Source organism: Henckelia pumila, chromosome 4, assembly GCF_033568475.1.
Source record: "Henckelia pumila isolate YLH828 chromosome 4, ASM3356847v2, whole genome shotgun sequence".
Lineage (NCBI taxonomy): Eukaryota > Viridiplantae > Streptophyta > Magnoliopsida > Lamiales > Gesneriaceae > Henckelia > Henckelia pumila.
In genome coordinates, this window is record NC_133123.1 from 14,806,589 (window position 1) to 14,878,677 (window position 72,089).

At 38.9% G+C, this 72,089-nt stretch overlaps 2 protein-coding genes across 2 annotated transcripts; one reads left to right on the plus strand and one right to left on the minus strand.

The window, feature by feature from the left end:
• Positions 1-2,479: 2,479 nt before the first annotated feature.
• On the minus strand, positions 2,480-6,172 carry LOC140863617 (F-box protein SKIP5). Its single transcript, XM_073267156.1, has 5 exons — positions 5,908-6,172; positions 4,142-4,286; positions 3,990-4,068; positions 3,315-3,373; positions 2,480-3,019 (listed from the first exon to the last, which is right to left on the minus strand). Exons 1-5 carry the CDS (start codon positions 6,032-6,034, stop codon positions 2,671-2,673), a joined length of 759 nt encoding a protein of 252 aa, XP_073123257.1. The 5' UTR covers positions 6,035-6,172; the 3' UTR covers positions 2,480-2,670.
• A 2,866-nt stretch (positions 6,173-9,038) lies between these two features.
• LOC140867232 (annexin-like protein RJ4) lies at positions 9,039-11,978 on the plus strand. The gene is made up of 6 exons (XM_073272307.1): positions 9,039-9,116; positions 9,293-9,438; positions 10,849-11,067; positions 11,191-11,403; positions 11,526-11,618; positions 11,711-11,978. Exons 1-6 carry the CDS (start codon positions 9,044-9,046, stop codon positions 11,909-11,911), a joined length of 945 nt encoding a protein of 314 aa, XP_073128408.1. The 5' UTR covers positions 9,039-9,043; the 3' UTR covers positions 11,912-11,978.
• The last annotated feature ends 60,111 nt before the right edge of the window (positions 11,979-72,089 follow it).

Genomic DNA, 72,089 nt, shown 5'->3' on the forward strand with positions numbered 1-72,089 from the left:
ATTATTATAAGAGAGTTCTAATTATATTTGTAGGTATATTATCTAGAAACTTATTATTTTAATTATTAACCAATATCTACTCAAATTTAAAACCTAAAAATCAATTCTTTAGCCGATAAAAAAAAACCTATCAGCCGCCTCCTTCATCTTCTCCAAACCTTCTTCACGCTTTCTTCAGAAAACTCCTCTCCCATAGCCGATTTCTTCAAGAAATTATAGAGTTTTTCGTCGTTTTGTCGTCCCGGAGCCGTACACGCGTGAAAGCTTCGAAAAAAAAATCAAACGCATGTTTAATTCCTTTTCTTTACCACCATATAAGCTACTACTCACGTTTTTATCAGAATATATGAGTTTGGCATTGATCTTTATGTGTTCATGCAAGAATTTAATGATTTTTCCTTTGATTCATGAGTTTGCTCTTGTTTGATGCATGTTCATCACGTTTTTATGGTATGGATTCGAACCAACTGCTGGTCCATGGGTCAGAGTGTGAGTAAGGGTCCCTAGGGTCGAGCTAAGTTGGGATTTGAGGCTGGGGTAGGCTAAAATCGAAGATGGAGTTTTCTGCCCAAGATCGCAGATTAGGGTTTCGGGGAAGAGAGCTTCGTCCTCCCTCCTATGGTCACGGCTTGGTATAAGGGTTGAAGGGTTAGAAACTCATGGATGTTGGCTAGGTCTAGGAACTGGTTTCATGGTCATTGGTGGTCTGAGTAGGCGACAAGAGGGAAAACGCTGCAACTGCTCGCGTTTGCGCGCGAGCTGCACATGGTCGAGATGGCAGAGCTTCGTTCTCCCTCTATGGACGATGGTTTGGTCTGGTTCTTGGCTTGATGGAAGCGTCTGGATGTGGGATAAGTTTAGGTAGTGGTGTTCCTGCCGGTGGTGGCCTGAGAATGGCGGTCGTCGGCTCTGAATGGGAGCTGCTCGCAGCCAAGAAGGGAAGAGGGAGGGGGAAATGGGTTTTGGGGTTTTGGCTGGGTTTGGGCCGGGTCTTGACGTCCGGGTCGGGTCTGGTAGGTCTAGGGTCGGGTCAGGTGGTCCGGGTCTGGGTTAGGTGGGCCGGGCTTGGGTATTTTAATTTTTAATTAATTAAGAGTTTAATTGGTTTTTGGGCTTTTAAAATTAGTTAGAAAATTATTTGGGCCTCCAAATAATTTTATTTGGGCTTTAAATAATTTATTTAAGTTAGCCCAATGATTTTTATGGGCTTGGGAGCCCATAAGAATTTTTGGGTCAGTCAGTGGATTTATGGGCCAGTCTAGAATTTTATTGGGTTTAATTAAGTTAATGGGCTTAAATATTTTTATTTAGGCCCTATTAAGTTTAATTAAGTTATTTGGGCTAAGATATGATTATTGGGCTTTTATTTAAGTTTAATGGGCTTTACAGTGAGTGACCAGCAGTCTGGACCAACCCATGAAAAATAACTAAGTCCGGAATATATATTTAATTATTTTATGCATGAAATTCATATTTTAAGTATAAGTATATTTATTATGAAAATAAATTAAATATATATTACGAACAAATTTTCAGTGTATGCATTCATGAAATTTCTTATGCATATGATTATGTAAATGATGAGCAATAAAATATATTTTTGATGAAAATTGAAGTATGTGTGACATAGGAGTGGTCTTCCACCATATGATTCGGTAGTTTTACTACCATAGGGATGGTTATCCACCATATGATTCGGTAGTTTACTACCATAGGAGGTGATTTATCACCGCCATCGTACGTTGGTTCAGGAGACTGATCAGTCGACACATGAGCGCCACACTTATGGATAGGACCATCTTCAGGTTTCAAATGCATTGCTCAATTATGTTATGTATGATGAAGAAAGTTATGTTATGTTTAAGATTTATGATTCAGCATTTATGTTATGAAGAATTTTTCCATGCATGCTCATGTACATGTATATGTATTAGTATTATGTGATGCATTATTTTTAACCTCGTTATAAAAGATTAGACATGTTGAGCCTCTAGGCTCACTACGCTTATATGGTGCAGGTGAGTATGATGACATCTATGTAGCTCCTACCGGTTGTGAGGACGTATGAGCTCACGGAGCAGTGGACCCCGTGACCGTCGCAGTTATTTAGTTTATTATGATTGAATTTTGAAACATGTTTTATTTTATTGTTATTCCGCATATGAGATTTTTCAGTAGCGTTATTTATTATTTTAAATTGATGCATGAAATATTTTTAAAAATTTATTTATTCAATAATTTTTCAGGTTATTTAATATTAAGTATTTTATTTTTACATACATATATGTATGGGCATGTATGTATAATAGTATTATTTAAAAAAAAAAAAATTCCGCATTTATTAATAGTAGGCGTTTCAAGATGCGACTTGGATTCACCGATGATTAATGAATATTTACTTTAGAAAATAGACTACATTTTTTTTTCCCTCGATCTTCGCCTGAGTCTACAATTATTCTTCATGAATTGCCAGCAGGGATGGAACCACAGAACGAAAAGCCATCGGCCACAAACAATTACTACTGTCTACAAATAGTAAATGGAGTCGTACAAATCTTTGATCTTCGGTTAAAGAGAGAAACAAGTGAAACAAACTACATGTTATTACACACATACACAGGAATACAAAGCAGGTCTAATGGTTTTGATTGCTACCGGAAGAAGATCGTGTCAACGGTTCTCCACGTTGAACCAGAAGAACAGTGAAGTTCTAGTATATATGACCCGAACTTGCTGCAGCGAAAGAGTTCCACTCGTTAATACAGCTTTGGCACCTCCTTCAATTCTGGTTCGCATTACAGAAACACAATCACCAGAACGCTCAAGTGCCGACGATAGCACATCAGGAGTAGTTGCAGTGGTAACAATTGCATGTGAGAGATGATCCAATGGGTTTGATTCGCACTGAAGAAGACAACCGTCAATGGTTAGCCTTCCACTCCTATGAAGCAGGCAACAACCGAGTTCTGCCCTCACTGTTAAGTTTGTTAGTTTGCAGGTAGACAAGAACTCTAGTGCACTGTACAAGCAAAAAGAACAAAGATTTAGTATATTCTTTTTACATTGGAAAGAACGATGTTAAAGAACACACTCCTAACTTCTGGATGAGTGGCTAGATCCCGTTCAACACATAACAGGAATTCCTAAGAGATACGAATCTAAGCTGGAAAATATTCGAGATAGAACCATCAGAAGACATGCAAGTCGGATAAAATCTGTCATATCCACCAGCTTTAGAAAGTTTTCCATAGATTTTTTACTCCAGAATCATACATTAATAGATTAAAGGCAGAGCAACATGCAATGCTGCAAACCTGTCAGAGCCTCGGGAGCAGATGAGTGTCGTATCATCAGGAAGCTCACCGGCGCCAGTCTACAAAAGAATGTACGCACAAAGGAAATGGTAATACATTTACAAGTTGAAGGCCAAAATGCAAGATAGAACAAACAAGAGCATAGAGATTAGACGTAAAACCTGAAATAAAGAAGAGACTAACACTTCAAAGAAAAGATATATTGATACACCGATCGGACTATATGGCAGTATAGAGAAGTACAGACTCAAACCCATCTAAAAAGAAAAGAATACTACCAAGAAGCATAAACTCGGTTTTTCAGATGGAATTTTGAAGCAAGTTTCTTTGTTGTTTCATAAAGCAGCTAATGCCAGAAATTACAGCTGGATAATTGACCTCTTTAGCAAGCTTTAACTCACTCGTGGTTACGATTACAACAAATCACCAACACAGGAAAGGAAATCGAGAAGGAGAATGTTCTACAAGGCAACCAGTGTTTGACGTTCATGCTAAGGATTTTCGTTTATCATACCTTGTCTTTGCCCAGACAAACCCCATTCTACATATAACACAAGTAAAGTGATTTGAATTAACAGATTCGGTCTGATTTCCGAGGAAGAGAAACCAAACATACAAAAAAATGGGTTTTAGAAGTAAATGCACGATATCTATGAAAGAGAAGTAAGAAGTTACCAAGCAAAGAGGCTTTTTAATCTGAATATTAGAAGTGCGATGAATGCCTCCCGCTGCTATTAGTATAGTGTCCCCAGGCCTGCAGTGCTCAATATTCCGTAATCACATGTAGTTCCAGAATTCTGCATAAAAATGTACAAAGCTTCACTGACCTAGCGGCGGAGACAGCCGTCTCAATGTCAGGGAAGACTCCAGGCTGAGATGAATCTTTCACAGAACGATCTACTCGAAGCCAAAGACGAGGGTGACATGCCAGGAAACGCCATCTGTGGCAAACGAGGGCGGTGTTATACCGATCTGCAAACTCAACAGCACTTTATAACAGAACATGAAAGAAGCTAGAGTATCTTGCATTTAGGCTTGTAAACATTGCTAAAAGTGCTTGAGGTATGAGGCAAAAAACAAGATGCAACTCCGGTGCCTAGTTCAAACCAAAGTGTTAAGTCATCTGCTGGCGGCTTTGACTGTGAAGCATGAGTCTTTTTGTGCCTTGAATGCTCAAGGTGCACTTTAAATGTAAGGATCGTGAATCCAATGGGAGATACAATGTGATAGTCATATTTACTTGGACTCTAAGAGCAATTGCCTTAATATTGTTAAATAGTATTATATAAAAATTTTAACAACATAATATTTTTTATACATCAAAATTCCAGAACACTGTGTCTAAGTGTATCTACCTAAGACAAGGTGTGCACTAGTCTCATGCCAGGTGCTTACACCCTCTATGCTTTAGTGTTCGTGTGACACATTTTGTAAGCCTGGTTAAGGTATATGTTTTGCGAGCTTCCTTTTATTTCTATATAATATATAAAACACCTAGCAAGCGTATACTTAAGAATTTTGGTAAAATTAAGCAGACTGCCATACCTGAATATGGCTGAATGTGTTATTGCTTTTAGTTCTAGCTATATGCTCACAGACTGTTGTCGCATCTGACTGGAACTAAATATGTTGACAGCAGAGAACACATGTAGATTTAACTTCAAAGATTCGATTCTATAGAGACACGGGATACCTAGTTGTGAAAGTAGAGAAGATACGAGATGATGTTCAACATCACCATCGTTGCTTAGTGCAATAGCAGTTTGGTCAGCCTTTAGAGAAAAAAATTGTTTTGGAACAAAACCTCAGTGCAAAAATAGTTTGGGCATCCTTCATACAAGTTAAATAGTGACATGTAATACTTGCAATTCTTCGTAAAATCCAACCACCCATCCCTCAAAACCAGAAAAAAAAAGCTTTGAATTTTTAAATGTAGTATTCTGCAATTGTTAATAAAATGAAACAGATATATCAACATACGAGACAAAAGTACACATACTTGTAGTAGTGTGATGGTTGGTTTGCCATTGCAATCCAATGAAATATGTATTACAATGTAGTTATCAATATGTAAAAACCAAGTTCAATATCCAATCTCTACTTTTGAGAGAGTAAATCATTTACCAATATACATAAACACAAGGTGAATAAAAAAAACCCAAAACAAATTATATGTTTTCCAATCAGCCAAGTCATAAAGCCAATTTAACGTAGGCATTTTATCTGAAAAATTAAACCCACCGAAAATTTAATCATCAAAAGCTTCAAAATTTACACTCATGGTGGGTTCTTAGTTCGAACATCCCATAGAACTCTTCAGCACATATAATTAATTTACATATAAATTGTAAAAGACTACAAAAAATATGATCTTTCCAGCACTTCCCATTCTTACAAAAGCAAAATAAAATCTTGAGCTTGGATCAGAACCCATTTCAGAATAAAATTCCCAATGAAACCAAAAAACGCATGAAATTCAAGTAAAGATTAACATAAAATCGATCCAGAGACAAATTAATTCAGCTGAAACAACCGCAGTCCACACAAATAATACAGCAAAAACATAGAGAAATCCAGTAAAAAAAATCCATACCAGGAATCGGCGTGAGAAAGCTGAAAACGTGCATGAGGCAGCCATCATCAAGATTGTTTACATGAGAATCGATTGAATTTTTAGAATACTTCCCCAATTTCTTGAATTTGCGCTTATTTGCCTCCATTCAATTCAGATTCTGCGTAAAAATCAAGAGGTCGTCAAGGATTTTATTTAGTAAAATAAAATAAAATAAATAATGCCCATTTTAATATCTCTCTACTAATTATATATGCATGATGAATTGATGATCGATGTATCTAAAAATAATTTCTTAAAATAAAAACTACGACCAAAGGTTTATAATGCTAAGTTATTTAATTGTATTCATTTATATTTACTTTCGTAGTTTGAAAATTTCAAAAGCTTACTTAAATTTAATTTCATATTTTATCTATTATATATATATATATATAGAGTTCTTTTATGGTACCCAACACTATATGCCCACTTCATGCCCACCATGTACAATAGATGAGTTGATCGGTACAATAGATGAGTTGACTTGTACATGGTGGACATGAAGTGGACATATAGTGTTGGGCACCATAAAAGAACTATATATATATATATATATATATATATATATATATATCAGTGTTTTAAAAAACGTGGCGTTGACCCGTAGCGTTTTTGTCCTGTCATAGCGTATCGTAAATAGTGTAGCGCATAGCACAGCTATTCGTGCATGCCAATTATTTAATTTATTCAATTAAAAAAATAGAAAAATACTTATATACATGTAAATAAGTGAGATAATTAGCCATGAAATCATAATAATTGATCATTAGATGCCAAAATATAGTTTCAACATCCATATAGTCCTTTTTCACATTAACAAGACCCAACATTGTTTGTTTCCCTTTAATTTTGGTCAAAATATGTCAATTATGGATCTTTAGTTTTTGTCCAAATAGCCCACACTATTCAGCAAATAGCGCTATAGCGCACGTTATTTGCGCTATATCGCGCTTTTCCTGAGAATAGTGTGGACTATTCGTCCAAAACGCTAAAATAGTCGCGTTACGCCATAAATGGTTGATTTTGATTAACAACCCGGGGCACACACAATGAAAGAACTGCTTCCATATAATTTGGGTTTAGAACATCTGGGTTCAACTTTGAACATTCAACTTTTTATAAAGTATGTAGAGTGAGTTTAGAAGTAAACTGTGGAAGGTTATACACAAACAAGTTGTCACAAGTTGTTTAAACAGTGTGGGCTAAACTGGAAGGTTATACACAAACAACTGTGACAAACTTTTTATACAGTCATTTATACCTACTTCCACAGTTTACTTTTTATAAAGTATTACTAAACCCACTCTACAACATTGGCACAATTGTAATTACTAAACTTTATGCTCAGTCCTCTGGGTTGAACATTCAACTTATAAGTTGTTCTCTTGTTCAAAGTTGGCATTATGAAAAAGTTTACTTATCGGTTTTTTATTTTATAAACCCACTCTACAACTGCTTTCATATTGAAAAAGGTAACATAAAGTAAATCAGTTTACTTCCATTTTATAGATTTAAATGAAATTTACATGATTTTAAATCAAATTTAAATGATTTTATTTTATTTATTTATGATTTAAAAGCTATGTTAATTTAATATTTTTATGTGATGTATAAATGATTTAAATGTTGTGTTAAATGATTGAATAGTTATAATATCCAGAGTAACAGGTCTTTATCTTCTTCCCGACAAGATAGTTTTTTAGGGCCTAAACTCTAGTCTTTCAAGAAGTTTGGTACATCTTATTCTTAGATTTTGGGTGGCGGTGTTTCCATTTAAAGCTATGTTAAAGGATTTTAAAGCTATGTTAAAGGATTTTAAATGAAATTTTAAGCGGTGTTTCTTTTAACATCTTATTTAAAGGTTTTTATACACAAACAAAGTTTGTCACAAGTTTGTCATATTTATAACACAACTAGAATAGAAGTAAACTGTGGAAGGTTATACACAAACAAGTTTGTCACATTTCTTTCATTCCACACGTAATGCGTGTGCCCTGGGTTTAGATAATTTTTTATAAAGTATTACTAAACCCACTCTACAACTGTACCAACATTCCTGAAAATTATCCAACCCAGATGGAAACAAAATCTACCTCCCCCTTACTTTTTTAAAAAAACTTATAAGCTGTCAAACAACTTATTTTGACAGCTTATAAGCTGTTTTTTTAAAAAATTATCAAACACAATTTGGGAGCTTAAAAGCTCTGCCAAATACCCTCTCATGAGATTTCATTTAAGTAAGTGAAATCCTTACAAAATTGATAGGATTTCATGGAATTTGAGTTTATAAAAGCAATACAATTATTTCTAATAATAGTTTATAAATTTAAGTTTTCCTAACATTTTTTTTTTACAAAATATCACTTTTCTAAAATTTATGCTAGTAAATTTCAATATGTTTTTTTAACTTTTTTCCAAACACCAAAATGGAATTTGAATTCCATGAATTTAAAATCCAAATTCAATTTCAATTCGAAATTTTATTTTTTAGACATCCAAACATACTTTAATAATATAACTGCTTTAATCACATTGAAACCACGTACAAGTAACTTGTCAATCAAATTAATTATATTTCCAAAACCTAGCCAATCCATCAATTAAAACTAGCATCCAAGCACACGTTTTGCGTGTGTGATATAATATATAAATCATATGTATTTACACAACTATATATATATATATATATATATATATATTAATATGGTTTATTTTCTACTATTACAAAAGAGATGGTTAAGAAAAGAATATGGAGAAGAATGTGAGAAAGTGAGATAATGATATGATATCTTTAATGAATAATAGTAGGGATAATTTGGTACAACCATTAAATTGACCAAAAACAATTACTCTAATACCCTGGTGGCTGGTGCATTATAATATTGTATTGATTGTATTGATATATATAACCGAAGTTTATGACTGGAAATTCCTCGTTCAAACCTAAACTTAAGAATACAAAATCAATAAATTCAATTTCGTTACACACAACACTCAACATTGTATTAATCAACACTATAAATAGTAAGAAATATTGCAAGGTAAAGGTCTCATAATATCGATTGAAACCAAGAATTTTATTAATAAAATAAATAATAAGAACTAAAAAATATTAATGGCTACCTTAATTTTCCCAGATCACCCTTCTCCTGTTGCAGATGCTGAAGCTCTCAGAAAAGCTTGCCAAGGTAAGTAAAATCATACATATATATGCTTATGGTTTTCTTTTATTATTATTTTTTAAACCAAACTTTATTTATCTTATTAATGTAGTGAATATCATATATTAATTTGTGAATTAACAATTAATCAATTTTATTGGTTTAATTTAATTTTAATTACATATATATGTAAGCATTTTTAGGGTGGGGAACCGACGAGAAAGCAATAATTTCAATATTGGGACATAGAAATGAGACCCAGAGGAAGCTCATAAGACAAGCGTACGAGGATTTGTACCACGAGGATCTCGTCAAAACCCTAGAATCTGAGCTCTCTTGCCATTTTGAGGTATAATTGATCATCTCTCCCGAATCCGAACCAATCATATATATTCATTAACTAGATCGAAGTATGTCATCGGATTTCGATCTTAACCGAAAATCTAGATAATTATTTGGGGGAATATGTCCTATATTGCTAGGATAGAGTTCCTGAGAGTTTCTTATATAGACATAGATAACCCTCACCTTTTGAGCTAACTTTTGGTATGAGTTAAGTTTAAGTCTCATTTTTTAGCTTGGTATCAGAGCTCACACCCATCGTTATGTGTTAGACCCCCCTCCCCCCTTGAGGTTAACTTAGGTCCAAGTCCACTAAGTTTTTGCTTTTTCCAATGATTCATTTAAATGAAAATTTACACATTTTAAAATGAAGTGTTTGATACAAGGGCCTGCTTTAAGGGAGTGGGAGGCACATTATGCGGCTGTCTAGGAGCTTCTCTTGGTTGTTAATGAGATTCTAGCATATGGGTAATACCAAAATTTTCATCCAATGGTCCACATTTCAACACATATGCACAATTAATATTATAGGGTTGACATGGAAAATCATGAATTGTTAATCACCTATTAGAGGTATTATAGGTTGAACTAAATCCTCTTGAGCGGGGCTTCGAAATTATTATTTTTCCTTTTTTTATTATTATTTTTTTTTTCTTCCTTTAAAACCTTAGATGAGCCTCTAAATTATTTGTTGAAAATTTGAAACGGCGGGCAACATTTTGTACTTTTGGCTCCTTTCTTTAATTTGGGTTAAAAAACTTTTATTTCTTCTTAAAAAAAAAACCCTTCGTTAAATTGCTCCACTCAGGTGACTTAAATTGCTCAAATTAGGTCAATTTTCGTTCCATTTTTTTTTTATGGAACGTGACTTTGTTTGTTTGTTTGCATTGTTGATGTTGGTGTTTTAATTTTTAATTATTTGATTTTTGGGCTTTGCTCTCCGGGTTTTCAGAATCTTGTAATTATTTTATGCTCTATTGAAAAAAATTGTAGCCAAACTTGATTTCGATGTATAGTTGTCAATTTTGCGCAACAAAAAAAGAGAAAGAATATGAACATTTTGTTATTAGATTTAATTTATATATGTCATTTCTTTCGTAAAGTTACTGGAATATAACCGATCTTTATAAATATTGATCAAATTATTTTCACTTGATTATTAGCTTGCATGTAATATTTTTATATTTAATAAAAAAAATTTATAAGACCTTCCCCTAAAGTTACCTTAGGACCTGAGACAGGATCTATTGACATTGTTCCTACAAAAATTAGATAATAATTAATATATAATTAGTATGTTATATAAAAATTGAAACACATCTCGATCAAAATATTTATTTTTTTTGTTTTGTTTTTCTTTTTATCGCTTCTACTCCATGTACGTACGTAATCTTGATTGACTTTACGTATGTTTTAGAAAGCTGTGTATAGATGGATATTGGATCCACAAGATCGTGATGCTGTACTATTAAATGTCGCCATCACGAAATCGCCAGTCGAGTACTGCGTAATCGTCGAGATTTCATGCATTCGATCACCCGAAGAGCTTTTAGCCATCAAGCGAGCCTACCACATTCGCTTCAAGCGTTCCGTGGAGGAAGACTTGGCTCAACACACCACTGCCCCTATTCGGCAGGTACGCGTAACGATCCATTTTAGCTAGCATGTAGTAATATTTCTATTCTATCTAGCTATGGTAGATTGTGAATTTTTACTTCACTAGCTTATAATAATGATTTTTGAACCATCTTTTTGGTAGTTTTTGGTTGGTTTGGTGAGTATATATAGGTACAATGGAGATGAAATCAATGAAAGGCTAGCAAGTTCTGAGGCTCAAATTCTCCAAAATTTTATCAAGGAGAAGTCATTTGGTGATGATGAAGTTGTGAGAATCATAACTACAAGAAGCAAAAATCAGGTTTTAGCAACTCTAAATCGATTCAAAGTTGATCATGGTTCGTCGATAACGAAGGTAAAAATCCGCGACATAAATTTTTATTTTTATTTTTTAAAAAAATCAAAATATCTAATAAATAACTTCAATTTAAATTATATTAAAGGAATAAATTTGCATTAAATTTGAGTGCGTTTCAGCACTTGAGAGATGACCCATCAAGCGATTACTTGTCTGCAATATTGCGTACTGCAATCCGGTGCATTAGTGATCATCAAAAGTACTACGAAAAGGTAATTCATGATTTTAATGCATCAATTTATGTTTAAATAAATATACGTGCGTAAGATTTCAAGAAATGCTCAAATACTAGCTATAACTTTAGGTAATTCGACAAGCCCTAAACACAGTCGGGACGGAGGAGGAGCCGCTCACTCGAGTTGTGGTCACATCAGCGGAGAAATATTTGAAGGTGATAAAGGAGATTTTTAGTAAGAGAAATAGTGTAACTCTGGAGCATGCAGTGGCAAAGGAGACTTCTGGGGATTACAAAGCATTCATCCTCGCTTTGCTAGGGAACGATTAGCAATTTTTTAAGTCACAATAATTATATATATGATTCAGGAAATATCGATGTTTTGTTTGGATCTTAAGGTTTAATTGGTCTCTATATAAATGAATTCTATAAGATGTAATAAACATATCTTTTACTTACTTCGTTTATGTATATTAATCTCATTGGATGCCTAATGAGATCACAACATATTTGTCTAGTTTTGGTCACGTTATCAAAAAATTCAAGATTTTAGTCCACTAATTTTTACTCTTTTTTTTTTGTCTTTCGGTTTTTTTGGTACTGATGTTAGAAAATGATGACATAACACTAAAAAAATATGTGTTAGGATAAAAAACGTGTGTATAAGAGAGAGGTGAATACACACTTAAAACTATTTTTGAGCTACAATACTCGTTTTTGAAATGTTCAAAGATGAACCGAGCACCGAGAAATTATATCGAGTTCGGTTTTTAAATCGAGCGGAAGACAGTCAATATAATCCCTCTAAAATTGATTAAACATTTTAGAAATTGTTTGAAAAGAATGCAAGTTAAAATAATAAAAATAGTTTAGTTGAAACATTTTATCAAGCACTTTGTATGCAACATTTTGGTATTTATCAAACACAAAATGCTTAGAAAATGCAATCCAATATAGCAATAACAAGTAAATGCAAGTAAATAAAAAAACACGAATTTGTTTATGGAAGTTTGAAAGCCAAATCCTTCTACATCTCCACTTCTTTCGTTTTCGGAAGGATTCTACTAAAAAACTTTGATTTATATAAGCCATTTGTACAAGCTCATTTCGACTTAGGACTTATCCCTCACCCAATCGAAAATCCTAGCAACACTCTCAATGTTCTTGACAACAAGTCAACAATGCATAGACTCACACTCAACTATTCTATGTAACACATCTCTATTTTTGTGTGAGTGATCTCTCTTCAAATGATGTATTATTCAATTCTTGAATAGAGAAAAGTGCTCTATAAACGTGATTTGGTGTGGAGGATTTATCTTTAAAGACTCATCACTTTGCTTGTTTCTCACACTTACTTTCTTGGGTTTGCCATCATTTTAGCTTGTTTTTATTCTATAATCTGTACATGTTCTTAATCCTCATCAGAAGCTTGTAAATAATCTTCAAAGTGTTGTATTTATGGCCCCAAAGAATGATATGAACGTTAGACTCAAGAATATGACCGTTTGGAAAGTTTCTGTTTGATTTATGATGTTGAAAAGGTCATATATATTTGCGTTGCTGAAAATTTTCTGATGTTGAGCTAATTTTACTGTTCATCGGGCTGGTTTGATTGAGCTGATTGACTGATCTTGTGAGAACCCGAAATTTTAGTAGACTAAAATTTCGTAAATTGAAATCAGTAAACTGAGCGGAGGTCAACTGAAATTTTAGTAGACTGAACTTTTGCAGTAGACTGAACTCAAGGTAGGCTACTTGAGGGAAAACTGAAATTTGGCAAGCTAAACTTGAGAAAGACTGGAATAGAAGTAAACAGAATCAAGGCAAACCGAGCCGAAGTAAACTGAACTGACCAAGATCAGTCTAGTAGCTAGACTGATATTCAGCTGCTTCAAAATCGTAAGTGATGCATTACTTAACTCAGAATCATGGCAAATAATGACAATTAATGGGGAGCCTAACAGCTAGATTTTTCTCTATAAATAACACATAGATTTATGAGTTTTGTTACATGAAATTCTGAGCAATACACCTGTAGAGTGAGTGAGGAAATTTAGTTTAGCAGAAGCAGTCAGTAAGCGGACCAGTTTAGGAGTCAGTTGAGCAATACAACCGAAACTCTGTTTAGCAAATCTACAGTAAGTGGACATTTTGTTTTAAAGTAATGAAATTTTGTTTTATTTTGATTCAGCATGTAAATATACGATTTGATTCATGAACACGCACTTTGTGATTTTTTTGTGTACCAAAACTTGTGAACTAATGGTAGGAATATATATTCTGCTACTATGAACTTTGAATCTCTGAATATCTAGAATCACCCTTAGAGGAATACCATATAAGAGAATGATATATATAAGTTATGTGGGACCCTGAGTGCAACATACAAAACGACAACGCACAATCGAATCTGGAAATTTTTTTTTACCGTAGCATGAACAGTACCGCGCCCTAGCCACAAGAAGTTGCGCCCTAGCATGAACCCTTCTGTCCAAAAAAAAAAAATAATAGTTCAGGCTCGAGCGGCAAAAAGCTGCGCTTGAGCAAGAAACCTGTTGTTGGCTTTCCAATGCCACTGACCTCACCTTAATTGGAATTTTTAGTGAAAAGTTATGCTTATTCTATCAAGATGTGTTGGTGCAAAAATTTACAAAACAACCGACACACTTCGAGGTGATTTTGGCCAAACTTTCAAACGAAACCCAGAATGACTCAAACTCGATACATGGTCAATTCTTACATTCAAAATAAGCTTAAATACCACAACCAAGATGAATATATAACCATGCTCGATGATACAAAGGTGCTTGAAAATGCAACTCTTATACATATCAAGTTCGAATCCATAAAACTCGCTAAACATGAAGCACCACTTCTATACTCAAACCAAAATCTCATAGCCCTCAGTGACTCGGCCATGTGTTACCTATTGCAATGCACACACACAGACAAAGCAACAACCGGAAAACCGGTAAGTATAAAAACTTAGTATGAACAACGGAAGCATATAATTATCAAACGTCCCAAAATAAATGTATTTCAAAATCGATAACATTAAATCGATGCTATTTCAAAATAAATAATATTTCATGAAATGCATGTTCAATAACGGTAATTAGATAAATTAGCAGAAACTAGAATGCATCAACCCCAAATCGAAAAAATCAGTTAAAGTATTGGTTAAGGTACAACCATATCAAATAAGTGTATCAAGTCCATTCCCAGATAACACAATCAAACCCTGAAACCGGAAACTCAACGACACTACTCCTCGCCTCGGGGCTCACTCCTGCCTGCATCATCCAACCTGAGGCCTGTGCCGCAGAATGGGGTGTCCAAGATGAAAAAAAGACATGAGCGCTAACGTCTAGTACAATAAATATGAGTATACAAACCTATATGTGAATGCCTATGACGTGAACTGGATGACTGGATCAACTGGAAAAAACTCATGCTCAACTGGAGGCGCCATAGTACATAGTATCAACATGAAAATACCCCTATGGATCTCGAAATATCCTGAAAGCATCATAGCCCTCCGTTCCTGTCGGCCATATGACTCATGATGTCCAACTGTCCACAACCTAAGATCGAGCTACCCTACTAAACATGGCTATCTCGAAGGAGATTCGGATCAACGTGATACATGGACATGTAACATATAAACAGTAATACATGCATATTATGACAGATAAAATGCAATACATAAGAATGCATACGCAGTTTCATATCTCAGTCAGTACTTACTGTGGTTTATTGGATTACCTAATCCCGTTTGACATGGTGCCACATCACTTGATGAGTCCTGAGCTGGGAGTATTATCTTATTGTAGGTTTATATAATGTACCGTAGAGCTGCTGCATGGGATCACGAAGTTGTTGCAACTTCTATAACTTCCATAAACTGCTGCTGGTGCATTGAGCTTGGCATGGAAGTGAGTTGCACGTAGTCAAGGCAATTAAAATGGGAATCATATAACCTAATTTCTGGAACGGATACATAGGAAAATTGAGTTAGATCAGAAAGGGAAGGAATTCAAGTGTGTGAAGAAGATCAGTGAGAGAGTTTCTTTCTTGATTCAACATTTGTTTGCGAGTTTTTCTGTTCGGGTGATCCATTCGATCTTGTTCCTTGATTGTAATTGTAATCGATAAACAATTCTCTGGTATAATGGATGTTCTTGGTTCCTTGGGCCAAAAGTGGATGTAGAATCATTTGATTCAAACCACTATAAATCTTCCTTGTTCTTCATTTTCATTCAAGCTTGATTACTGTGTGTTATTCTTTTGGAATCCGATCGTGTGTACTTCGGCATTGAGATATATTGCTGCGCGAGAAAAATATATTATATGCTTTGATACCAACAAACTGGTATCAGAGCCTGGAGATTCAAAATGGGCACCACACGATACGATATCGAAAAATTCATGGGCAAGAATGATTTTGGTTTATGGAGATTGAAGATGAGGGCGTTCTTGGTGCAGAATGGATTCGAGGATGCACTCTTGGGAGAAGAAAACATGCCCGAGAAGACCAAGGGATTAGACAAGAAGGATGTTCTTGCTAAGGCTCACAGTGCCTTGATATTGAGCTTAGGTGTAGTGACCCTGCATGGAATCACCTACTAACTGGCAACTAATAGCATGCAATAACTTAATAAAGCAAAATGCTTAACAGAGTAAAAACGTGCGGAAACATATCCATAATTTACATATCAGCTTAGTAAAATAAGTCTAGGCTTAATACTGTAGTGATACAACCATATCGAAAATCTTAAAAGTAAACATTATACAGCTAAACAAATCTTGCTGTATAAAATCTCATCAAGGCTCCAGCTCCCTAGTTCTGTCTTGAACCACCAGCTCCGTCCATCCTGCGACCTGCCCCGTGAAATAGGGTGTCCAAGATAACAACTAGGACGTGAGCGCTAACGCCCAGTACATAGACATGAGTAAACATATGTATATAATGCATGCAACATGATGACAGACGAAGGGTCATCTGAAAAGTCATGCTCAGTACCGGCGCCACATGAGTGCTGCTACCGCACGGATCAACCTCTGGGTGCAACCACACTCGTCTAGTACACCAGAGTAGACAGACATAAATGCCCCCGCCGTCGCGGTACTCTCAGTGACAGACTATCGAGTATAGAGCTGAGCGGTTCTATAATCAGGTATAACAAGGTATAGGCTCAACGTGTATGTGCACATGATATATGAGTATAGAAAGCGGTAAAACATACATCATGTCACATAATAATGCCAAATAAATGCAACATATAAACATGTATACTCGCTGGCAATCTCAGTCAATGTGTATGTACCTAACACCGAAGTCTGAATTAAGCTGGAAAAAAAACAACCCCTAGCTGTCCTAGATCAACTCCCGACCCGACCTGGTCTCAAGCCCGACCCGACCTGGTTTCTTGGTCCGACCCCGAACTATTCCTTCCCGAGCTCCCGAGCTACTCTTTCCCGAACTCCCGAGCTACTCCTTCCCGAGCTACTCTTTTTCGGGCAGAGATATGAAGTGAGATGGAAGTGTGTGAAAATACCTGAACCATCAGCCCCTATTTATAGACAAAATAAACTAGGGTGTTCGGTATTCTCGAGTCGATGTCGAGACGTCCGAGCTCATGTATGCACGCCACGTATCAAAGGCTTGAGCTGAGTCACTATCATTTTTGACAGCTCATGCTTAGGCGCCAGCAGTCACACATGCAAGCGTCCACACACCTGCCTGCCTGTCCTTGAGGGTTCAGGCTTGTTTTTGTTGACAAGTGTTCATTCCCGACCTGAACACAATGTGCTCTTCCCATGACCGAACACTACCTTGGCCTTGCACAACACTTTATTGAACTCCTAGACCCGACCCGAGCTACAAATTCTCTTGGCCGAGATCTTAAGTCCAAACCCTCCATTTTCTTGAGCACCCAAGTCCCGACCCGAGCCATGTCCTTCCTTGGCTGAACCCCTCATGGCCGAACCCTCCTTTGGTTCCCATCATGACCGACCTGAGCCCCCAAAGGAAGACCCGAGCTCAATCCAAGCTCCATGCCCGATCTCTAGCTCAATGCCCGAGCCCTAGTCAAAGTCACACACACGGCCAAGCTCTTGATGCCAACCATGTCCGACCCGAGCCACTCATGACCGACCCGAGCCCATGGTCAAATCCATCAACCCTAGCTCATTCTCATACCATGTGTTTTTGATCTTGACTTGTGCTCTGGTTTGTTTAATTAATAACCCTTAATCATGTTTAACATATTATTATCATAAAATGGAATCTGGGTTACTACATTCTCCCCACCTTTAGATATTTCGTCCGCGAAATAAAATCTAAAGACAAATTAAGATAACAACATGAAACATCAAACCATGTTTTATTACAACAACTGTAATTACATCTTTACATGGTAATCAAAAGTACAAAGCAAACAACTCAGGATATTCTGCTCGCATACGACTCTCTGTTTCCCAAGTTGCTTCTTCAACGCCTCGACGCTGCCACTGTACCATCACAAGTGGTATAGTCTTGTTCCGAAGAACTTTCTCCTTCCTGTCTAGGATACGGATTGGTCGTTCAACAAAAGACAGATCTGGCTCTAGCTGAATATCAGTAGACTGAATCACATGAGATTCATCAGCTATATACTGTCGAAGCAACGACACATGAAAAACATTATGTATACTGGAAAGAGATGGCGGTAAAGCCAAACGATAAGCAACATCTCCGATCTTCTCCAGTATCTCGAAAGGCCCAATATAACGAGGAGACAACTTGACTTTCACACCAAATCTCATCACCTTTCTGAAAGGTGATACTCGTAAAAACACATATTCACCAGGCTCGAACTGAAGTGGCCTGCGGCGAATATTAGCATAACTGGCTTGTCTATCTTGAGCAACTTTGATCCTATGCTTGATCAAATCTACCTTGTCTACAATCTGCTGCACCAATTCAGGACCCTCGACTTGTCGTTCCCCGACTTCATCCCAAAATAACGGAGTACGACATCGTCGACCGTACAATGCCTCGAAAGGTGCCATATCAATACTACGATGATAACTGTTATTGTAGGCAAATTCAATCAAAGGTAACTGATCTTGCCAAGATAAGCCAAAGTCCAAGACAGAAGAACGTAGCATATCCTCCAGCGTACGAATCGTCCGCTCTGACTGCCCCTCAGTCTCCGGATGATATGCAGTGCTCAAACTCAGAGTGGTACCCATCGCCTGCTGAAAACTACCCCAAAAACGTGAGGTAAATCGCGGGTCTCTATCACTGACTATGCTCACTGGAATCCCATGTAATCGCACAATCTCCTGGACATATAAGCGTGCCATGCGATCATAAGAATACTCCCGGTTGTAAGGAATAAAGTGTGCTGATTTCGTCAAACGGTCAACAACGACCCAGATAGCATCACACTGACGCGTAGTCATAGGCAAGTGGGTAACAAAGTCCATAGTCACGTGTTCCCACTTCCATTCGGGAATCTCAAGATTCTGCAGTAATCCACCTGGTCATCGATGTTCAGCCTTGACCTGTTGACAAACCAAACATCTCGAAACAAATTGATACACACTTCGCTTCATCCCCTTCCACCAGAATCTAGTTCGCAAGTCCTTATACATTTTCATACTTCCAGGATGAACTGATAATCGACTCCTGTGAGCTTGAGAAAGAATATCATTCCTGAGCTCCGCAATATTAGGTACAACCACTCGATTAGATAAGCACAATAAACCATCTGCCTGAAAATGGAATCCAGCTGTATTAACCCCATTGGCTAGACGTGCCAAACGCTGAGTCTTAACATCAGATATCTGAGCATCTCTGATCCGAGAATATAATGCTGGCTCAGATAGAATAGTATACAATCGAATCCCATTTCTCCCTTTCCTGTTCTTGAGCGTAAAACTCAATGAACAACACTCTTGAATCATATGAGATATTTCATTAGTCTGAAGTGCAGAAAGTCTCACCTGCCGACTCAAAGCATCAGCAGTAAGATTAGCAGAACCTGGATGATATTTGATTTCACAATCATAATCCTTTAGGAGATCCATCCAACGTCTCTGTCGCATATTCAAATCTGCCTGAGTGAATAAATACTTCAAACTCTTGTGATCCGTAAATATCTCAAATTTCTCGCCATAAAGATAATGTCTCCAAATCTTGAGCGCAAATACAATGGCGGCTAACTCGAGATCATGCACTGGATAATTATTCTCATGCGTCTTCAATTGTCGAGAAGCATAGGCAATAACATGTCCATGCTGTGTCAGAACATATCCTAACCCCTGACCAGAGGCATCAGTATAAACAACATAACCTCCTAATCCAGAAGGTAGAGCTAGCACAGGTGCAGTAGTAAGACGTCTACGCAGCTCGTGAAATGACTCCTCACAATCCAAGGACCATATAAAGGTAAAATCTTTCCGAGTAAGCTGAGTCAAAGGCCTGGCCAACTGTGAAAAATTCTCGATGAACCGATGGTAATATCCAGCTAGACCCAAGAAACTACGAATCTCAGCAACCGTCGTCGGTCGAGACCAGTTCAGCACTGCCTCTATCTTACTGGGATCAACAGATATTCCTTCACAAGAAATCACATGACCGAGAAACACTACCCGATCAAGCCAGAATTCACACTTGCTCAATTTCGCATACAGCTGCTTTTCTCGTAACGTTTGCAAAACAATCCTCAAATGCTGTGCATGCTCATCCTTGTCATAAGAATAGACAAGAATATCATCAATGAAGACGATGACAAATCTATCCAGATATTCTCGAAATACTTGATTCATCAGATTCATAAAGACTGCCCGTGCATTCGTCAAACCGAATGGCATTACCAGAAATTCATAATGCCCGTATCTGGTCCTAAATGTAGTTGTAGAAATATCTGAGTCTCGTACCCTCATCTGGTGATATCCCGATCTTAGATCTATCTTAGAATAGACAGAAGTACCCTGTAGTTGATCGAACAGATCATCAATCCGCGGCAAAGGATACTTATTCTTGATGGTGACACGATTCAACTGCCTGTAATCAATACATAATCGCATCGATCCATCCTTCTTCTTGACAAACAAAACAGGTGCTCCCCACGGAGAAACACTCGGACGAATATATCCCTTATCAAGCAGATCCTGCAACTGCTGTTTCAATTCCTTCATCTCTGACGGTGCCAGACGATAAGGTGTTCGGGATATAGGCGTAGTTCCTGGTACTAGATCAATACCAAATTCAACCTCTCGAACCGGAGGAAAACCAGGAATCTCATCAGGGAATACATCAGGAAACTCACTGACTATCGGTAGCTGATCAATACCCGGACTACTCATGGACATATCAACTGCATAGATGAGGTAGCCCTCCCCACCTGACTCCAAGACATGACATGCCTTCAGAGCCGAAACAAGTGGCATCGGAGGTCGCGCACCCTCACCATAAAAATACCAGCTATCACCCTCATCCGGATGAAACTGAACCAGACGCTGATAACAATCCACAGTAGCGTGATACAAAGTCAGCATATCTATTCCCAAAATACAATCAAAGTCCGCCATCGCTAATATCATCAAATTAGCCGATAATACGTTACCCTCAAACTCTAGAAGGCAACCCATCACTAGACGCTTAGTCACTACCTCCTGCTCTAACGGAGTAGATACAACTAAATCCATATCTAATGATACATAAGGTAATCTATGTCTCTTGACAAAACGGCTAGAAATAAAGGAATGCGATGCTCCAGTATCAATTAAAACAAGTGCAGGAATACCACACAACAAAAAGGTACCTGCCAACTTGCGATCGCTTCCCTCAGTAGCCTGGTCCTGAGACAGAGCAAACACCTGCCCTTGAGTCTGTGGATGGTAACCAGAAGAAATTTGTGGTGCTGGCTGCTGACGTGGAAAGGTAGAAGCCTGAGATCCAACTTGTGATCCCGATCCACTAGCAGAACCCATGCGCTGAGGACAATCTCTCCGCAGATGTCCCTGCTGACCACAAATATAACAAGCACCAGTAGCTCTCCGACATGAAGCTGCAGGATGCTTCCCTCCACAGTGGCTACAAAATTCCTCCTTCTTCTTCTTCTTCCCGAAATGGAATGTACCTCGTGAACCACGAGAACCAGACGAAGTAGTAGGAGTACAAGAAGACGTAGGTCCAGATGGCACAACAGATTGAGCTCTAGGCTCAAAAGATCCACTAGGCTGTGCTGACATCATCAACTGTCCCCGCCTATTGCTGGTCTCCACAAGACGGCAACGGTTCACCAAAGTCTCATAAGATACCGGATCATCACAAACGACAACTTGTGAGTAGATATCTTGGTTCAAGCCTTGCAGAAAGAGATCATACTTCGATGCATCACTTTCATTGATATGAGGACTGAAAGGTAGCAGATCAAGAAATCGTTGCTGATATTGATCAATAGTCATTGATCCTTGCCTCAGAGTAAGCAACTCCATAGATCGTGCTTGGCGAACAGCTGGAGGAAAATACAGTTTCTGGAACTGCTGACAGAAATCCCCCCAAGTCACCTGTCCTCTCTCAGTACGTGCCTGAGCAGCCTTGGCATCCCACCAAAAACGTGTTCGATCCTCTAGAACGAATTCCAGAACTTCCAGTTTCTGCTCCTCAGTGCACTCGAAAGCTCGAAACGTACTCTCGAGTTTAGACATCCAACTCCGTGCCTGTTCAGGATTCTCGCCTCCCACTAAGGGTTTCGGTCCTACCTGCATGAACTTATTAATAGTATAGCGACGTCTACCCTCATGAGGACGATGCTGATCATGACGATGATGACGATGATGATGACCACCTCCCTGGCCAACACTACCGTGACTCTCGTCAGCCATATCCTGAAAAGAATTGCACATTAAAAATCCCAAATGCGCAAAAATTATTCAAGACTAATTCTAAATCCCAAGTACTAATCCCAAAATCCAAGCATGCTCTGATACCAAAAATGTAGTGACCCTGCATGGAATCACCTACTAACTGGCAACTAATAGCATGCAATAACTTAATAAAGCAAAATGCTTAACAGAGTAAAAACGTGCGGAAACATATCCATAATTTACATATCAGCTTAGTAAAATAAGTCTAGGCTTAATACTGTAGTGATACAACCATATCGAAAATCTTAAAAGTAAACATTATACAGCTAAACAAATCTTGCTGTATAAAATCTCATCAAGGCTCCAGCTCCCTAGTTCTGCCTTGAACCACCAGCTCCGTCCATCCTGCGACCTGTCCCATGAAATAGGGTGTCCAAGATAACAACTAGGACGTGAGCGCTAACGCCCAGTACATAGACATGAGTAAACATATGTATATAATGCATGCAACATGATGACAAACGAAGGGTCATCTGAAAAGTCATGCTCAGTACCGGCGCCACATGAGTGCTGCTACCGCACGGATCAACCTCTGGGTGCAACCACACTCGTCTAGTACACCAGAGTAGACAGACATAAATGCCCCCGCCGTCGCGGTACTCTCAGTGACAGACTATCGAGTATAGAGCTGAGCGGTTCTATAATCAGGTATAACAAGGTATAGGCTCAACGTGTATGTGCACATGATATATGAGTATAGAAAGCGGTAAAACATACATCATGTCACATAATAATGCCAAATAAATGCAACATATAAACATGTATACTCGCTGGCAATCTCAGTCAATGTGTATGTACCTAACACCGAAGTCTGAATTAAGCTGGAAAAAAAACAACCCCTAGCTGTCCTAGATCAACTCCCGACCCGACCTGGTCTCAAGCCCGACCCGACCTGGTTTCTTGGTCCGACCCCGAACTATTCCTTCCCGAGCTCCCGAGCTACTCTTTCCCGAACTCCCGAGCTACTCCTTCCCGAGCTACTCTTTTTCGGGCAGAGATATGAAGTGAGATGGAAGTGTGTGAAAATACCTGAACCATCAGCCCCTATTTATAGACAAAATAAACTAGGGTGTTCGGTATTCTCGAGTCGATGTCGAGACGTCCGAGCTCATGTATGCACGCCACGTATCAAAGGCTTGAGCTGAGTCACTATCATTTTTGACAGCTCATGCTTAGGCGCCAGCAGTCACACATGCAAGCGTCCACACACCTGCCTGCCTGTCCTTGAGGGTTCAGGCTTGTTTTTGTTGACAAGTGTTCATTCCCGACCTGAACACAATGTGCTCTTCCCATGACCGAACACTACCTTGGCCTTGCACAACACTTTATTGAACTCCTAGACCCGACCCGAGCTACAAATTCTCTTGGCCGAGATCTTAAGTCCAAACCCTCCATTTTCTTGAGCACCCAAGTCCCGACCCGAGCCATGTCCTTCCTTGGCTGAACCCCTCATGGCCGAACCCTCCTTTGGTTCCCATCATGACCGACCTGAGCCCCCAAAGGAAGACCCGAGCTCAATCCAAGCTCCATGCCCGATCTCTAGCTCAATGCCCGAGCCCTAGTCAAAGTCACACACACGGCCAAGCTCTTGATGCCAACCATGTCCGACCCGAGCCACTCATGACCGACCCGAGCCCATGGTCAAATCCATCAACCCTAGCTCATTCTCATACCATGTGTTTTTGATCTTGACTTGTGCTCTGGTTTGTTTAATTAATAACCCTTAATCATGTTTAACATATTATTATCATAAAATGGAATCTGGGTTACTACATTAGGTGATAAGGTACTGCGTAAAGTCTCAAAAGAGACATCTGCGGCAGCAATCTGGTTGAAATTGAAGCATCTTTACATGACGAAGTCTCTGGCAAATCGGCTCTTTCTCAAGCAAAAGTTGTACACGTTCAATATGCAACATGGAAAATCTATTGAAGATCATATAGATGATTTCAATAAAATCATTTTGGATCTTGAAAATATAGAGATCAAAGTTGAGGATTAATATCAAGCTCTGCTGCTGCTCAGATCACTCCCTGATATATATGATAACCTAAGGGATAAAATGATCTATGGCAGGGAATCTCTAACTTTGGAAGAAGTCCATGCTGCATTGATGTCAAAGGAATTGAACAAGAAACTTGGCACAACAAATGATGATCATAACCAGGCATTATTTGTGAGAGACAGAACAGATAAAAGAGATTTTAATCCAAGAGGTAAATCGAGATCAAGAGTAAACCAAGGTTTAAAAAGAGATGTTACTTGTGTCAGAAAGAGGGGAATTTTTATAAGGGATTGTCCTGACAGAAACAAGAAACATGATGATAAGGCATCAATATCTGGAGATGTGGCAGTGGCTGAAGAAGGATATGAAAGTGCTGATGTGCTTCTTGTTACAACTGAGAATTGTGAAAGTGAATGGATTCTAGATTCAGGCTGTTCCTCCCACATGAGTCCATGCAAGGAATGGTTTGATTGTTTCAAAAAGCTTGATGGTGGAAAGGTTCTCATGGGAAATAATGTAGCTTGTCACGTTGAGGGAATGTGAAATATCAAGTTGAAACTCAAGAATGACAGCTGTAAAACCTTAACAGTTGAAGGTTTGTGCCGGGTCTAAAAAGGAACCTAATATCCATTGGAATGCTGGAACAATCAGGCTATGAATTTAAAGCTAAGAATGGTGTCCTTGTTGTAACCAAGGGTGTAATGGTTGTGATGAAAGGACTCGGAAATAATGGGCTATATGTGTTGGAAGGAAGCTCTTGCACAGATGATCTAGCTCTAAATTCTAACTCTCAGAGTGATAAAACGAGGTTGTGACATGCTAGATTGGGGCATATCAGTGAAAAAGGAATGTTTGAATTGAACAAAAGGGTGCATTTGGCAAAGATCAGATCAACAAGCTGGACTTTTGTGAGCATTGTATCCTAGGAAAGAAAACAAAGGTGAAGTTCAATAAGGGTCAACACACCACAAAAGGAACATTGGACTATATACATTCAAATGTATGGGGGCCTTCCAATACTCAGACACGTGGAGGCTCATGGTATTTCATTACCTTTATAGATGACTATTCAAGGAAAGTGTGGCTATACACTATGAAACACAAGAGTGGGGCTCTGCAGAAATTCAAAGAATGGAAGGCTTTAGTGGAAAACCATTATGGGAAGAAAATCAAAAGACTCAGAACAGATAATGGTCTAGAGTATCTTAGCAATGAGTTCAATGATCTGTGTAAAAGAAGTAGAATAGCAAGACATCTTACTGTAAGGCATACACCATAGCAAAATGGACTTGCTGAGAGAATGAATAGGACACTAATTGAAAGAGTAAGGTGCATGTTATCCAATGCAAAGATTCCTAAAAGTTTTTGGGGAGAAGCTGCAGCTACAGCTACAACTACAGCTACAGCCTGCCATCTCATTAACAAATGCCCTTCTGCAGCTCTAATGTTTAAAACTACCACTGAAGTTTGGTCTGGTATGCCTGGAGATTACCAATCACTCAGAATCTTTGGATGCATTGCATACATGCATGTAAATGAAGGAAAGTTACAGGCAAGGGCCAAGAAGTGTAGATTTCTTGGATATCCAGAAGGCACCAAAGGATATAGAGTTTGGATTTCAAAAAATGGGGGTGGAAAAGCTGCAATAAGCAAAGATATTACTTTCAAAGAAGATGAGATGCTAGAGGATTCATCCAATGATGTCTTAGCCAGATCAGAAAATCATCGAATCAGAATGAGCATGTTGTGATGGAATCACAAGAAGACCATCCTCACTTACTATCGGATGAACCAGAGGACAAAGACCTTGATCATCATGATCATAAATCTGTTTTGGAAGATTATGCACTTGAAAAAGACAGAGTTAGGAGGAAAATCAAACCACCAGAAAGATATGGCTATGCAGATTTAATTGATTATGCTCTACATGTGTCTGAGGATCTAAAGGAAGCTGAGACAGCCACTTTTAAAGAGGCGATTAATTGTAAAGATAGGGGAAAATGGAAAACATCTATGTTTGATGAAATCAATCCTTTAAAGAAGAATGAAACCTGGAAACTGGTGGAGCTTCTTAAGAACAGAAAAGGTGGTAGGAAGTAAATGGATTTTCAAGATAAAACAGGGCACTCCAGGAGTTGAAAAAACCAGATTTAAGGTCAGGCTAGTGGCCAAGGGATTTACACAAAAAGAGGAAGTCGATTTCACTGAGGTATTCTCACCAGTGGTCAAACACACATCCATTAGAATACTCCTTACTTTGACAGCTAAATTAGATCTGGACTTTGAACAAATGGATGTAAGGACATTCTTCCTTCATGGTACTCTAAGTGAGACGATATACATGAGGCAACCTGAGGGCTTTGAGGTACCAGGGCAAGCATCCAAAGTGTGCTTGCTGCAGAAGTCACTATATGGCCTAAAGCAGTCCTCGCGACAATGGTATAACAAATTTGATAGCTTTATGATCTGCAGTTCTTTCAAGAGAAGTGAATTTGATAGCTGTGTATATTTCAAAATGGCCCCTGGATGTTCTATCATTTATCTGCTACTTTATGTTGATGACATTCTAATGGCATGTGAAGATAAAATGGAGATTAAAAAGCTTAAAGATAAGCTCAAATCAGAATTTGAGATGAAGTATTTAGGCCCTGCAAAAAAAATCCTTGGCATGAACATAAAGAGAAAGAGAAGATACAACTCCTACATGTTGATCAATCGGATTATTTCCACAAGATTGTAACCAAGTTTGGAATGCTTAAATCCAAAGAAGTTATAACACCATTAGCAAGCCATTTCAAATTATCTTCTGATCAATGTCCTAAAGAAGAGGTATATACATTGCTCAAGGTCTGTTTCTATGCGTGCGAATGAAATTCGATTCCAGCTAATTTTTTGGTCTTCTCGATGTTGTTTATTATGAGTTCTAAGCGTAAGTTAGTACTTGAGGCAAATCGACTCTTTACCCGTCGTTTCAGCAAATTCCATTCCAAGAAGAATTAATGTGCAACTTTAATTTCATATTACGTTTTTTTCTTATTTGAATTACATCCATCTTTTCATAAAAATTACCATTTGTAGCTTGTGCTTGATGAATTTATGCATCGATTTCAAATTTTCTATTTCAACTTTCAAGTTCTTTTACTTTCTCTGCCGTTTATTTCAATCATTAAACTTAAATAAATCCACAATTGAAAAATTCTTCTGGTAGATTTCTTTGCTGATCATGTCAAGAATTTGTTATTAGTTTTCTTGAATTAATTGCGAGTGTATGAGGAAATAACTTTGAAACCTGGCATAGACTTTTGCACTTAATTGATTAATCCATTAACTAGCTAAAACGTTTTTCTAATAGAATATACATGCTTATTAAAGTTCCGGGCTTGGGCTTCTTTAATTAATTATGTCGGTTTGTTTCCAACTAATATAATTAATATGCATGCATGAATACTCTCGCAGGAAGTTGGCACCTGAGGCATGCTGCTTTAATTAATATAGCTAGTACTGTGAACTATCGATATGATATGTGCATACCCTTTGCTATTTTTAGTTCCAAACTCTCATTTTCTTGAAGGTAACAAAATAGAATGATTTGATGGAAGGAAGTGGTGTAGCCCTTGTAGAGAAGACGACAAGTATACGACGATGGATGAAAACTGCAAGCTAAAAGATGGAGGAAGTTCAAGTAACAGCACAGTTGAAGAGATCATCAGCAACAAGAAGTCATTGGTGAGGCCTTATGTTCGATCGAAGTCGCCTAGGCTTCGGTGGACACTTGATCTTCATCTTCTCTTTGAGCAGGTTGTGGAAAGGCTCGGAGGACAAGAGAGTGACTGAGTGAGATTTGAAAATCTCTTCATCGGTAATATATATATATATATATATATATATATATATATATATATACTATTTTTGGGTTATTTATTATTTATGTTTCTTGTTTTTGGGGTTTTGTTGCAGGAGCAACACCAAAGTTAGTGATGTGGTTGGTGAACATTAAAGGACTGAATATTGCACATGTCAAGAGCCATTTGCAAGTATGCATGAATTGGGTTATAATATTTAAGTATATATATATTTTCTTTCAATTCTGGAGTTGGTGGTGATCAAATTTTATTTGTAATTCTGCAGATGTTCAGGAGCAAGAAAATTGAAGAACCCAATCAAGGTACCTCTATATATAGTTAGCTTCTTTCAAGCTCTAATTAATATCTATGGATCGATCGGCTCCATTTTCAAACCTGATTTAACAAGTGTTTCGAGCTTTCTGTATCTTTAGCAATACTGGTTCATTGCAGGGATCATAGATCACAGGTTTCTCCAAAACCGATTACATCGGAATATATATTGTAGCCCGAGCCAATTCCCTATACTCTCAAGCTGTCATCATGAAAGGCATGATCAGTACTATAACTTTAGGTATCCGATCTTTATTAATTAGATTGTGGCTAGCTAGCTCTTCTTTTTATTCCTAATTCTAAAAACAACCAGCTTTGATTAATTACTAATCGAATTCAAGGTTTAGAGCTGGAGATGCATGCTTCTTGGAATGGAAATACATATAATTAGACAATACCAGGATTTTATTACGTTTTTTCCTTACATCCATCTTTTCATAAAAATTACCCGTTGGTAGCTTTTGCTTGATGAATTTATGCATCGATTTCAAATTTTTTGTTTCAACTTTCAAGTTCTTTTACTTTCTCTGCCGTTTATTTCAATCATTAAAAATAAATCCACAATTGAAAAATTCTTCTGCTTTATCAGAGAGTTGAGCGAAATGGAGGCAGATCATGACTTGGGTAGGCTATATCTTACAGGCGATGAGGCGGACACTGTAATTTCATCCTGCCCTCAGATGAGAGAGGTCCCGAAAAGCACACGTAAAATCACAAAGCTGATGGTGTTCGATTATCGAGATGTGCTGTGGAATAAGATATTGAACTGCTACAAGTGTGAGATTCTAGCTGGGTTTGTGAGGTATGTAAGCTAAAGTTCGTGATGTATACGACGAATAATTCAACAATAGTTATACCCAGAGTTCTACTTCTTTGTGCATGTTCTATCCATTTGAAGCGTTGCGTACACATACGGGGAGATGGATCTTATGATTCTGCTAATTTTTAAACTGAGAAGCAAATGAGCAGAATAGAAAAGGTTTCTTTACATAGTATTTTTAATATTATTCAATGCATGGGATAAAATATATATTGAGCTTATTCCCATCGATCTGACCATATGGGAAAATGTTAAATTTGTAGCGCCTTCGAGAATATCGTTTTTTAAAAATATAATAAGATTAATAATAATAATAATAATGCATATATATGATGCGTAATCATTAACTATTAGCTGAATATCCATTTGGTGATCATTAATTCACGCATTCCTTTTTGTTTTAGTTCTTTGGAAGTTGGATTTATGCTGGATTCTTTTTTAAAAAAGTAAGATTAATGTTTTTCTGCGAAGATTTACAAGAAGCTTGAGTTAGTCTTGTAACATGCAGTGACAGAGGACTTTTCTTGTCCATTTAATTGCTTCGTCAAATATGCAAGTTTTAAGGTATGTTTCATGTTGTTACTTCCTTTAGTTTTTGAAGCATGTGTGAATTGATTCTTGAGGTAATTTATACATTTAAAGGGTCTGAGATATCAATTATGCTCCACTCACGATTTTTTTAACTTTGAATTCTAGGTTAGTAAACCTAAATAAATTTTATAGTTTTTTTTTATTTTTTGAACTTTTTGTAGTTGATACATAGATTTTCTCTAAACTAATTTATGAGTTTGAAAATATTATTTGTTAATGAAAAAGACAATTTGGTTTATAATTATGATTTCTAATTTATATTATATATTTTTATTTTGAACATGTGTCTTCAAGAGTATTGAAAAAAATTATGGGAAGCTAAAAAAAATAGAAAGACTTCAGCAAGTGAAGGAGCTCTGGGAGTTGCAGTACAACCTCTTTATATTTGGTTATTAGTGTATTCTTGTCACTTTTTTGGTTGTATTATTTTTTAGAATGTTGTAAATCTTATTTTTAAATGTTGGAAAATTTTTTATTAAATTTTATTTTTGTATTTTGTATTTTAAATAATTTATAATACTGCAAATTTGTGTATTAAATTTTAATTTTTTTTTGTTTTTTATCTGAAAAAGACAACGTTTTTTAACTGTTGTCGTAGATAGTTTAAAACTGTTGTTGAAAGTTTTGTTATTTAAAAAACGCGCTCAAAGACAACAGTGAAAAACCGTTGTCATTGAAGGAAAAGACAACGATTTTTCATCGTTGTAAAACTGTTGTCTTTTCCTTAAGAAACAACGGTTAAAAACCGTTGTCTTTGAGCGCTCTCTTTAACAACACAGGCTTTAACAACAGTTTTTATTGTCTTTAACAACGGATAAAAATCGTTGTTGTTTTGCATTTTTCTTGTAGTCGAAGAACTTGCATTCATGGAAAGAATACCGTATTCCAATGCCACCGGAAGCTTAGTGTATGCCATGGTCTGTACAAGACCAAACATAGCATATGCTGTGAGTTTAGTGAGTAGATTTATGGCTAAACCGGGCAAGACTCACTGGGAGGATGTTAAATGGATTCTAAGGTACCTAAATGGAAGCAAAAGTACTGGTCTTATCTATGGTGGAACTTATAATTCTCAGGAAGGATTGGTAGGATATGTGGATGCTGATTATGCAGGAGATCTGGACAGAAGAAGGTCTATAACAGGTTATACTTTCGTCTATAATGGATGTGTGATCAGTTGGAAGGCAACATTGCAGGCTATTGTGGCTCTATCCACAACCGAGGCAGAGTATGCTGCCATTACTGAGGCTGTTAAGGAAGGCATGTGGTTAAAAGGAATATTATCTGAATTGTTAGGTAGGAATGTAGAAGTTTTGGTCTATACTAATAGCCAAAGTGCATTACACCTAACAAAGAATCCCATGCATCACGAGAGGACTAAACATATTGATATTCACTACACTTCATAAGGGATCTGGTGGAGCAAGGAGAAGTGAAGATAGATAAGATATCCACAGATGAAAACCCTGCTGATATGCTTACTAAACCTCTGGCCAATGCAAAATTCCAACATTGTTTGAAAAGGATCAATTTTGGGGAAATCACAGATGCAATTTAGACACTGCCTTTTATGTGGTCCAAGATTCTTAGGAAATCCAAGGTGGAGATTTGTGGTTTATTGAATTAGCTAATCCCGTTTGACATGGTGCCACATCACTTGATGAGTGCTGAGCTGGGAGTATCATTGTAGTGACCCAACCCGGATCCACTACCTAATCAGAGTTAAAGTAAAAGCGCACGCAATAAAATCTTAAAGCATAAAGTGCGGATAATTAAAATACATCAAATCCAATCGGCAGAATACAACCGACGCTACCACAAGTGTATAAGTACTGTTATACAACCAAATCGAAGGTTCAGGGTAAATAAATCCCTACCCTCTACCACCTCGCACTCTCCAAAGCTCAATCCTGCTAAGAGCCGCCTGGACCGTCCAGCCTCAAACCTGCCCCGCCATAAGGTACACAATACCCAAACACAGGGGCGTGAGCTAGAACGCTCAATATGAAGCAATGATATAAATACAAATATGCGCACACAGATGATTTAAAACTCAAGTGAAAACACTTGCTCAAGGCACCGTGAATATACAGTACCGGCTAGAGAGCTACTCCGCGGGGTACTCGTATACTCCATATCAGGGCTGAGCCAACCCCATCCTGACCCGAATCCAAAACAGGATACAAGCCTCATATGAAAACTATCATACCTGAATCGAGTTCAAAATGAGATCATTGTTCCCTATGGAGACTGTCAATGACTCACATCTCTTCGGATGCAGTCACACGTAAAATCATGTATGTGCTAAGACGGTAAAACATGCTAAAACATGATAAAACATATAGCACATACTCATGCGACATACAAGCAAATATATCATGCCGGCTATCTCGGTCAGTACTTACGTACCTCTAACACTGCTGGTCAAACCTAGCTCCACTAACATAGACTTCAAGCCTACAAGTCCAGTCTACTGCTACTACGATGCAAATATCCATGTATCAACAATTAAGCTCTAAAAGCCTTAACTAAGCTAAAGCATACTCCTAAATATTTTTAGGATGCCAAAGCTATACCTGCGTCCGTCGATAGCCCTTTGATGTCGATAGCCTCAAAACTAGGCCATAGCTCCGCGACGACGTCTAGATCACTAAGCCATTTCCGGATTCCCCGTAGGACGCCTAGATCTCCCTAGATCTGAGTTAGAAGGCCTAGGAATCAGAGAGAAGAGAGGGAAAGGTTCACTTGAAAATGAAATCTCGGCCCCCTATTTATAGACGAAGTTCGGAGCCTCCGAACCCGGTTCGGAACGTCCGAACACGATCGGAACCTCCGATCGCACCTTCGGAGCTTCCGATTGCTCAATATTACGTCAGCCATGACGTCACCTTACTGACATAAGCGATGACGTGTGCCCTGGTCCAGATCGGAGCTTCCGATCTCGCCGACGAAGCGTCCGATCTCGATCGGAGCCTTCGATCCTGGCACGGAGCTTCCGATCCACTTCGGATCGTCCGAACTCCTCATCGGACCGTTCGATCCTGCTGAACCAATTCAACTAATTCGAGTGCTCTGAATCCATTACTGAAGTCCGTTATCCCAACAGGAACTCACTTAAATCATGTTTTACTTAATCTAAACATGATCACGTGATTAATTACTCATTAATCACTAATTAGAAATGCGGGTTACTACATTCTCCCCCACTTAAGAAATTTCATCCTCGAAATTTAAGTCTTAGAGGAAAACATAAATAGCCAACCAATTGTTCTTTATTACAACTGAACAAGTACAAACTCGATACAAAGAAGTACAAAATCTCAAAATAACTCGGGGTGCTCGGCTAACATCCGGCTCTCCAACTCCCAAGTAGCTTCCTCTGTACCTCTGCGCTGCCACTGTACCATAACCAATGGTATGCGCTTGTTACGAAGTTCCTTGTCCTTTTTGTCAAGAATCCGCAGGGGTTTCTCCACATACGATATATCTCGATCTACCTTTACCTCGGTCGGATGCAAAATATGCGACTCGTCCGCCACATACTGCCTCAACAAGGACACGTGGAACACATCGTGGATCTTCAAAAGATCGGGTGGCAAGGCCAGAAGATAAGCAACATCCCCAACCTTCTCGAGAATCTCAAAAGGACCAATAAATCTAGGTGTCAGCTTACCCTTGCGACCAAACCTCATCACCTTCCGAAAAGGTGACACACGCAAGAAAACATATTCCCCTACCTCAAAATTAAGTGGTCTGCGGTGAGTGTTCGCGTAACTAGCCTGTCGATCCTGGGCTGCCTTAACCCTGCGTCGGATCAACTCTACTGCATCAATCATCTGAGGACCCTCAACCTAACGCTCGTCAACCTCGTCCCAAAACAAAGGTGTACGACAACGACGTCCATAAAGAGCCTCAAATGGTGCCATGCCAATGCTGCAATGGTAACTTTTGTTGTAGGCGAACTCCACTAAGGGTAAATGATCATGCCACGCTGGACCAAAATCCATCACCGCCGCGCGAAGCATATCCTCTAAAGTGCGAATAGTACGCTCCGACTGTCCGTCCGTCTCTGGATGATAAGCCGTACTCAAGCTCAAAGTAGTACCAAGGGCTCGCTGGAAACTACCCCAAAACCTCGAAGTGAATCTCGGATCTCTATCGCTGACAATGCTCAACGGAATCCCATGCAATCGCACAATCTCCCGCACATACAATTGCGCCATCCTATCAAAGGTGTAATCGCGGTTATAGGGAAGAAAATGCGCTGACTTTGAAAATTGATCCACGACAACCCAAATAGCATCACAATTCCTAGAAGACATAGGCAAGTGGGTGAAAAAGTCCATCGTCACATGCTCCCACTTCCATTCAGGAATCTCTAAGCTGTGAAGTAACCCTCCGGGTCGTCTAACTCTGCCTTGACTTGTTGACACACAAGGCATCGGGATACAAACTGATAAACGCTGCGCTTCATTCATTTCCACCAAAATCGAGTGCGAAGATCCTTATACATCTTCATGCTGCCTGGATGTACAGAGAATCAACTGCGGTGAGCTTGCGATAAGTTCTTATCCCTCAAAGTAGGATCCTCGGGTACCACTACTCGACCAGAAAGACACAACAGATCGTCTCCTTGCATATGAAAACCAGAAGTATTAACACTCTCAGCCAGCCGGGCTAACTTCTGAGTCTTCAGATCAGAATTCTGAGCTTCCCGGATTCGTCTGTATAGCGCTGGCTCTGCAAGCACAGAAGAGACACGAATCCCTTGTTGTTCTTTCTTATGACGGAACGTGAATCCCAGAGAACAACACTTCTCCACTGCCTTCGAAACCGAACTGGTACGAAGGGAACTCACATGAACCTTGCGACTAAGCGCATCAGCAACGGGATTTGAAGAACCTGGATGGTACTTGATCTCACAATCGTAATCCTTCAACAGATCCATCCAACGACGCTGCCGCATGTTCAACTCAGCCTGAGTGAACAGATACTTCAAACTCTTATGATCGGTGAATATTTCAAATCGTTCTTCGTACAAATAGTGACGCCATATCTTAAGAGCAAAGACAATGGCTGCAAACTCTAAATCATGTACGGGATAGTTCTCCTCGTGAGTCTTCAGCTGTCTGGAGGCATAAGAAATTACGTGTCTATTCTGAGTCAACACGCACCCCAAACCCTGGAGAGAAGCATCAGTGAAGACTACAAAACCACCTGATCTAGACGGTAAAGCAAGAACTGGAGCTATCGTCAGACGACGTCTCAACTCACGAAAACTGTCTTAACAAGCATCAGACCAAACGAAAGAAACGTCCTTCTTCATCAACTGAGTCAAGGGCTTAGCTATCTGAGAAAAATTCTCCACAAAACGACGATAGTATCCTGCTAAACCAAGGAAACTACGAATCTCAGAAGCTGTAGTCGGACGTGACCAATTCAAAATAGCCTCTGTCTTGCTAGGATCAACAGATACGCCCTCCTGAGAAATGACATGACCAAGGAACACAACTCGGTCAATCCAGAAGTCACACTTACTCAGCTTTGCGTACAACTGTCTCTCCCTCAAGACTTGCAGTACAGTATAGAGATGGTAGGCATGCTCATCCATGCTGCGAGAATACACCAAAATGTCATCGATGAACACCACCACGAACTTATCCAGAAAGTCGCGGAAAACTCTGTTCATCAGATCCATAAAAATAGCTTGAGCATTCGTCAAACCAAACGGCATCACTAGAAACTCATAGTGTCCATACCGCGTACGAAATGCTGTCTTAGGAACATCCTTTTTTCGAACTCGCAACTGATGATACCCAGACCAAAGATCAATCTTCGAATAGACAGAAGTACCCTGTAACTGATCAAAGAGATCATCTATCCGCGGAAGAGGATACTTATTCTTCACTGTCACCTGATTCAACTGACGGTAGTCAATACACAATCGCATCGAACCATCCTTCTTCTTGACAAACAGTACTGGGGCTCCCCATGGCAAAACACTAGGTCGTATATAACCCTTATCAAGAAGATCTTGCAATTGCTTTTGCAGCTCTTTCATTTCTGACGGTGCCAATCGGTAAGGAGTTCTGGAAATCGGTGCAGTCCCTGGCACTAACTCAATACCAAACTCAATCTCCCTTATTGGTGGCAAACCTGGAATCTCCTCCGAAAACACATCTGGAAAGTCACGAACCACTGGTATTTCTCGGATATCTGGCTCTCCTAAGGATGCGTCAATGTCGTAGATAAGGTAGTCTTCTCCTCCAGACTCTAAAGCACGCCGGGCCTTCAGAGCTGAAACCACTGGCATCGGGGGTCGCGCTCCCTCACCATAGAAATACCATGACTCGTCATCCTTTGGACGAAACTGAACAAACCTCTGATAGCAATCCACTATCGCTCGGTAGGTAGTCAATAGATCTATCCTTATGATGCAATCAAAATCCTCCATCGCTAAAATCATCAAGTTAGCACTAAAATGATGTCCCTCGAAATCCAAAACACAACCCACAACTAGACGCTTGGCTAAAACCTCTCTCCCCATAGGAGTAGAAACCACTAGCAACACGTCTAAAGGAATAAACGGCAATCTATACTTCTTAGCAAAACGTGCTGAGACAAAAGAATGCGATGCACCGGTATCAATTAAAACATATGCAGGAAAACCACATAAACTACAGATACCTGCAATCATCCGATCACTGTCAGCCTCTGCCTGCTCCTGGTTAAGCGCAAAGACCTGACCCTGGGTACGTGGCATCAAAGAAGAATGACCCCGAGAAGGAGTCTGAGTAGGCTGTCTCTGAGACTGCTGCGGCTGCTGCTGGAAAGGTGGCTGCTGGTACTGAGGTGGCTGAACAGATGCCTGAGAACCTCCGGAACCACTCGCCGCTCCAATCAGCATAGGACAATCTCTCTTCATGTGACCCTCCTGGCCATACTGGAAACATGCAGTGGTCAATCGACCACACTGCCCTGGCGGATGTCTGCGTCGGCACTGACAACAACGGTTTGGCCTTTGACCACCAAAGTTATGCACTCCACCAGATCCAGAGGAAAAAGAAGAAGTACCTCCTGTCTTCTTGAAAGATTGCCCCCTAGGGCCCAAAGCACTAGCACTCGCTGACCTGGAAGAAGAAGAGTAAAGTCCACTGTTCCTCCGAATACCGTCCTCGGCCTGGCGACAACGGTCCACCAAATCCTCATAAGTCCCATCGCCGCCCACAGCAACCATCCGATGAATATCAGGGTTCAACCCTTGAAGGAAATGATCAAACTTCTCCATAGAACTATCAGCAATATGAGGACAAAAGAGTAGCAGATCAAAGAACTTCTGCTGGTACTCCTCGATCGTCATCGTCCCCTGTCGCAAACTCAACAACTCACTGGCTTTCGCCTGACGAAGAGCTGGAGGAAAATACAGTCTGTGATAAGCAGTACAAAACTCAACCCAAGTAGCTGCACCTCTAGCTGCTATGAACGGTGCGGAAGTAGATCTCCACCACTTCCTCGCTTTGCCCTCAAGCATAAAGAAAAGAATCTCCATCCTATCCTCAGCCGTGCAACGGAACTCCTGGAAGCACTGCTCCATCCTCTCAAGCCAATCCTCCGCCTCTTCAGCTGTCTCACCACCCGTCAAAGGCTTCGAGCTAACCTCCTTGAATCTGCGCATACTCACTCACTTGCGCTCCTCAGGCTGTCCTTGACGACGTCTACGATCATCCGGATTGCCCCAACGACCGCCGTCTACGCTACCGTGGCTCTCGTCGTAATCTGCCATCTGTTGCACAAGAACAAATAATTAATTAATCCGCTTTACGATATTCCCAGCGCAATGCGTCGCTCTGATACCAAAAATGTAGTGACCCAACCCGGATCCACTACCTAATCAGAGTTAAAGTAAAAGCGCACGCAATAAAAGCTTAAATCGTAAAGTGCGGATAATTAAAATACAACAAATCCAATCGGCAAAATACAACCGACGCTACCACAAGTGTATAAGTACTGTTATACAACCAAATCAAAGGTTCAGGGTAAATAAATCCCTACCCTCTACCACCTCGCACTCTCCAAAGCTCAATCCTGCTGAGAGCCGCTTGGACCGTCCAGCCTCAAACCTGCCCCGCCACAAGGTACACAATACCCAAACACAGGGGCGTGAGCTAGAACGCTCAATACAAAGCAATGATATAAATACAAATATGCGCACATAGATGATTTAAAACTCAAGTGAAAACACTTGCTCAAGGCACCGTGAATATACAGTACCGGCTAGAGAGCTACTCCGCGGGGTACTCGTATACTCCATATCAGGGCTGAGCCAACCCCATCCTGACCCGAATCCAAAACAGGATACAAGCCTCATATGAAAACTGTCATACCTGACTCGAGTTCAAAATGAGATCATTGTTCCCTATGGAGACTGTCAATGACTCACATCTCTCCGAATGCAGTCACACGTAAAATCATGTATGTGCTAAGACGATAAAACATGCTAAAACATGATAAAACATATAGCACATACTCATGCAACATACAAGCAAATATATCATGCCGGCTATCTCGGTCAGTACTTACGTACCTCTAACACTGCTGGTCAAACCTAGCTCCACTGACCTAGACTTCAAGCCTACAAGTCCAGTCTACTGCTACTACGATGCAAATATCCATGCATCAACAATTAAGCTCTAAAAGCCTTAACTAAGCTAAATCATACTCCTAAATATTTTTAGGATGCCAAAGCTATACCTGCGTCCGTCGATAGCCCTTTGCTGTCGATAGCCTCAAAACTAGGCCATAGCTCCGCGACGACGTCTAGATCACTAAGCCACTTCCGGATTCCCCGTAGGACGCCTAGATCTCCCTAGATCTGAGTTAGAAGGCCTAGGAATCAGATAGAAGAGAGGGAAAGGTGCACTTGAAAATGAAATCTCGGCCCCCTATTTATAGACGAAGTTCGGAGCCTCCGAACCCGGTTCGGAACATCCGAACACGATCGGAACCTCCGATCGCACCTTCGGAGCTTCCGATCGCTCAATATTACGTCAGCCATGACGTCACCTTGCTGACGTAAGTGATGATGTGTGCCCTGGTCCAGATCGGAGCTTCCGATATCGCCGACGGAGCGTTCGATCTCGATTGGAGCCTTCGATCCTGGCACGGAGCTTTCGATCCACTTCGGATCGTCCGAACTCCTCATCGGACCGTCCGATCCTGCTGAACTAATTCAACTAATTCGAGTGCTCTGAATCCATTACTGAAGTCCGTTATCCCAACAGGAACTCACTTAAATCATGTTTTACTTAATCTAAACATGATCACGTGATTAATTACTTATTAATCACTAATTAAAAATGCGGGTTACTACAATCATCTTATTGGAGGTTTATATAATGTACCGTAGAGCAGCTGCATGGGATCACGAAGTTGTTGCAACTTCCATAACTTCCATCAACTGCTGCTGGTGCATTGAGCTTGGCATGGAAGTGAGCTTCACGTAGTCAAGGAAATTAAAAGGGGAATCATATAACCTAATTTTTGGAACAGATACATTGGGCCAAAAGTGGATGTAGAATCATTTGATTCGAACCACTATAAATCTTCCTTGTTCTTCATTTTCATTCAAGCTTGATTACTGTGTGTAATTCTGTTGGAATTCGATCGTGTGTACTTCGACATTGAGATATATTGCTGCGCGAGAAAAATATATTGTATGCTTTGGTACCAACACTTACGTACCTCTATAGGTCAGGTCTAGATGAACAACCTAGTATCCTAGCCTATAATCAAATGTATATCGTATCACTTATACCATTGTAAAAGCCTTAACTAAGCTAATAGATACTCCCAAAATTATCAAGGATCTCGGAGTATCACCTGCGTCCGTCTTTAGCCCAATAATGGAGATATCCCCAAATTCTTGGTAGAACTTCGCTACGACTCTGATAGCGATTTGCTATCGTACAGCCCTTGATACAACGTTTGAAAAACCCCAAATATGAACTAAGAACAAGAGAGGAAATCTGAAAATTGGCAATTCTGAATGAGGGTCTCGACCCCTATTTATAGACAGAAGTTCGAAACTTCCGATCCCTGATTGGGAGCTTCCAAATGCACTTCGGATTTTTCGATCTCACAATTGGAGCTTACGATCTTTAGTCACCGAACGCGTGTCCTCTGATTGGAAACTCACTATGCTTGCAGAATTCGGACCTTCCGAACTGGGGGGGGGGGGGGGGGGGGGGCTTCCGAACTCCCTCTTGTCTAATAGCCAATCAGAACCCATACCCTGTCTTGTCTAAAAAAGTTCGAACTTTTCGATCTCTAGTTTGGAGCTTCCGAAATGCTCGGTTCTTCCGAACACATCATTGCCATTCGAACCAGTTCGGATCTTCCGATCTATTCATGCTCTAGTTCGGAACTTCCAAACTGATCAGACCCTAGATACCTTTCGGATCACTTTCGAACGTCCTGAATCCGATTTTCTATTTATTTTCCTCAATTAAAGGTTTTTTAATCATGTTTTAACCACTTAAACATGCTTAGATAGTTTAATTGCTCGATTGGGAGTCGGGTACATGTTTGCGTGTTGATCATAGTTTGGATCAGTGATTGGTTGATGACCATGGCCTGAGCTCAGGTTGCCTGTAGTTTAAGTTTAAGTTATTTTTTGGTATTTGTTTATTCGATTGAGTTATATATTGATATTTATTTGGGTTTTCAGTTTTTTTTCGGTTATATACCGTCGAATTAATATTTATTTTAAGTTTTCGTGATTTACTCTGTTTATATATTTCTGTTTAAGTTAATTGCATGTTTATAAATTTTTGATTATTAGTAGGTGATTTGGATAGAATAACTACAAAAACTTAATTGTCCATTACTAAACTAATGGAAGAGAATCGATCATTATGCGATCCGATATTCCCTATCATTTTTTTTAAAAAAAACAATCAAATTTGATGTCAAATTATAATGGGCCACGTCCAATTTAATTATTCCAACCATATAATATTCCCAAATCAATTATGTTGACGCTGGAAATAGAAGTAGTTAAGTAGCTGGAATGATCCCATCATGTTATCTTATCTTGGCATTTCAACATCATTAGAGCTATTCTAATGCCCCAAACCCGAAACATAGCACAAACGATTTCTCAAAATTTAAAATAAAATTTAAAAACATCATAAAACACCGTAAACATTATAATTACAACGAAAGAGAACATATTAATTGGCACCAACCTTAAATACTCAGAGGTGAAATATTTCTTATATACCATAGTTTCCAAACATTAGAGTTTCAAGCTTTTAAATTACATACATAGCTCGCTCGTCCCGAATTTCCATACATACTTGGTCTTTATGTCTCTAAAAAAAAAATACTTGGTCTTTATGCAATGAATTTCGAATTATCTCAATACATGTATTTCAAATCTTTTGTAATTTTTTTTGAGTGGAAATCTTTCGTAAAAGGTGATCGATGAATTTGAAATTCTCTAGATTAAATTTAACCAAATAATTATTATATTATTAAAATGATAGATTTGATATGACTTTAATCCAAATATGGACGTCGATGCTCAATAAATCCCAAATGAAAAAAAATCCAACCCACCCAATTTTTATTTTATTTTTACGTCTCAAGCACTTGATACTAGCTAGCTAGCAAATGAGCCATTTTTTAACAAACAAACCCATAATAAACCATTCGCAAGTCGCAATAGTAGTTTGTTTCTTGCAGCGGTCGATGCTTTAATTTTTGGGAAAATAGTTTCTTCGTCTATTTATTTATTGTGTTTGTACACTAATTTTTAGTTGTCGGCTATTTTGTTCTAATTGTTAACGTTGCATCGAAAATGATGAAGGTAACACCGAAAAATAATGACGTGATACTAATACTAAATACTGACATTTTCAGCTACTACGTCATTAATTGAACCAAAATAGCCTAAAATTAAAATTCAGTGTACGAAAACCAAACTTTAAAAAATCAATAAAGAAAAAAAATGAAAATGAAAAAAAAATAAAATAAAATAAAATCATTTCCCCTTCCATTTGTTTCTCTAACAATTGATATTTTGAATTTTTTTTATAATATTATATATATAAAACTTTTCCTTCATAACACATGCTTAAATTCAATGCGCTAATAAATTATCTTTCCAACCGACATAAACCAATCAGAATGCCACTGAAAATTCTGCATTAATTTTGACTTAAATACTATAGGCCCATGTGAAACATTTGCTTGTATAATTGCCGGTGTTTTAACTCTACTATTGGAACAACGAACCCGATATTTTACATTAGTATGATATTGTCTACTTTGGACAATAAGCCTTCATGGTATTGTCTATGATTTTGTTTTTGTAATCACCCAAAAGGCTTCCTACCAATGGATATCATTTAATTTATTAACTCATGATCATTTTCTTGATCTACCAATGTGGGACTTTGGTTGATATCCCAACAATCCTCCCCTTAAACGAAGTCACACCATTATTCACATGGTCTGATCGAGCCAATGTGGATGAAATCCTCGGAATTAAACGAAGAAGGTGGGGCCTTATTGCCCAAAGTGAACAACATCATACCAATGTGAGATATCAAGTTCCGTTGTTCCAACATCTACTTACACTGCTAAACAATTTGGAATCAACTCTTTTGTTTCCAATCGGATCGAGAGTTTGTTATAATTGAGTCTCAGATAAGATATCTTATCTTATATTTGGGAGATAAATTATATTGAAACTATAATGCTTTATCTTTTTTAAATAAAAATTCAACCATTTAAATAATTTTTACTGCGCAAAATAATTGGTTTAAGAAAACAAGCTATAATCACATGTAGCCAAGAACTTGGTACCACCATACACCGAAAATGCTAAAGTATAAAAGAAAAAGGTGAAGCCATTCTCATGTCATATTTTGATCTTGAAATAATTTTCTAATTAATATAATTTTAAAAGAAATAAGGAGAAAGAGATAAGATCAAAGATAAATCATGATCTAAATAATGGAGACACATTTATTCTCCGGCCCCTCTTTGATTCTGCAGTGCTGATGGGAAAGTAATGCATGAGAGGTAAGCACAAAATATCAATATGGTAGGAAGACTCATTGAATACTATTTAATGAATTAGTTGGGGAACGGTCACTATTTTTCCCTTTTTTATTTCTTTTCAAATTTTGCGTTGTCGAGTTTTATCTCAGAGCCGTGACCACCGGAAAAGTGGCATATAATATAAAATAATTTTGGATTTACGAGTGTCTCAATATAGTAAGAATTTCCTGTCACTATTTGTTAAATGCATAATCATGCATGGAAAATTTCATCATATCTGTAAAAACACTTCCTTAATAGTAAATTTAAAAATGAATTTTACATATATTAATAAATATCTACCTTTAGATTTTTTTGAGACAGTACATGTACATGTAAGATTTAATTTACCTGAATGTACATAATTGGCTTAATTAATTTGTTACCTACGTCATGCTCTAATTACGAGCAACACATTAATGATTTTCTCATTTTGGTGGTTGAGTTCATGCTAGAATAAAATTAGTACCCTAATACTGAATTTTAAGAGTTTAATTGATTTGAACATGTGATGTCCATAACATAGCCTACTTAAAATTATACCATTGAATATGGTGTGAAATTACTGTCCTTATGCTAGCATTTCATCAATCTATTAGACATCGGTTTTTGCTTCCTACTTGACTAGGACGTCAAGTAATTTACCTTCTCAAACCCCTCCAAATCAATTCAAGTGCCATCTTCGGTGGTTCAGCATCCCACATAGGTATACCGAGGTGTTTAAATTAGTATACACTGAGATACAATAGACTCTTTTAGCAACTTGAGTTAACCGTTGTTTTTAAAGTGATAATGAACAGGAAATCGTTGTTATAGGGCCCAATGTGTAATTGCACTTCAGTGGGGTATGGACTCAGAGACAACTCCCGCTTCAAAATCGGTTCATTTATTCCTTGAACTTTTAATCGATGAGTTCTATATAACATTAGTGAGCAATCATCAACGCCAATGATCGATCAATTGTAGCCAGGGACGGAGCCACCTCAAAGTTTGGGATGAGCTCCAGCCCTGGTCAATTTCTTTTAGTTAGATATTAGAAATTTTTTTTATTTTTAATTTTATTAGGTTTGATGTGTTTTTTTTTTTTTATTGAGTTTTAGCCCTAGTTAAATTTTTTTGGATCTTTAACCCATTGAATTTATGTAGCCCATTAAATTTAATTAGCACATTGAATTTTTTTATTCCATTAAAAATAACATTTATATTTAATCAATTTCTCTATTTCTCTCGCCTCAAAATCGGTTAATTACTATGATAGTCAAATTTTTATATCTCCTTAATGACCAAGTTTATTGTTGAAAATTTGTTAATTTTTAAGTTTATTTGTTTGGATAAGTCAATTTTATTTATGGTGATACATTTTGTTGAATTCTTAGACTATTAATGAAATTATGTTCGTGTTTTACTTTTATTTGTGTTGTCATCGATTTATAGCTTGTATATTGGTTATATCTTATTACTTGAATTCGAGGAAATGGTTCCCATAATTTTTTTTTCATCTTGCATTTTTTTTCTTTTTCGTTGTGCTTTTTGGGACTTTATTATTACATATTGAATGTATAAAACCAGTTAATTACCTAAAAAGTTAATTGTATATTTATTTCATAATAAGTTGATTTTTTTCTAATGGAAATACAATGACGACGAACAACCCGTCAAAAGAGAGTCAGCCCAGGGTCGAAAAAATTTCTGGCTACGTCCCTGATTGTAGCTATAGAAATCCTGGACTATACTAACAACAAAGAGCTAATAAGGAGTTAACGCCCAATCATTACTGTAGGGAATGGAATAAGGGTCTACATATATAACCTGAGCCTAAGCTTAAGATACTTTTGGTATTAATCACGTTAGCAGGTAACGAGCTGGGCATTCCTAAAGTAGCTGAAGAAATTCAGCAAGGTTCTTCCTTCTTAGCCTAGGAGCTAAAGGACCCGACTATTCCGAGTCATATGACGGAATAAAGTGGTAAGTGAGATCCTACCTGTACAGGTACTGCCTCAATACAGATTTAAGAGTTGAAATCTATCAATACATGTGAGTCCTACTATTTTTTCAGTGGACCCCACAAATATTGAAAAATCATCACCCTTAAATACATCATTGGGGTAACGCCTTTAAATATAGGATGAAATTATCCAGGGTGGTTGTGATGCCCGGGACTGATAAGAGGGCGGGGAGTGATCGCAGATGCCAAGAGGTTGCACGGACAATGAGCGGCTCCTGGCAGGCTTCTAGGCGAAGGGAAACATGAATGAACCGATCCCATGTCGAAATGAGAGGGATTCTAAGATCGTGTAGGTATGAGACTGCACAGTTGAGGAGAACTTAAAAGATTTGATAGGTGCTACTCATATCACGAAGATACATATTTTTTTCGGGAGCTCATCACATAAGAACTCCAAAGTTAAGCGTGATTGACTTGGCGCAATTGTAGGATGAATGACTCCCTGTAGTGACCCTTACCGAGATCACCTACTAAACAAAACTTAGGCATGCAATTAACTTAATCAAACAGTAAACCAGAAATAAAGTTGCGGAAACAATAATCAAAATACAATCCCAAGGAAAGGAATCTGTAAATATCCAAATAGTTATACAACCAAATCAAAAGCTGTATCAGCCCAAGTACAACATAAATAAACCCTAGGCGAAGCTCCAGCTGGCCAACCACTGCCTAGCCCCTCTTGGATCCACCCGCCTCATCCAATCGCAAACCTGTCCCATGGAATAGGGTGTCCAGAAATACAGAGTACGAGACATGAGCATAAAACGCTCAGCACGAGAGTATGAGTATACATGAATGCAAGTGTACCGCCTACTGACTAGAGTTCAAGGAACAGATAACAGAGACAGACCGGGCCCTGGTATGTAGCACGTTGTGCCATCGCTTCAGGAGGTGGCTCACATACCGAAATAACAGTGGATACGCCGGACCCAATTCGATGGAAGTCCATCCACTAACAGGATAGGGTAAAACCCTACTAACAAACATCTCAAAAAAGATAGCTCAATATGCAAATGTATGCAGCATATAATCATGTCATATAAATCATGCAGTCACATAATACATGCATTCTCCGTCAGGATATCTCGAACAATACTTTCGTACCTCAAATACTAGGCAAGCTCTACCAGCTCTAGGTCCACGCCTATAATCCGCACTACACTGCCAAATGATACTAATATCATTAAAGTGCTCTAAAAGCCTTAACTAAGCTATTGCATACTCCCAAATATTTTTAGGAAGCAAAAGCTATACCTGCGTCCGTCGTCAGCCCGTTGCTGTCACTTGCCTCAAAACTAGGCCATAGCTCCGCTACGAAGCCTGGATCGCTACGCCACTTCCGAATTCCCAATGGGACGCCTAGAACGCCCTAGATCTAAGCTGGAAGGCTAAGGAATCGAGAGAAGAGAGGTGATTGGTGCGTCTGAAAATGAATCTCGGCACCTCTATTTATAGACACGGAACGGAACGGAACGTCCGTTCCTCATCGTTGTGTTCGTTCCGCCTAACGAACGTTGCTTCTGTTCTCCTTCGTTGCTTCCGATGTCCCATCAAGTGCGTAAGCAATGACATATTTTGATGGCACGAACGTTGCGTCCGATCCCCGGACGTTGCATCCATTCCGCCTGACCCTTCGGATCATTTCTGATCATTTTGGGTCTATTTCCGAACTCTGTTAATCCATTATAAGTCCCCTTAATCATGTTTAATCGAAACTAACATGATTTGTTGGATTAATAATAATTAATCACTAATTCTGGGTACGGGCTACTACATTCTCCCCCACTTAAGATATTTCGTCCTCGAAATCAGATCTTAAGTACTGAATGTAAAACGAGATGCAGAAACATTCTTTTATTCAAATGAAAAATTCACAGAGTTTATAACTGAATACAACTCGAAAATAAAAATCAAAATAACTCAGGATATTCTGAACGCATCCTACTTTCCAGCTTCCAAGTGGCCTCTTCAGTGCCTCGACACTGCCACTGAACTAAACCAGAGGAATGACTTTATTCCGCAAGATCTTATCCTTATGATCCAGGATACGAATAGGTCTCTCAACATAGGTCAAATCTGAATCCACCTGAACTTCAGATGGCTGCAGAATATGAGACTGATCCGCCACATACCGTCGCAACAGAGACACGTGGAACATGTCGTGAATACTGGATAGATACGATGGCAAAGCTAGCCGATACGCTAAATCTCCAATGCTCTCCAAGATCTCAAATGGACCGATAAATTTGGGAGACAACTTTGCGTTTAAGGCCAAATCTGAGAATCCTGTGGAAAGGTGAAACTCTCAGAAACATTTTCTCCCCAACATCGAACTGCAAAGGCCTACGCTTAGTATTAGCATAGCTGGCGTGATGATCCTGTGCAGTCTTAATCCGTTTCTTGATCTGATCAACAACATCTGCTGTCTGCTGAACTAACTCCGGTCCCTCAGCCTGTCTTTCCCCCACTTCTTTCCAAAAAAGTGGAGTACGACAACGTCGCCCGTACAACACCTCAAAAGGTGTCATCCCAATGTTAGTATGATAGTTGTTGTTGTACGCGAACTCAATCAATGACAAATGATCCTGCCAGGCTGAACCAAAATCTATAACGCACGCTCGAAGCATATCCTCCAAAGTATGGATAGTGCGCTCTGACTGACCATCTGTCTCCGGATGATAGGCAGTACTAAACTGAGAGTAGTGCCCATCGCACGCTGAACACTCCCCCAAAACTTAGAAGTAAACCTGGGGTCTCGATCGCTGACAATGCTCACAGGCACTTCATGAATTCGAACGATCTCCTGAATGTATGACCGAGCCATACGATCCACATTGTACTCTCGGCTATAGGAAATGAAATGAGCTGACTTGGTGAGTCGATCCACCACAACCCAGATAGCATCACAGTTCCTCGAGGATACCGGCAAATGGGTCACAAAATCCATCGTGATAAACTCCCATTTCCACTCAGGAATAGGTAAACTGTGAAGCAAACCTCCAGGTCGTCGATGCTCTGCCTTGATCTGCTGACACACCAAACATTTTGAGACGAACTGATAAACACTTCGTTTCATTCCCTTCCACCAAAACCGAGTACGTATATCCTTGTACATCTTGTTGCTCCTCGGATGAATACTCAACTTAGTGCGATGTGCCTGAGACAAGATCTCCTCTCGCAACTCTTCATCCTCTGGAATCACAAGCCTACCAGACAAACACAGAAAACCATCTGACTGATAGTGAAATCCAGACGTGCTACCCTCGTTAGCTTGACGAGCTAAACGCTGGGTCTTCGAGTCAGACATCTGAGCATCCCGAATTTGCGAATACAAAGCTGGCTCAGATAATATCGCAAACATCTGGATACTCTGCATACCTTTCTTATGCTTGAAGGTATACCCTGAAGAACAACAATCACCGATCCACTAGACATCGAACAAGTTTGAAGTGCAGACAGTCGCATCTTGCGACTCAAAGCAACATCAGTGAGATTAGCAATTCCCAGATCGTACTTAATCTCGCAATCATAGTCCTTAAGCAGGTCCATCCAACGTCTCTGCCTCATGTTCAACTCCGCCTAAGTGAACAAATACTTGAGACTCTTGTGGTCGGTAAAGATCTCAAATTTCTCTCCATACATATAATGACGCCAGATATTCAAAGCGAACACAATGGCTGCCAACTCCAAATCATGAACTGGATAATTATATTCGTGCAACTTCAACTGTATAGAAGCATATGCGATCACATGCCTATTCTGAGTCAGGACACAACCTAATACCTGAAAAGAAGCATCTGTGTACACCACATACCCTCCAGATCCTGACAGTAATGCCAACACCGGCGCAGAAGTCAACCGCCGTCGAAGCTCGCAAAAATTCTCCTCACACTCGGAGGACTACTCGAAATCAACACCCTTGCGGGTAAGCTGCGTCAACGGTCAAGCTAGCTAAGAGAAGTTCAAAATGAAGCGACGATAATATCCCAGAAAACTACGGATCTCAGCAACCATCGTCGGACGTAACCAATTAAGCACATCTTCAATTTTGCTCGGATCAACAGAAATCCCCTCCCTGGATATAATATGGCCAAGAAATACCACTCGATCCATCCAAAACTCGCACTTGCTCAGTTTGGCGTACAAATGCTCATCCCAAAGAGTTTGCAGGACCAATCGCAACTGAGAAACATGCTCGTTCGTATTACGCGAATACACCAGGATGTCGTCAATAAAAACCACGAAAAACTTGTCTAATACTCCCTGAAGACACGGTTCATCAGATCCATAAATATAGCTGGCGCATTAGTCAATCCAAATGGCATCACTAGAAACTCGTAATGCCCATAGCGAGTACGGAATGCAGTCTTGGCTATGTCTTGATCTCGGACTCTCATCTGATGATACCTAGATCTCAAGTCAATCTTGGAGTAAACCGAAGTACCCTGCAGCTGATCAAACAAGTCATCAATACGAGGCAAAGGATACTTGTTCTTCACAGTAACCCGATTCAGCTGCCGATAGTCAATGCACAACCGCATAGACCCATCCTTCTTCTTCACAAAGAGAACAGGAGCTCCCCAAGGAGATACACTAAGACGAATGTACCCCTTGTCCAAAAGATCCTGTAACTGATTCTTCAACTCTCGCATCTCTGACGGAGCTAGACGATACGGTGCTCGAGAAATAGGCGAAGTACCCGGCATCAACTCTATGCCAAACTCGACTTCCCTAGCAGGAGGAAAACCCAGAATCTCATCAGAAAATACATCTGGGAATTCATCCACAACTGGAATACTCTCTAACCCAACGCTCTCAGCGGACAAACCAACTGCATAAATAAGGTAGCCTTCCCCGCCAGACTCTAGAGCTTGACAGGCTCTCAAAGCTGATACCAATGGCATCGGGGGTCGCGCCCCCTCACCATAGAAAACCAACTATCACTCCCTTCCGGATGAAAGCGTACTAATCTCTGATAGCAGTCCACTGAAGCTCGATAGGTAGTTAGCATGTCTATCCCCAGAATACAATCGAAGTCATCTGTAGTGACCCTGCATGGAATCACCTACTAACTGGCAACTAATAGCATGCATTAAACTAAATAAAGCAAAATACTTAACAGAGTAAAACGTGCGGAAACATAATCCATAAATTACATATCAGCTTAGTAAAATATATTCAGGCTTAATACTGTAGTGATACAACCATATCGAAAAACTTAAAAGTAAACATTATACAGCTATATCGAATCCTGTTGTATAATAAACTCCTCAAGGCTCCTGCTCCCTAGTCCTGCCTTGAACTACCATCTCCGTCCATCCTGCGACCTACCCCGTGGAATAGGGTGTCCAAGATAACAACTAGGACATGAGCGCTAACGCCCAGTACATAAACATGAGTAAACATATGTATATAATGCATGCAACATGATGACTAGTAAAAAATCATCTGAAAAGTCATGCTCAGTACCGGCGCCACATGATTGCTGCCACCGCACGGATCAACCTCTGGGTGCAACTACACTCATCTAGTACACCAGAGTAGTCAGACATACATGTCCCCGCCGTCGCGGTACTCTCAGTGATAGACTATCGAGTATAGAGCTGGGCGGCTCTATAATCAGGTATAACAAGGTATAGGCTCAACGTGTATATGCACATGACATATGAATATGGAAAACAGTAAATCATATATCATGTCATATAATAATTCCAAATAAAGGCAACATATAAACATGTATACTCGCTGACAATCTCAGTCAATGTGTACGTACCTCTAGGCTAGTTCAAGTATAGTAGATCCTAGGTTCCAAGCCTATATTCAAAAGTTCACCGTATCACTACATAAGTTCTATAAGCCTTAACTAAGCTAATAAGTATTCCCAAAACTTAAATAGATTCCCGGACCATACCTTCGTCCGTAGATATCCCTTTGGAGTCACTGGTCCCGGATGACTATAACCACACCTTGGTTATTCCAGAACCTTGATTATAACTGATAGGGCCCTCAAGTGTATAACTCACACTATATATATGACGCCCGGATCTGAGGAGGTGGGTAGTGATCGCCGGTGCCAAGAGGTTGCACGGACAATGAGCGAATCATGGTAGGCTTTTAGGCGGAGGGAGACATGAATGAACCAATCCTGCCAGAATGATAGGGATTCTGAGACTGTGTGGGTATGAGACTACATAGTTGAGGAGGTCATAAAAGATTTCATATGCACTGCTCATATCAAGAAGGTGAATCTTCTTTTCAGGAGCTCATCACATAAGAACTTCAAAGTTAAGCGTGCTTGACTTGGAAAAATTATAGGATAGGTGACCCCCTGGGAAGTTTCTCAGGGTGCGTGTGAGTGAGGACATAAGCACGCTGGAAAGACCCGTTTTGATACAGTGGGTCATTATAAATTGTATCAGAGACGACCTCTCTAAGTACGGTATGGTTCGGGGATGAACCAAGCGGAAGCTGGTGGGCATGTGACGCCTGGGGCTGAGGAGGTGGGGAGTGATCGCCGGTGCCAAGAGGTTGCACGGACAATGACGAACTCCTGGTAGGCTTCTAGGCGGAGGGATACATGAATGAACCAATCCTGCCGGAATGAGAGGGATTCTTGAAAGAGTGGGTGCCCGGTTAGCCAACTTGTGGCTAAGGTCTTTTGTGACTCTATGTATAAACAATCTTTTGTTTAATATAATTTACACTTTTATAATGGCATTGACTTTATCTTTCTTCATATTGTTATATTATGATATACTATTGTTGTTTTGATAAAGACCTTGAATATACTATAGTGTATGTAAGATGTGGTAGCACATGGGGATGGCTATCATGAAACACATCTTATAGTCACTGTATATTCTAAACAGTTCCTAGTCAATTGAGCCGTCCGCAAATAAGGATAAAGATCGCTCGAGATTGAGACTAGCATTTGCGATGCCGAGTACCACGTTTTATTGGTATGAAACATAGAGATGTTCAAAGCATGCAAATGGATATTCATATGATGAATGATCGAACTACCCTATTCGGACTTTCCAAGTGGTTATCACTTATCGAGTGGATAAAGTCGCGGTTTTGGTTGTACACCATTAGTCCTTATTACTTGAAATATCATTGAGACTCTATATGCTAGTACTGTACTTTGACTCGTTTATCGACTCTATTGGGGTCATCAGGTGTCGGGATTGGGTACAGTTACGACACATATAGGAGTTGATGCTTTGTTGTCAAGGATTCACCACATACTTGCGAGTGTGGATATCCTATGCGATCTGAGGAGATATTAGTGTGACGAATCTCTAGCCAGAGTACATGATGTGTTTTAGGTTAATGGGTTATCCTAGTAACACATGCGATGTCACTATTTGATCTCCAAGATGTTATGCATAGTTATCGAATCTCGAACGACTCTCGATGCACCAATGGTTGTTGATTCGATCGGGATATATGGTTGAAGGGACCGTAATGTACGCTAACCAAAATCTACTGGTTCTTGCAGGCACTATCAGTAATACCTAGGGAATCATGGGGCGATGTTGCTAGGCGCTCTTACCATGATTCGATGGGTAAGTCGGAAATTTTTGTTCCGAGTCACAAGGAGTTGTGAGCCCACGGCTAGCTGTATTCCTGAACCATTGAGGGTTACACAAGTAATAGATTACTAAAACCCCGTAGAGATAGTTAAATTTAAAGAGTTAAATTTAATGAAAGAGAAGTTGGACTTCTTAACTAAAGAGAGTGGGATTTCCTAAAATGACATAGGGATGGACATTTTTGGAAATCACTGAATTCGGATTCAGAAAAATTATCTTGACTCTAAAAGATAGAGAAATGGTTTATGTGCACATTGGTGAAATTAGTTTATCAATCAGAGTCACGATGAATTTTATATTAATTTTTAGAACAACGGGCTTGGCTTGTTGGGTTTAAGTTATGGATTGTGGGCTTTAAGGAGTTAGAGTCCTAATACAATTATAACTTAATCTAGTCTAGAAATTATCTATAAAAGGGACTGTAGTGTTCAAAAATTACAAGCTTTTCAGTCTAGCAATTTTCGAAATTTCAGTCTATATTATTCAAGAGGATTTTCGAATTCTCTGTCCCTTTCGGAGAAAATTCGGTCTTGTGATTTTTGTGAAAAATTGCAATCCGGATTAACAGATCATATCTGTTTATTCTCTACGCAAACTTTTGATTGATTTCTAGTGCAGTCAATCAGAGGGTTTTGTTTTCTATTCGTGGACCTGATTGAAGAAACGTTCGTTCATCAGTTCCGGGGATATACAACAAGAGCAGATTAAATTTTGTTGGTGTCCATAATCTCGCTTCGAGATTTTAAGGTAAAATATTTAATAGTGATTATTTGTTTTACTTACACAAATTTAATCGTAAAGTTTTGATACCCAGATATGGAATCGTTTCATATTAATAAAATAAAATTTTTAAACTTCCGCTGCACCGGGTATCAATTCTAATTGATCTGAACACAGTTTTTCAAACAGTGGTATCAGAGCCAGGTTGCTCAGATCAAACGATTAAATTAATCGATTGTACAAAATTTTTAAGCCTCGATTTTTGAAACAAAACAAAAATTTAAAATTAAATTTTAATGGGCAAATCAGGAAGCAATCGTCGCTGCCCGGGGCAGCGAGCGTCGCTGCCCAGGGCAGCGCTGGGCACTGCCCAAGGGGCAGCGACGGGCTCCCCAGCCCGGGCCCTTTTTTTTGGGGCGCGGGCTGCCCGGGATATTCCCGGGCAGCCCGGAAAAATTATTTTTAATTTTTAATTAAAAATTTAATTTTTTGAAATTCTAGTTTTTGATCCGATCGAAAATTATTTTTGATTGGTTCACGAGGCATCGGATCGAATTGTTCGAGTCCAAAAATTTTAAAATTGATTTTTGGATAAATTTGAATTTTTGGAAAATTTATAAATTGTATCCGTTAAATTAAATTTTATAAAATTAATTATTTTGGTACAATTGATGATAAGATATGATCTTATGGATGGATAAGATAAAATATGATTTTATCTTTTAAATTATGATGCCTGTGCATGTTTATCCAATTATTTAATTATTGAATTAATTAATGGATAAAGGATGATCGATTGTCATGACCAATGTTTTAGGTGTATGTTAGGTGATTTATATTTGTCTTATTGTTGTTGGTGTTTATTAATGGGCTTGGTTTATAGCCCAATATGATTGTCATATGTAATAAAAGTGGGCCTGGTTTATGGCCCGTTCCCACCCCTAAAAATGTATCCCATATTTGTCATCGAAATTTATTGTAAATTTATTAGATTTAGTGGGAGACAAAGATTTGAAGAAATGGTGGGGCCAGCAGACAATGAAGACCGAAGAAATGTAAATTGGAAGCACAATGTAATAGGATTGCATTGCATACTTGCATATCACCTAGGATTGGACTTAGACTCGTGATTGGCAACCACGGGTCGATTAGTTAATGGGATCGATCATCCTTAAATAATATATGATATTATTGATGTATGCATGTTTAGACAAAATTGTATGAATCCCGCAAGCATACATAAATTGCATGATGAGAAAAATTTTCAAAATTAAAAATCCCTCATTTTAAATATGATTTAAAATTGATATCAAGATTAATAAAAAGGGAATTTAAATATTGTTTAAATATTCCTACCTTCCATCAACGATCAATGTATGAGATGCTACCCGCGGATACGGTTCGGCTCATATTATTGGGGGGGCCCGTTCGTCGAAAAGCTGTACATTGGATCGACACATGTTGTAAGTTGGGTGGAACTCCCATGGGATTGGCTCATATTATTGGGGGATCCACATGGCGACCGTCCATCACAACTTAATATTGATGGGTTATCTTGACATGTCACAATAAACGGCGTCATATTATTGGGCCCTTATTGGACATGAGATAAAAACATGGGGGTTAATTTGGAAGTAATTGGGCTCTACCTTTTGAAAATTATGGTTGGCTGATATTATTCGGGATCATGATTCGTCAATTGGACTCCATGTTCTCACTAAGGAAAATAGTTTTCCGTTTTCACTAGAGGGTAGTGAAATCGTTAAATTAGTGGGAGTGTAATTCATAAAATAAAATTCGCCATATTTTATGTCTTAGTAAATTAATTAAACAATCATTGATTATTGTCTGTTTCCTTTTCAGTATACTATTACAATGACTTCTCGCAATCCACTATTTTCAATTCTCGAACAAAACAAATTGACTGGCGCAAACTATACGGAATGGTTCCGTAAGTTGAAAATTATTCTTACTTCGGAAAAGGCTTTCTACGTGTTAGAGAAGCCGCCTCCGAAAGAAGCCCCGGCTAATACAAGTCCGGAAGAGTTGGCCAAACTTGATTTATGGTGGGACCATGATATCAAGGCCAAATGCTACATGCAGGCTTCGATGTCTGATGAGCTTCAAAGGAGATTCGAGGATGCCGTGAATGCTGCTGACATTCACAAGAACCTCAAGGAACTCTTTGGAGCTCAGTCAAGGTTGGAGAGGTATGCCACCGTCAGAGAGCTCATGACGAGCCGCATGCGAGATGGGACTTCGGTTTGTGAGCATGGGGTGCACATGATTGGGCTCATTGAAAAGTTGGTAACACTCGACTTGAATTTGGAGCATGAACTTAGCGCGGACTTGTTGCTTCTATCACTTCCTTCATCGTTTGACGGTTTTGTGATGAACTTCAATATGAACAAGATAGAGGCCACCCTTGAAGAGATGGTCAATATGCTTGTCACATATGAAGCCACACTAAAGAAGGATAAACCGGTACTCTTGGTTGGCTCCTCTTCTAACTCTAAGAAAGGACCAAGTGGAAATGGTAAGAAACGTTCTGCCCCGTCCAAGAAGATTGTACCAAATAAGAAGGGAAAGGCCAAGGCTTCAATTGGGATAAAAGATGAAAACGTTTGCCATTACTGCAAGAAACCCGGTTATTGGAAACGTAACTGCAAGGAATACCTCGAACAGTTGCGAACTGCAAAGGGTATGTTTTACATTGAAATAAATGTTTCGCTTAATACTTCTTCTTGGGTATTGGATACCGGATGTGGATCTCACATTTGCAATGATTTGCAGGTGATGACAAAAAGTCGTAAGCTAAGGATGGGTGAGACCCAGCTAAGGCTCGGGAATGGTTCTAGAGTCGAAGCCAAAGCTATAGGAGACATTTATTTAGTTTTGCAGAACAATTTTAAGTTATTTTTGAGAGATGTTTTATATGTTCCGGATTTGGTCAAAAACATTATATCTATTTCTATGCTTGATAGAGATGGTTTTTCTTGCAATTTTGTGAATGAGATTTGCAATATTTACAAGAATGAATGTTTGATTGGAAATGGAAAACTTGAAAACGATCTATATAGCTTAAAATTAAAAGACGTTCCAATTAATTATGTTGATAAACCGGTAACAACAATTAAAAGGAAGGACGATAGTCAAAACCCGGCAAACCTTTGGAATGCTAGGCTAGGTCATATTTCTTCAAGGAGGATGAACAAGCTAGTGGGAGAGGGCATGTTTGATATGTCTGATATTAACTCTCTACCTACTTGTGAGTCCTGCCTAAAGGGAAAAATGACTAAATCTCCTTTCAAAGAGAAACCTGAGCGTAGTCAAAATCTGTTGGATTTGATCCATACAGATGTTTGCGGTCCATTTAGGATTGGTACTAAATGTGGCAACACCTACTTCATTACCTTTACTGATGATCATTCTAGATATGAGTATTTATATTTAATGAAATATAAGTCTGAAGCATTTGAAAAGTTCAAAGAATTCAAGGCTGAGGTAGAAAACAAACTAGGTAAAAGTATTAAGGCACTTCGATCGGATCGAGGTGGAGAATACTTAAGTACCGAGTTTTTGGACTATCTAAAAGAGAATGGGGTTCTCTCTCAGTGGACTCCTCCTATGACACCTCAGCTTAATGGTGTTTCGGAGCGTCGCAATCGAACTTTGTTGGACATGGTTCGATCCATGATGAGCTTCACTGAGCTCCCACCTTCGTTTTGGGGCTACGCGCTTGAAACGGCGGTATTGTTGTTAAACAACGTCCACACTAAAGCAGTAAATAAAACACCATACGAGTTATGGAATGGCAAAGCTCCTAAGTATTCGTACTTGAGGATTTGGGGATTTCCTGCTTACGTGAAGCAGACAGTGGGAGATAAATTGGATAGTCGATCCACTTTATGTTATTTTGTAGGGTATCCGAATAATTCAATCGGATATTATTTCTATCATCCTGTTGAAACAAAAGTGTTTGTTTCAAGGAATGCCACCTTCTTGGAGAAGGAGTTCTTATTGGATAAGAAAGACAAGATGATGGAACTCGAAGAAATTCGAGAAGAACCCGAGATACAAAATAGTGATCCTACACCTCAAGAATCATCACAAGACACGCCTATTACTAGGAGATCCGAGAGGACTTCTAGGCCTCCTATTAGATATGGTATTCTTCTTGAAGGGGATCAAAGTGAACCCGACATTGGATGTGATCCAAGAAACTTCAAGGAAGCAATTTCTGATGCGGATTCGAATTTATGGCTTAAAGCTATGCAATCGGAAATAGACTCGATGCATTCTAACCAAGTTTGGTCTTTAGTAGATCCTCCCGATGGAATTGTTCCAATTGGGTGCAAATGGATCTACAAGAGAAAGCTTGGGCTTGATGGAAAGGTATTGACCTACAAGGCACGATTGGTGGCAAAAGGTTATACTCAAAGATAATGAGTTGACTATGATGAAACCTTTTCACCAGTCGCAATGTTCAAGTCCATAAGAATCTTTATTGCCATAGCAGCATGGTATGACTATGAGATATGACAAATGGATGTAAAGACTGCATTTCTTAATGGAAACATTAAGGAAAAGATCTATATGATGCAGCCTGAGGGATACACATCCATGAGAAGCGAACATAAGGTATGCAAGCTTCAGAGATCAATCTATGGTCTCAAACAAGCATCAAGAAGTTGGAACCAGAAATTTGATGAAACGATAAAGGATTTTGATTTTATCAAGAACCCGGAGAAACCATGCGTGTACAAGAAATTAGTTAAGAATGCGGTAACATTCTTAGTACTTTATGTTGATGACATCCTACTCATGGGGAATGATGTAGGGATGTTGCAGTCAACAAAGATATGGTTATCAGGTAGATTCTCGATGAAGGATTTAGGTGAGGCATCTTATATTCTAGGAATTCAGATCTATAGAGATAGATCTAAAAGAATGATAGGACTCACTCAATCAACCTACATCGACACCATATTGAAAAAAGTTTTCTATGGATGAGTCCAAGAGAGGACATCTACCTATGTGTCATGGAGTTTCTCTATCCAAGTCTATGTGTCCCAAGACTGACGAAGAGATAGAGAAGATGACACACGTGTCATATGCATCAGCCATAGGTAGTATCATGTATGGGATGATATCTACCAGACCGGATGTGGCCTATGCTCTGAGCGTCACGAGCAGATACCAAGCCAATCCCGATCAAATGCATTGGAAAGCCGTGAAGGATATTCTTAAGTACTTGCGAAGGACTAAGAATTTATTCATAGTTTATGGAGGGAGAGAATTGAAGTTGGAAGGCTATACCGACTCTAGCTTCCAATGTGACGTGGATGAATCGAAATCAATCTCTGGATTTGTATTCGTGCTCAATGGCGGTGCTGTCTCTTGGAAGAGTTCCAAGCAGGACACCACAGCGGATTCCACCACTGAGGCAGAATACATTGCAACATCAGTTGCTGCTAAAGAGGCGGTTTGGATAAGGAAATTCATCCAAGAGTTGGGTGTACTGTGACAACACGGGTGCCGTTGCTCAGGCAAAGGAACCAAGGTCACATCAGAAGTCCAAACACGTACTGAGGAAATACCACATCATCCGGAAGATCGTGGAAAGAGGAGACATCACTGTCGAAAGAGTGGCCTCTACAGACAATATCGCTGATCCACTTACTAAGCCCTTGCCAGGACCATTGTTTGACAAATATCGCGAAGCAATGGGATTGCGTAGTGTGACTAGTTGGCTTTAGGGCAAGTGGGAGATTGAAAGAGTGGGTGCCCGGTTAGCCAACTTGTGGCTAAGGGCTTTTGTGACTCTATGTATAAATAATCTTTTGTTTAATATAATTTACACTTTTATAATGGCATTGACTTTATCTTTCTTCATATTGTTATATTATGATATACTATTGTTGTTTTGATAAAGACCTTGAATATACTATAGTGTATGTAAGATGTGGTAGCACATGGGGATGGATATCATGAAACACATCTTATAGTCACTGTATATTCTAAACAGTTCCTAGTCAATTGAGCCGTCCGCAAATAAGGATAAGGATCGCTCGAGATTGAGACTAGCATTTGCGATGCCGAGTACCACGTTTCATTGGTATGGAACATAGAGATGTTCAAAGCATGCAAATGGATATTCATATGATGAATGATCGAACTACCCTATTCGGACTTTCCAAGTGGTTATCACTTATCAAGTGGATAAAGTCCGCGGTTTTGGTTGTACACCATTAGTCCTTATTACTTGAAACATCATTGAGACTCTATATGCTAGTACTGTACTTTGACTCGTTTACCAACTCTATCGGGGTCATCAGGTGTCGGGATTGGGTACAGTTACGACACATATAGGAGTTGATGCTTTGTTGTCAAGGATTCACCACATACTTGCGAGTGTGGATATCCTATGTGATCTGAGGAGATATTAGTGTGACGAATCTCTGGCCAGAGTACATGATGTGTTTTAGGTTAATGGGTTATCCTAGTAACACATGTGATGTCACTATTTGATCTCCAAGATGTTATGCATAGTTATCGAATCTCGAACGACTCTCGATGCACCAATGGTTGTTGATTCGATCGGGATATATGGTTGAAGGAACCGTATTGTACGCTAACCAAAATCTACTGGTTCTTGCAGGCACTATCAGTAATACTTAGGGAATCATGGGGCGATGTTGCTAGGCGCTCTTACCATGATTCGATGGGTAAGTCGGAAATTGTTGTTCCGAGTCACAAGGAGTTGTGAGCCCACGGCTAGCTATATTCCTGAACCATTGAGGGTTACACAAGTAATAGATTACTAAAACCCCGTAGAGATAGTTAAATTTAAAGAGTTAAATTTAATGAAATAGAAGTTGGACTTCTTAACTAAAGGGAGTGGGATTTCCTAAAATGACATAGGGATGGACATTTTTGGAAATCATTGAATTCGGATTCAAAAAAATTATCTTGACTCTAAAAGATGCAGAAATGGTTTCTGTGCACATTGGTGAAATTAGTTTATCAATCAGAGTCACGATGAATTTTATATTAATTTTTAGAACAACGGGCTTGGCTTGTTGGGTTTAAGTTATGGATTGTGGGCTTTAAGGAGTTAGAGTCCTAATACAATTATAACTTAATCTAGTCTAGAAATTATCTATAAAAGGGACTGTAGTGTTCGAAAATTACAAGCTTTTCAGTCTAGCAATTTTCGAAATTTCAGTCTATATTATTCAAGAGGATTTTTGAATTCTCTGTCCCTTTCGGAGAAAATTCGGTCTTGTGATTTTTGTGAAAAATTGCAATCCGGATTAACAGATCATATCTGTTTATTCTCTACGCAAACTTTTGATTGATTTCTAGTGCAGTCAATCAGAGGGTTTTGTTTTCTATTCGTGGACCTGATTGAAGAAACGTTCGTTCATCAGTTCCGGGGATATACAACAAGAGCAGATTAAATTCTGTTGGTGTCCATAATCTCGCTTCGAGATTTTAAGGTAAAATATTTAATAGTGATTATTTGTTTTACTTACACAAATTTAATCGTAAAGTTTTGATACCCAGATATGGAATCGTTTCATATTAATAAAATAAAATTTTTATACTTCCGCTGCACCGGGTATCAATTCTAATTGATCTGAACACAGTTTTTCAAACAGTGGTATCAGAGCCAGGTTGCTCAGATCAAACGATTAAATTAATCGATTGTACAAAACTTTTAAGCCTCGATTTTTGAAATAAAACAAAAATTTAAAATTAAATTTTAATGGGCAAATCGGGAAGCGATCGTCGCTGCCCGGGGCAGCGAGCGTCGCTTCCCAGGGCAGCGCTGGGCACTGCCCAAGGGGCAGCGACGGGCTTCCCAGCCCGGGCCCTTTTTTTTGGGGCGCGGGCTGCCCGGGATATTCCCGGGCAGCTCGGAAAAATTATTTTTAATTTTTAATTAAAAATTTAATTTTTTGAAATTCTAGTTTTTGATCCGATCGAAAATTATTTTTGATTGGTTCACGAGGCATCGGATCGAATTGTTCGAGTCCGAAAATTTTAAAATTGATTTTTGGATAAATTTGAATTTTTGGAAAATTTATAAATTGTATCCGTTAAATTAAATTTTATAAAATTAATTATTTTGGTACAATTGATGATAAGATATGATCTTATGGATGGATAAGATAAAATATGATTTTATCTTTTAAATTATGATGCCTGTGCATGTTTATCCAATTATTTAATTATTGAATTAATTAATGGATAAAGGATGATCGATTGCCATGACCAATGTTTTAGGTGTATGTTAGGTGATTTATATTTGTCTTATTGTTGTTGGTGTTTATTAATGGGCTTGGTTTATAGCCCAATATGATTGTCATATGTAATAAAAGTGGGCCTGGTTTATGGCCCGTTCCCACCCCTAAAAATGTATCCCATATTTGTCATCGAAATTTATTGTAAATTTATTAGATTTAGTGGGAGACAAAGATTTGAAGAAATGGTGGGGCCAGCAGACAATGAAGACCGAAGAAATGTAAATTGGAAGCACAATGTAATAGGATTGCATTGCATACTTGCATATCACCTAGGATTGGACTTAGACTCGTGATTGGAAACCACGGGTCGATTAGTTAATGGGATCGATCATCCTTAAATAATATATGATATTATTGATGTATGCATGTTTAGACAAAATTGTATGAATCCCGCAAGCATATATAAATTGCATGATGAGACAAATTTTCAAAATTAAAAATCCCTCATTTTAAATATGATTTAAAATTGATATCAAGATTAATAAAAAGGGAATTTAAATATTGTTTAAATATTCCTACCTTCCATCAACGATCAATGTATGAGATGCTACCCACGGATACGGTCCGGCTCATATTATTGGGGGGGTCCGTTCGTCGAAAAGCTGTACATTGGATCGACACATGTTGTAAGTTGGGTGGAACTCCCATGGGATTGGCTCATATTATTGGGGGATCCACATGGCGACCGTCCATCACAACTTAATATTGATGGGTTATCTTGACATGTCACAATAAACGGCGTCATATTATTGGGCCCTTATTGGACATGAGGTAAAAACATGGGGGTTAATTTGGAAGTAATTGAGCTCTACCTTTTGAAAATTATGGTTGGCTGATATTATTCGGGATCATGATTCGTCAATTGGACTCCATGTTCTCACTAAGGAAAATAGTTTTCCGTTTTCACTAGAGGGTAGTGAAATCGTTAAATTAGTGGGAGTGTAATTCATAAAATAAAATTCGCCATATTTTATGTCTTAGTAAATTAATTAAACAATCATTGATTATTATCTGTTTCCTTTTCAGTATACTATTACAATGACTTCTCGCAATCCACTGTTTTCAATTCTCGAACAAAACAAATTGACTGGCGCAAACTATACGGAATGGTTCCGTAAGTTAAAAATTATTCTTACTTCGGAAAAAGCTTTCTACGTGTTAGAGAAGCCGCCTCCAAAAGAAGCCCCGGCTAATACAAGTCCGGAAGAGTTGGCCAAACTTGATTTATGGTGGGACCATGATATCAAGGCCAAATGCTACATGCAGGCTTCGATGTCTGATGAGCTTCAAAGGAGATTCGAGGATGCCGTGAATGCTGCTGACATTCACAAGAACCTCAAGGAACTCTTTGGAGCTCAGTCAAGGTTGGAGAGGTATGCCACCGTCAGAGAGCTCATGACGAGCCGCATGCGAGATGGGACTTCGGTCTGTGAGCATGGGGTGCACATGATTGGGCTCATTGAAAAGTTGGTAACACTCGACTTGACTTTGGAGCATGAACTTAGCGCGGACTTGTTGCTTCTATCACTTCCTTCATCGTTTGACGGTTTTGTGATGAACTTCAATATGAACAAGATAGAGGCCACCCTTGAAGAGATGGTCAATATGCTTGTCACATATGAAGCCACACTAAAGAAGGATAAACCGGTACTCTTGGTTGGCTCCTCTTCTAACTCTAAGAAAGGACCAAGTGGAAATGGTAAGAAACGTTCTGCCCCATCCAAGAAGATTGTACCAAATAAGAAGGGAAAGGCCAAGGCTTCAATTGGGATAAAAGATGAAAACGTTTGCCATTACTGCAAGAAACCCGGTCATTGGAAACGTAACTGCAAGGAATACCTCGAACAGTTGCGAACTGCAAAGGGTATGTTTTACATTGAAATAAATGTTTCGCTTAATACTTCTTCTTGGGTATTGGATACCGGATGTGGATCTCACATTTGCAATGATTTGCAGGTGATGACAAAAAGTCGTAAGCTAAGGATGGGTGAGACCCAGCTAAGGCTCGGGAATGGTTCTAGAGTCGAAGCCAAAGCTATAGGAGACATTTATTTAGTTTTGCAGAACAATTTTAAGTTATTTTTGAGAGATGTTTTATATGTTCCGGATTTGGTCAAAAACATTATATCTATTTCTATGCTTGATAGAGATGGTTTTTCTTGCAATTTTGTGAATGAGATTTGCAATATTTACAAGAATGAATGTTGATTGGAAATGGAAAACTTGAAAACGATCTATATAGCTTAAAATTAAAAGACGTTCCAATTAATTATGTTGATAAACCGGTAACAACAATTAAAAGGAAGGACGATAGTCAAAACCCGGCAAACCTTTGGAATGCTAGGCTAGGTCATATTTCTTCAAGGAGGATGAACAAGCTAGTGGGAGAGGGCATGTTTGATATGTCTGATATTAACTCTCTACCTACTTGTGAGTCCTACCTAAAGGGAAAAATGACTAAATCTCCTTTCAAAGGGAAACCTGAGCGTAGTCAAAATCTGTTGGATTTGATCCATACAGATGTTTGCGGTCCATTTAGGATTGGTACTAAATGTGGCAACACCTACTTCATTACCTTTACTGATGATCATTCTAGATATGAGTATTTATATTTAATGAAATATAAGTCTGAAGCATTTGAAAAGTTCAAATAATTCAAGGCTGAGGTAGAAAACAAACTAGGTAAAAGTATTAAGGCACTTCGATCGGATCGAGGTGGAGAATACTTAAGTACCGAGTTTTTGGACTATCTAAAAGAGAATGGGGTTCTCTCTCAGTGGACTCCTCCTATGACACCTCAGCTTAATGGTGTTTCGGAGCGTCGCAATCGAACTTTGTTGGACATGGTTCGATCCATGATGAGCTTCACTGAGCTCCCACCTTCGTTTTGGGGCTACGCGCTTGAAACGGCGGTATTGTTGTTAAACAACGTCCACACTAAAGCAGTAAATAAAACACCATACGAGTTATGGAATGGCAAAGCTCCTAAGTATTCGTACTTGAGGATTTGGGGATTTCCTGCTTACGTGAAGCAGACAGTGGGAGATAAATTGGATAGTCGATCCACTTTATGTTATTTTGTAGGGTATCCGAATAATTCAATCGGATATTATTTCTATCATCCTGTTGAAACAAAAGTGTTTGTTTCAAGGAATGCCACCTTCTTGGAGAAGGAGTTCTTATTGGATAAGAAAGACAAGATGATGGAACTCGAAGAAATTCGAGAAGAACCCGAGATACAAAATAGTGATCCTACACCTCAAGAATCATCACAAGACACGCCTATTACTAGGAGATCCGAGAGGACTTCTAGGCCTCCTATCAGATATGGTCTTCTTCTTGAAGGGGATCAAAGTGAACCCGACATTGGATGTGATCCAAGAAACTTCAAGGAAGCAATTTCTGATGCGGATTCGAATTTATGGCTTAAAGCTATGCAATCGGAAATAGACTCGATGCATTCTAACCAAGTTTGGTCTTTAGTAGATCCTCCCGATGGAATTGTTCCAATTGGGTGCAAATGGATCTACAAGAGAAAGCTTGGGCTTGATGGAAAGGTATTGACCTACAAGGCACGATTGGTGGCAAAAGGTTATACTCAAAGATAATGAGTTGACTATGATGAAACCTTTTCACCAGTCGCAATGTTCAAGTCCATAAGAATCTTTATTGCCATAGCAGCATGGTATGACTATGAGATATGACAAATGGATGTAAAGACTGCATTTCTTAATGGAAACATTAAGGAAAAGATCTATATGATGCAGCCTGAGGGATACACATCCATGAGAAGCGAACATAAGGTATGCAAGCTTCAGAGATCAATCTATGGTCTCAAACAAGCATCAAGAAGTTGGAACCAGAAATTTGATGAAACGATAAAGGATTTTGATTTTATCAAGAACCCGGAGAAACCATGCGTGTACAAGAAAGTAGTTAAGAATGCGGTAACATTCTTAGTACTTTATGTTGATGACATCCTACTCATGGGGAATGATGTAGGGATGTTGCAGTCAACAAAGATATGGTTATCAGGTAGATTCTCGATGAAGGATTTAGGTGAGGCATCTTATATTCTAGGAATTCAGATCTATAGAGATAGATCTAAAAGAATGATAGGACTCACTCAATCAACCTACATCGACACCATATTGAAAAAAGTTTTCTATGGATGAGTCCAAGAGAGGACATCTACCTATGTGTCATGGAGTTTCTCTATCCAAGTCTATGTGTCCCAAGACTGACGAAGAGATAGAGAAGATGACACACGTGCCATATGCGTCAGCCATAGGTAGTATCATGTATGGGATGATATCTACCAGACCGGATGTGGCCTATGCTCTGAGCGTCACGAGCAGATACCAAGCCAATCCCGATCAAATGCATTGGAAAGCCGTGAAGGATATTCTTAAGTACTTGCGAAGGACTAAGAATTTATTCATAGTTTATGGAGGGAAAGAATTGAAGTTGGAAGGCTATACCGACTCTAGCTTCCAATGTGAAGTGGATGACTCGAAATCAATCTCTGGATTTGTATTCGTGCTCAATGGCGGTGCTGTCTCTTGGAAGAGTTCCAAGCAGGACACCACAGCGGATTCCACCACTGAGGCAGAATACATTGCAACATCAGTTGCTGCTAAAGAGGCGGTTTGGATAAGGAAATTCATCCAAGAGTTGGGTGTACTGTGACAACACGGGTGCCGTTGCTCAGGCAAAGGAACCAAGGTCACATCAGAAGTCCAAACACGTACTGAGGAAATACCACATCATCCGGAAGATCGTGGAAAGAGGAGACATCACTGTCGAAAGAGTGGCCTCTACAGACAATATCGCTGATCCACTTACTAAGCCCTTGCCAGGACCATTGTTTGACAAACATCGCGAAGCAATGGGATTGCGTAGTGTAACTAGTTGGCTTTAGGGCAAGTGGGAGATTGAAAGAGTGGGTGCCCGGTTAGCCAACTTGTGGCTAAGGGCTTTTGTGACTCTATGTATAAATAATCTTTTGTTTAATATAATTTACACTTTTATAATGGCATTGACTTTATCTTTCTTCATATTGTTATATTATGATATACTATTGTTGTTTTGATAAAGACCTTGAATATACTATAGTGTATGTAAGATGTGGTAGCACATGGGAATGGATATCATGAAACACATCTTATAGTCACTGTATATTCTAAACAGTTCCTAGTCAATTGAGCCGTCCGCAAATAAGGATAAGGATCGCTCGAGATTGAGACTAGCATTTGCGATGCCGAGTACCACGTTTCATTGGTATGGAACATAGAGATGTTCAAAGCATGCAAATGGATATTCATATGATGAATGATCGAACTACCCTATTCGGACTTTCCAAGTGGTTATCACTTATCAAGTGGATAAAGTCCGCGGTTTTGGTTGTACACCATTAGTCCTTATTACTTGAAACATCATTGAGACTCTATATGCTAGTACTGTACTTTGACTCGTTTACCGACTCTATCGGGGTCATCAGGTGTCGGGATTGGGTACAGTTACGACACATATAGGAGTTGATGCTTTGTTATCAAGGATTCACCACATACTTGCGAGTGTGGATATCCTATGTGATCTGAGGAGATATTAGTGTGACGAATCTCTGGCCAGAGTACATGATGTGTTTTAGGTTAATGGGTTATCCTAGTAACACATGTGATGTCACTATTTGATCTCCAAGATGTTATGCATAGTTATCGAATCTCGAACGACTCTCGATGCACCAATGGTTGTTGATTCGATCGGGATATATGGTTGAAGGAACCGTATTGTACGCTAACCAAAATCTACTGGTTCTTGCAGGCACTATCAGTAATACTTAGGGAATCATGGGGCGATGTTGCTAGGCGCTCTTACCATGATTCGATGGGTAAGTCGGAAATTGTTGTTCCGAGTCACAAGGAGCTGTGAGCCCACGGCTAGCTATATTCCTGAACCATTGAGGGTTACACAAGTAATAGATTACTAAAACCCCGTAGAGATAGTTAAATTTAAAGAGTTAAATTTAATGAAATAGAAGTTGGACTTCTTAACTAAAGGGAGTGGGATTTCCTAAAATGACATAGGGATGGGCATTTTTGGAAATCACTGAATTCGGATTCAGAAAAATTATCTTGACTCTAAAAGATGCAGAAATGGTTTCTGTGCACATTGGTGAAATTAGTTTATCAATCAGAGTCACGATGAATTTTATATTAATTTTTAGAACAACGGGCTTGGCTTGTTGGGTTTAAGTTATGGATTGTGGGCTTTAAGGAGTTAGAGTCCTAATACAATTATAACTTAATCTAGTCTAGAAATTATCTATAAAAGGGACTGCAGTGTTCGAAAATTACAAGCTTTTCAGTCTATATTATTCAAGAGGATTTTCGAATTCTCTGTCCCTTTCGGAGAAAATTTGGTCTTGTGATTTTTGTGAAAAATTACAATCCGGATTAACAGATCATATCTGTTTATTCTCTACGCAAACATCTGATTGATTTCTAGTGCAGTCAATCAGAGGGTTTTGTTTTCTATTCGTGGACCTGATTGAAGAAACGTTCGTTCATCAGTTCCGGGGATATACAACAAGAGCAGATTAAATTTTGTTGGTGTCCATAATCTCGCTTCGAGATTTTAAGGTAAAATATTTAATAGTGATTATTTGTTTTACTTACACAAATTTAATCGTAAAGTTTTGATACCCAGATATGGAATCGTTCCATATTAATAAAATAAAATTTTTAAACTTCCGCTGCACCGGGTATCAATTCTAATTGATCTGAACACAGTTTTTCAAACAATTCTGAGACTGTGTAGGTATGGGACTACATAGTTGAGGAGGGCATAAAAGATTTCATATTTACTTCTCATATCAAGAAGGTGCATCTTATTTTCAGGAGCTCATCACTTAAGAACTCCAAAGTTAAGCGTGCTTAACTTGGGGAAATTATAGGATGGATGATTCCCTTGGAAGTTTCTCAGGGTGCGTGTGAGTGAGGACATAAGCACGCTGGAAAGACCTGTCTCGATACAGTGGATCGTTACAATATAACTGGAGAAGGAAACTCGGAAATTTGTAATTCAAATTGAAATCGAACGAGTCCTATTTATAGGAAAATTTCGGGTTGAGTTCGGGCCCTTTGAACTGGGGTTCGGATCGTCCGATCCAACTCACTGCCTGCATGCAAGACACGTCGAGTTCGGACCGCCCGATCTCCAGCACTCGAAAGCTCGAAAAGCACTCTCGAGTTTAGACAACCAGCCTCTTGCCTGTTCAGGATTCTCGCCTCCCACCAAGGGTTTCGGTCCTACTTGCATAAACTTATTGATAGAGTAACGACGTCTACCCTCATGAGGACGATATCGATCATCATGATGGCGATGATGACGATGATGACCACCTCCCTGGCCAACACTACCATGACTTTTGTCAGCCATATTCCGAAAAAAATTGCACATTAAAATCCCAAATGCGCAAGAATTACTCAAGACTAAACTAAATCCCAAGTACTAATTCCCAAAATCTAAGCATGCTCTGATACCAAAAATGTAGTGACCCTGCATGGAATCACCTACTAACTGGCAACTAATAGCATACATTAAACTTAATACAACAAAATACTTAACAGATTAAAACGTGCGGAAACATAATCCATAAATTACATATCAGCTTAGTAAAATATATCTAGGCTTAATACTGTAGTGATACAACCATATCGAAAAACTTAAAAATAAACATTATACAGCTATATCGAACCCTGCTGTATAATAAACTCCTCAAGGCTCTTGCTCCCTAGTCCTGCCTTGAACTACCAGCTCCATCCATCCTGCGACCTACCCCGTGGAATAGGGTGTCCAAGATAATAACTAGGACGTGAGCGCTAACGCCCAGTATATAAACATGAGTAAACATATGTATATAATGCATGCAACATGATGACTAGTAAAAGATCATCTAAAAAGTCATGCTCAGTACCGGCGCCACATGAGTGCTGCCACCGCACGGATCAACCTCTGGGTGCAACCACACTCGTCTAGTACACCAGAGTAGTCAGACATACATGTCCCCGCCGTAGCGGTACTCTCAGTAATAGACTATCGAGTATAGAGCTTAGCGGCTCTATAATCAGGTATAATAAGGTATAGGCTCAACGTGTATATGCACATGCCATATGAATATGGAAAACATTAAATCATATATCATGTCATATAATAATGCCAAATAAATGCAACATATAAACATGTATACTCGCTGACAATCTCAGTCAATGTGTACGTATCTCTAGGCTAGTTCAAGTATAGTAGATCCTAGGTTCCAAGCCTATATTCAAAAGTTCACCGTATCACTACATAAGTTCTATAAGTCTTAACTAAGCTAATAAGTACTCCCAAAACTTAAATAGATTCCCGGACCATACCTTCGTCCGTAGATAGCCCTTTGGAGTCGCTGGTCCTGGATGACTATAACCACACCTTGGTTATTCCAGAACCTCGATTATAACCGATAGAGCCCTCAAGTGTATAACTCACACTATATAACTGGAGAAGGAAACTCGGAAATTTTTAATTCAAATTAAAATCGAACGAGTCCTATTTATAAGAAAATTTCTGGTCGAGTTCGGGCCCTCCGAAATGGGGTTCGGATCATCCGATCCAAATCACTGCCTGCATGCGAGACACGTCGAGTTCGGACCGTCCGATCACCACTTCGGGTCATCCAAAGTGTCCTAAATTCGACACTTGTCAAAAATCATGGCTGAGTAATCCTGCCTACTTGGCACAGGTGAAGTTCGGGCCGTCCGATCCTACTTCGGATCGTCTGAACTTGCCTTAACTCCGAAGTCAACAAGATCACCTTCGGAGCCCCGGTGTGCTGGGTTCGGGCCGTCCGAAGTCCTCTTCGGACCGTCCGAACTGGCTTAGAAAAAGAAAATACAATTCTTGATTCTGAAGTTCGATTAAACCCCGGAATTGGTTAATTACCAACCCTAAATCATGTTTAACATATTATTATCTTAAAATGGAATCTGGATTACTACATCATCCATCGCCAGAACCATGAGATTCGCTATCAAAATGTTCCCTTCGAACTCTAAAGGTCAAATCATCACTAGACGCTTAGCCAAAGCAGATTGATCCGTCGGAGTAGAAACAGAAACTACTACGTGAAAGAGTGGGTGTCCTGCTAGCCAACTTGTGGCTAAGGGTCTTTATGACTCTATTTGTAAACAATCTTTGTTTAATATAATTTACAGTCTTTATTGGAATTTACTTTATCTTTTATCATATTGTTATGTTGTGACGTGCTATACGATGTTTAAATAAAGACCTTGAATATACTAAAGTGTATGCAAGATGTGATAGTGGATATGGATGACTATCATGAAACACATCTTGTAATCACTGTATATTCTAAACCAGTTCATAGTCAATTGAGCCGTCCGCAATAAGGATAAGGATCGTGTTGGAACACGGTCGTTCTCCGGATCGAAAAAGAAAGTGATACCCGTTGCAGCGGAAGTTTTAAAATTTTATATGGAACGATTCCATATGGGTATCAAATTCCTACGTTTAAAATTGATAACATAAAATTTAAACAATGTAAATTTTACCTTAAAATCTCGAAGCGAGATTATGGACACCAACAGATTAATCTGCTCTTGTTGTATATCCCAGGAACTGATGAACGAACAATTCTTCAATCAGGTCCACGAACAGAAATTTAATCCCTCTGATAGACTGCACTATAAAGTATATCAGAAGTTTCTATGATGAGATAGAACAAATATGATCTGTTAAATCAGTCTGCAAATTCAAAAATTCACAGACTGAATTTTCGAACACTGTGAGAGAGGGGGAGGGGGTCGGCCGAATCACTTGAGAGAATACTCTCTAGGGTTTCGAAATTTTTGACCTGTGTTGTGTAATTTCTGCACTGCAATAACTTATTTATAATGTGGGCTGCTAACAGCTTAGGGCCCATTATTCATAAGTTCAAGCCTGACAAGCAAAGCCCGCATGTTCAGAAATTAATATAAAATTCATCGTGACTCAGATTGATAAACCAATTTCACCAATGTGCACAGAAACCATTTCTGCATCTTTTAAAGTCAAGATAAATTTTCTGAATTCGAATTCAGTGATTTCCAAAAATGTCCATCACTATGTCATTTTAGAAAATCTTACTTCCTCTACTCTTAAATAAGAAGTCCCACTTCTTTATTCACTAAATTTAACTCTTTAAATTTAA

Coding starts and splice junctions, on each gene's coding strand:
- LOC140863617 (XM_073267156.1), bottom strand. CDS start 6,034: ATGGAGGCAAATAAGCGCAAATTCAAGAAATTGGGGAAGTATTCTAAA. Junction 4,287..5,907: donor CTTTCTCACGCCGATTCCTG/GTATGGATTTTT, acceptor TTGAGTTTGCAG/ATCGGTATAACACCGCCCTC. Junction 3,374..3,989: donor TTAAAAAGCCTCTTTGCTTG/GTAACTTCTTAC, acceptor ATTCTTTTGTAG/ACTGGCGCCGGTGAGCTTCC.
- LOC140867232 (XM_073272307.1), top strand. CDS start 9,044: ATGGCTACCTTAATTTTCCCAGATCACCCTTCTCCTGTTGCAGATGCT. Junction 11,068..11,190: donor CCACTGCCCCTATTCGGCAG/GTACGCGTAACG, acceptor TCTTTTTGGTAG/TTTTTGGTTGGTTTGGTGAG. Junction 11,619..11,710: donor ATCAAAAGTACTACGAAAAG/GTAATTCATGAT, acceptor CTATAACTTTAG/GTAATTCGACAAGCCCTAAA.